Source organism: Cervus canadensis, chromosome 21, assembly GCF_019320065.1.
Source record: "Cervus canadensis isolate Bull #8, Minnesota chromosome 21, ASM1932006v1, whole genome shotgun sequence".
Lineage (NCBI taxonomy): Eukaryota > Metazoa > Chordata > Mammalia > Artiodactyla > Cervidae > Cervus > Cervus canadensis.
Window position 1 is genome coordinate 40,363,456 of NC_057406.1, and position 72,089 is coordinate 40,435,544.

At 40.0% G+C, this 72,089-nt stretch overlaps 1 protein-coding gene, 1 long non-coding RNA gene and 1 pseudogene across 6 annotated transcripts; 2 read left to right on the forward strand and 1 right to left on the reverse strand.

The window, feature by feature from the left end:
- Window positions 1–441: 441 nt before the first annotated feature.
- Window positions 442–3,207, reverse strand: LOC122423390. The gene is made up of 3 exons (XR_006264141.1): window positions 3,083–3,207; window positions 1,833–1,981; window positions 442–1,180 (listed from the first exon to the last, which is right to left on the reverse strand). It is a non-coding gene; the product is annotated as an uncharacterized LOC122423390 (long non-coding RNA).
- Window positions 3,208–3,314: 107 nt separating this feature from the next.
- On the forward strand, window positions 3,315–30,511 carry RESF1 (retroelement silencing factor 1). Of its 5 annotated transcripts, XM_043440387.1 has the most exons (9): window positions 3,315–3,446; window positions 4,713–4,804; window positions 12,336–12,473; window positions 15,370–15,437; window positions 15,744–15,805; window positions 21,315–26,346; window positions 27,511–27,594; window positions 28,200–28,268; window positions 29,776–30,511. In XM_043440387.1, exons 6-9 carry the CDS (start codon window positions 21,372–21,374, stop codon window positions 29,940–29,942), a joined length of 5,295 nt encoding a protein of 1,764 aa, XP_043296322.1. In that variant the 5' UTR covers window positions 3,315–3,446; window positions 4,713–4,804; window positions 12,336–12,473; window positions 15,370–15,437; window positions 15,744–15,805; window positions 21,315–21,371; the 3' UTR covers window positions 29,943–30,511. The 5 variants fall into 5 exon arrangements, with proteins under 5 accessions (XP_043296322.1, XP_043296319.1, XP_043296323.1 ...); XM_043440384.1 differs by lacking the exon at window positions 15,370–15,437; XM_043440385.1 differs by lacking the exon at window positions 15,370–15,437 and having other exon boundaries at window positions 3,325–3,442.
- An 11,040-nt stretch (window positions 30,512–41,551) lies between these two features.
- LOC122423914 lies at window positions 41,552–42,155 on the forward strand (annotated as a pseudogene).
- Window positions 42,156–72,089: the final 29,934 nt, after the last annotated feature.

Consider the following 72,089-nt stretch of genomic DNA (forward strand, 5'->3'; position numbering starts at 1 on the left):
TTAGGTTACTGCCATTTCTACATTCCAGCATAAACAAATTAGAGGAATTTCAAGGTAAGACATTCCTTTGCACAGAAGTTGCATACAACATTTTTTGCTCATATGTTATTGTGAGATCTGAAATATGGCAATATTTAGCTGCAAGGGAGGCTTGGGGAATGTATTCTCCTGGAAAATGACCTGGTACCTAAATACTACTAATGAGGAAGAACAGAATATTGGGGACAACCAGGGCTTCCCTGGTGGCAGTAAAGAATCTGCCTGCAATGCAGGAGATCTGGGTTTGATCCCTGGGTGGGAAGATCTCTTGGAGGAGGGCATGGCAACCCACTCCAGTATTCCTGCCTGGAGAATCCCCATGGACAGAGGAGCCTGGTGGGCTACAGTCTGTTTGGTCGCAAAGAGTCAGACACAACTCAGTGACTATGCACAAGAAAAGAAAATCAATGACCTCATTTATCTCTTAAATGAATAATAGGCATCTTTATTTTTTAGAAATTTCTTACTATAGACTTGCTAATGATGTCATGCACTTTTCCAAAACATGTTTTTTAAGTTAAGGCATTAACAAGCCTTGAGTCTAAGTATTATGCTCTTGAAAGACTGAGATAATATCTATAGCCAAAGTAATTTGACTCAAGAGACTTTCTTTCGACTATTGTAAAACACAGGGAGAGGATCTGTAATTTATGACAGGGGACACAGCATAGAACAATCTAATCTTTTGAGGGATCTTTCCCCAGCCTGACCAGTCAGATAACAAAGTTATTCATTTGGCATACTGAGTTATAAATGTCTTAAAGAGAAGGCAACTTATAGTCCTGATTAAACAACTTTCAGGTCCTGGAGATTGTGTCCTCCCCATGCAAGTCTTCTTGCTGGTGACCCTTTAGGGCTGCGGTATTGACAAACGTCAGTTGTACTTCTAGGAGTGGTGGAAAGACTACACTTTGGAAAATCAGACAGGCTTTCATTGTCTAAAGGAGACAGGAGAAAGTCAGCACAAACACAGGCAAGGATACACAGCACAGAGATCAGTAACTCCATCTCAAATAGAGTTGTAGCTTCTTGGGCATTACATCTTGCTGGACTAACATCTTCCTTAGGCTTCCTTCCTTAGGCTTCCTTCCTTAGGCACTATAGGGGGCTTCCCTTGTAGCTCAGTCAGTAGAGAATCTCCCTGCAATGCAGGAAACTTGGGTTCAATTCCTGGGTCAGGGAGATCCCCCGGAGAAGAAAATGGCAACCCACTCCAGTTTTCTTGCTTGGAGAATCCCAAGGACAGAGAAGGCTGGCAGGTTACAGTCTACGGGGTCGCAAGAGTTGGACACAACTCATCAGTAACAGAGAGATGGGCTCTATAGGAGTGGGATCTGTGTCAGACTTTCCTGAAACAAAACACCTTGTTTCTTGGGTTCATTTCTGTTTGCTGACTTGTGTGGCTTAGGTTCTAGAAAACCCCTTATGTGACCCAAGTATTCCACCCCATATTCCAGGAACTGCTTTTAGCCATATGTTAGTTGATGTAAGTATCCCAACAATCCTGAAGTAAATATTAATGTTATTCTCAATTACAGATGAGAAAACTGAGCAGAAACAGTTTAAGTAAGTTCCCCAAAGCTGTAGGTCTAGTGAGTGGTGGAGCCATGAGAGCAAAGGAATACCCTTTCTTATATATTGCAAAAACTAAGCACCTCTGCCCTTTCTCATTCTTATTCACTCAGGTTGGATTTCTTGTTTACCTCGTTGACTTTAAAAATGAAAGTTATTTTCCCAGCTAAAAATGGGTTTATTCTAGAATATCAGGAGACTTGTAACACAGAAGAACAAACCTGACTCCATACTGGATCTGTTCCTTTAGCTCTGACCTTTTGCTGGTGCTTAGTCATGCTGGTTCTGCAGCTTTGTCCAAAAGAATGTTGCCTGTAGCCTGAAATGTACATGATAGTCCATTCTCAAGGCTCTGCCTCCCAGGCTTGACCTTTAAATGTGTAACAGTTTTCATTTGTTGTTATTGTTGTTTGGTTACTAAGTGTTACCCTTTTATGACCCCATAGACTGTAGCCCACCAGGCTCTCTGTCCATGGGATTTCCCAGGCAAAAATACTGGAGTGGGTTACCATTTCCTTCTCCAGTGGATCTTCCTGACCCAGGGATCAAATCTGGTTTTCCTGCATTGGCTGGCAAGTCTTTACCACTAAGCCACCAGGGAAGCCCAGTTTTCTTTTATGCAGAGATAAAAAGTTGCATAACAGAGAATAACAATTGTCTTGTTTTATGTTTACAGGACCATCATAACCAGACCTATGTGGATAGCTACAGGAGCAGAGGGTTATCACATCACCTTGGGGGTATGACCTGCACCAAGAAGGTCACACCTTCATACCTGCAACAGCCAACCACATTCCCTCCCCCTTTAGTATAAAAGAAGCCTGAATTCTAATTCAGGTTTAAGATGTTTCTTTGGGACATTGGTCTGCCATCTTTTCTGTCTGCGGGCTTTCTGAATAAAGTCGCTATTCCTTGTTCCAACAACTGGCCCCTCGATTTATTGGCCAGTCATGCAGCAGGCAGTGTCAGTATGCATTTGGTAACTAAACTGCAATTTGGGTCAAGCAAACTATAGCAAAAGCCATAGTCCAACAAACAAAGCAAAGTTACTTTATGGAGAAAAAGGCGGAGTTTGGGAGCAGTTCTTTTGAAGGAAATTTCACTGGGGAAAAGTGAGGGTGACAGTTTCTCATTGGCTGAGTTGTGGGGTAGTCCATTTCTTTTACGAGCCGCAATGTATGGGTTGGTCAAAAAGTTTGTTGGACAGCTTACATCTTTTCCTGTTGGGCCCTGTAATTGACAATTCTTTCTGTAATTTACTGAGAGTGATACCGTGCTGCATGACAGCTCCCCCTTCTGGCCTCTCAACTCTATTTTGGTGAGGTTTCCCTTTACTGTATTAATTTTCACAACTTTGATCTATAGAAATCCTCAGGCAAAAAGAGTCTATTTCCTTTGAGAAAGTTTCTCTGTGTTAAAGGATGTTCCCCTTTGTTAGAAATATACATTTTCAGCCCGGAGTTAGACTTACTGAATGGGTAATTTTGTAGGCGGTGCTCTTCAGTCCCTTTTAAACAAATCCTTCAAAAGGTTCTGATGCAAGACAAAGAGCCACTGTTGGAGAAGTTTTCTTCAGATCCATGAGCTAGCTGTGCAAGCTTGGGAGATAACTGGAGGGGCGGGCTCCCCGGACTCTACCTCATCCGAGCGGCACTAGGACCCCGGTACCTGGTACCGGGTCTCGCTCCTTCCGTTGCGCCGGGGCGGGGTTGGCTTTCCGGGAGTGGGCCTCCACCTCGACCCGCCCCTGGGGGCGGACCCGAGTTGACTTAAACTCCGGGGCCGAGAGGAGCTGCGTTTTCCCGGCTCGCTCCGGTTGGGTCCAGCTGTGGTAGGTAAGTGGGGGGACTTGGTTCCCGCCGGCACTCGCACGTTTCGTCGGGTTCTCGGCTGGGCGGGGGTACCGGCAGCCCAAGTGCCCGCGGGCGGGGGCTGGGTGTGCGGCGGCGAGCGCTTTTGTTCTGTGGTGGGGACTGAGCGGCGGCTACGGGCGCTCCGGGGGCTCGGGGCTCGGGCCAGCCGTGAGGGCTGGCCCGCCGGGCTCGGCTCGATGCCCGCCCGCAGCGCGGGGTGGGCCGGGAACCGGGGCGGATGCCGACCCCGAATCGGAGGGCGGCGCCTCGCCGGGTGTTTTCTGTAGAACGCTTTTCCTCTCCATAGAGGTCGCGAGTGGCGACTGCGAGGACGCGTTTTGTTAGACTGCAAGGCGATTGGTTAGACTGATGGATGTGAAAGTGGCTTATGTTTTTAATGATTTCCTGTCGCTGGCTTGAAAAAAAAAAAATCTTTGTTTTGAATTTATTTTTCCAGTGTTCCTTTCCTCCCCACCCCCATTAGGCCGAACCTCCCAAAACAAAATTGCTCAGCTTGCTTGTGTCTCCAAGTGGCCCGCAAACACGTTTGTGCCAGAGTCGCTTTCCGTTCCTCAGCAGTAGTTAGTCCCTCGAGGCATTTTTAAATGTACAAATGCGTACGGATTTTAGATGTTCTCGAGGGATGCGAATTTCCTAAGCAGATGTCCTTTGGGAACAGCAAGTTTTCAGAGAATGGTTTCAGTGAAAACAATTTATTTGTAATATTTTAGTGCCTGCCTTCAAAATGAAAAGAAGAGTAGGTGAAGCGGATGAGCTGCGGTGCATTTAAATAGACGGGTCGCAGAGCTTGTTTGGGGATTTTTCTGATTAATGTGTTAACTGTAAATCAAACGAGTTCTATTCGGTGTTAACATGAAAGAGTTATGGTTTTATTTTTTCCTGTGCAGTTGGATTCTCATTTACTAATTCGATAAAGAATTGTTAAGTTGAAAGTGTTTAGAGTTACAGAAGGAGTGGATCAGGAGGCATGCACTTGGATTATCACTTAAGTGGTAATTTACGGCAGGCCCAGTTTCTATTTGTTACTTTGCCGCCTTAAGAATTCAGTAAGCTTAGTTTTCTTTTGATCCAGCCTTAACACGGTTTGAGCATCAATGTCATATCAAGTAAGCAAATTAGTATGTATCTTTATTATAAGCTAATGTGAATTTTATATAAATAAAAATACAATTACAAATTTTATATTGAATTTATTATCAATTATAAAGTGTTTATTGCTGTCCCTAGGACCAAAGAAGTAAACACTGTGTGGAGTGGTACTGACAAGTTTGGAGGAAAATGGTAACATATACAGTAATAAAGGAGCGATATATTTAAAGGTAAGTGTGTCAGCTTTAAGTAGTCCACTCCAATTTATCTGTTGTGGAACAGACTGATTAAGCGGAACCAGTGTTGGTTCAGTATTAAACTACAGTAGCTCAGACAGTAAAGAATCTACTTGCAATGCAGGGGACCTGGGTTTGATCCCTGGCTTGGAAAGATCCCCTGGAGAAGGGAATGGCTACCCACTCCAGTATTCTTGCCTGGAGAATTCCGTGCACAGAAGAACCTGGTGGGCTACAGTACCTGGGATCACAAATAGTTGGACACCACTGAGCGGCTAACACCACCGCCAGCTTACGATGGATTTGATGACAAAGTTTGAGGAGAAATAATACAGTTGACATAGCAAGCAATTCATTTGTTCATCTTTACTAGAAAAGGAATAGGAGATGATGGTCTAAATTACTGAGGAAGAGGTCTACTTAACATTATTCTCTACATGGTCTGTTTTCTTATTTTATTTTTCAAATTCATTACTTGTGGCACATGGGGTAAGGCAGCACAGAACAGAACTCTGAGAGTACCGATCCCTAAAATAGGGACCTATACAGCCAAAGTGGTCATTTCTGGGGCATCCATTCTGTAAACTCCAAGTAGTATTGGGAAACTTTCTGTAATGATTTGAGACCATGGTCCTTGCAGTCACACTGCTGAGCATCAGACCTTGGCTCTACCACTTAACATCTATGCAGCCTTGGGAGAATTATTAAACTTCTCTGTATCAATTTTCTCATCTTTTGTAAAATAGGGATAACAATAGTATCAACCTCATAGGATTGTTATGATAAGTTAATGAGTTTGGTAGATATAACACACTTGGAAGAGCTCCTGGTAAGTGGTAAGTGCTTAATAAATTTTAGCTGTTGTCATGTTAGAGGAAATGTATTTTATGGCCTGTCTTATAGGAGATGGTTCACTCATTTAAACTCTTAAGTCAGTTTATCAGCTTTGTGTTGATTAAACCCTTCCCTGTAGATCCTGTAGGTTCTATTTTTGTAAGGAAGTACCAGACACAACTCTAGTTTTTACCTACAGGCATGTTTGATGTCAGTAACGCTTCTACAGAATTTTCCAGCCAGGGCAGATTTGCCCAAAAGCCTTGTATAACCTGTCCTAAATAGACAGGACTCTTCTTCCCTGATAGCTCAGTTGGTAAAGAATCCGCTTACAATGCAGGAGATTGCGGTTAGATTCCTGGGTCGGGAAGATCCGCTGGAGAAGGGATAGGCTACCCACTCCCGTCTTCTTGGGCTTCCCTTGTGGCTCAGCTGGCAAAGAATCCGCCTGCAATGTGGGAGACCTGGGTTCGATCCCTGGGTTGGGAAGATCCCCTGGAGAAGGGAAAGGCTACCCACTGCAGTATTCTGGCCTGGAGAATTCCATGGACTATATATGGTCCATGGGGTTGCAAAGAGTTGGACAGGACTGAGCGACTTTCACTTTCATTTTTGGAGAAGGAAGTGGCAACCCACTCCAGTATTCTTGCCTGGAGAATTCCATGGTCAGAGGAGCCCAGCAGGCTATAGTCCATGGACTCAAATGAGTCCAACACAGCTTAGCAACCAAACCACCACCACTTCCCATTTAGATTAGCAATGTTTTAGACATGATAAAAGTGCAAATGTTTAGTGCAAGTGATCCTATCTAATGTTTAAAAAGGATTTAGAAAGGTGAATTTCAAGAATTGCTTTTAATTTAAATCAGTCGTGTCTGCACTGCCACTCCTAACCCCACAAAGGCATATTCTGTGTGAAATAGGCTCAGAAAACATTCAATTTGAGACTTTTATTTAGTTCCTCTGTTCTGTATGACTCTGACCCATGCTCTGCAGCATGCCAGTCTTTCTTTTCATTCATTCACTATCTCCTAGAGTTGGCTCAAATTCATGTCCACTGAGTCCAGTGATGCCATCCCAACTGTCGCATCCTTTCTCACACCCTTAACCAGACAGTTTACCAACCCAGTCTATTGAAATGCAAATTAAGATGTACTTTGTATTAAGCCTTGTAAAGAAGTATTTTATAGACCTTTGAAGAATTATAAGTGCTTTGTTGTTGAGAGACAGCTCTGTGGTATGTCCATCCTTGATATCATAAGAGCGCTTATAAACTGAAGGGCAATGATAGAGGCTAGCCTGTTGTAAATGTCTTAAGTGAAACATACAGTTATATGTAATGATTGCAGAGATTTTGTGACAATCACCAAGATTCTCTTGAGATGTATTAAATTGCAAGGCTTCACTTGTAAATGAAAACTCTGTCTAGTACTTTGTCCACCTGATGTGAAGAACTGACTCATTGGAAAAGACGCTGATGCTGGGAGAGATTGAAGGCTGGAGATGGTTGGATGGCATCACCAACTCGATGGACATGAATTTGAGCAAGCTCCGGGAATTGGTGATGGACAGGGAAGCCTGGTGTGCTGCTTTCCATGGGGTCTCAAAAAGTCAGACACAACTGAGCAACTGAACTGAAATCACTTGTAAATAAAATCTTGCCATTAAAATTGCAGAGTATTACAAGAAATTACGTTGTCCAGTTAGGTTTTAAGAAACAAAAAGTCATAAGCAAGTTTTTAGTTTTTAAACTCCCAAAGAGAATTTATTGGATCATATAACTTAAAGAGTTCCATGTGGCTTGACTTTCAGGTTTTAGTGGATCCAACATATGAATCTGAAAGTTTTAAAGACTTGAAACACTGTCTTTGAGCTCTGCTGTCTGCTTTGGCATTGACTTCATTCTCAGGCACACATCCCTTCATTGGATAGCCCTAATATCTCCAGGTATATGATCAGTCAGCTTCAACTTGCACAGATCATGCCTTTTGTCTCTGTGCTCTGCCAGAAGCCTATAGTTCATCGTGTCATGTGCCCATGTCTGTTAATTGGGAAAAAAAATTTTTTAAGCTACAGTTTAGAGATATAATTCATATGTCATATTCATACGATTCAGTTTATCCATTTACCATGTACAGTGGTTTTGCATATACTCAATACTATGTAACCAATACCATAGTCACTTTTGGAACATTTTCTTGACCCAAGAATTTCTGTATTCGTTAATGGTCACTCTCCATTCTGCCCATCTGCAGGCAACCATTTAATCTAATTTGTCTCTATAGATTTGTGTATTCTGAACATTTCTTAGAGATGAAGTCATAATATGTGGTCTCTTATGACCCTGAACACCTTGCATGATGTTTTCAAGATGCATTCATATTGAAGCATATGTGTCTTTCATTCCTTTCTATTGCAAAGTAGTAATTCCATTGTATGAATAGACCACATTTTGTTTTCCTTTCATCAGTTCACACACATTTGGATTGTTTATGCTTTTTGGATTCTCTGAATGATATTGCTGTGAGCATTCATGTACAAGTGTTTGTATGGACATATATTTTCAGTTCTCCTAGGTATATACCTGGGAGGGGAACTGAGCTGTCTTATCATTTGGTAACTATATTTGGCCTTTTGAAAAATTGCCAGATTTTTTTGGCCACACTTTGGCATGTAGGATCAGGGATCAAACCTGTGCCCCCTGCAGTAGAAACGCAAAGTCTTAAAGTCTTAATCACTGGACTGCCAGGGAAGTCCCTGCCATACTATTTTTGATGAACCATGTACATTCTCAACAGCAACATGTAGGAATTTTAGTTTGTCCACAAGTCCTTACCACACTTGTCTTTTTGGTTACAACTATTGTAGTGACCATTAAGTCGTATCCTGTGATTTTATTGCTTTCCCATGGTGGTTGGCAACCCACTCCAGTATTCTTGCCTGGGAGTTCCATGGAAAGAGGAGCTACAATCCACAGACTACAGTCCATGAGGGTCGCAAAGAGTTGGACATAACTGAACGACTAACACTTTCACCAGTTCTTTGTGTATTCTGGATTCTAGTTTCTTCCTAGTGATCAAGTATGTGAGGACTTGTTTTTGGTTTCTGTTCCACTGATTAGTGTCTATCCTAATTCAGTCCTACATGGCTTTATTTACTGTAGTTTTGTAGTTTGAAGTTTTAAAATTGGGAGGTGCGAGTCCTTCAAGACTATGCTCTTTTTCAAAATGAATTTTAGGCTCAGGTTCTCAATTTCTGCAAAGAAGACGTATGGAACTTTGGTCAGAGTTGTCCTGAATCAGTAGATCAATTTGAGTAGTATTACCTGTCACCTTGAGAGTGTCTGAATGTGGGATACTTTTCACTCATTCATTTAGGTCTTTAGTTTCTTTTGAAATTATACAGTTTCTGTATAATAATTTCTGTAAATTTTCCACATTTGTTAAATTTATTCCAGAATGTTTCATTCTTTTGCTGTTAACTGTAATGGAATTGTTTTCTAGATTGTTGTATAGAAATACATTTGATTTTTGAATATTGAGCTTGTACTAGGCAACCTAGGCAAAGTAGTTCTGTTAGTTTTCTTAGTGGATTCCTTATAATTTTTGATATACAAGATGATGCCATATGCAAGTAAAGGTAGTTTTACTTCTTAATTTCTAATCTGGATGTCTTTTATTTCAAATGCCATGGCCAGAACCTCTTCTACAATGTTAAATAGAAATGGCAAGAGCAGATTATCCTTGTCTTGTTCCTGATTTTGTAGAGGGAAAACATTCAGGCTTTAAAGCTGTGGCTTTTTTTTAGATGTCTTATTAAATTGAGGAAGTTCCCCTTTGTTCTAGTTGTAGTGTTTTTATCTGAAAGGATGTTGGATTTTAGGATGCATTTAATTTCAGTCATGCTACATGCTTTTTATAGCTCCACTTCAGATGGTTATGTGGTTTGTCGCCTTTATTGTATTGATGTGTTACAGGATGTTGGTTCTACATTAAAAAAAAGAAAAGTCAATCTTGTATTTCTGGGATAAGTCCCACTTCATTATGGCAAATAATTAATTTTATATGCTGTTTGTTTTGCTAGCATTTTGTTGAAGATTTTTCCATCTATATTCATAATAAATTGGTCTGCAGTTTTATTGTTTTGTTTTTTCCCCTTTTTCTGCTTTTGGTATCCTTAGTTTTCTTAGACATTAAGTCGCCATCCCTTGACCTTTTCTCATGACCCCCCACCATTTTACAGTGGACCAGATGTATGGGCTAAAGATTAATGATCACCAGTTGTTTTTCCCTCAGGCATATGGAACAGAAGTTAATTACTACCCTTTCCTGGATCTGAGAGCTGATAATTTATCAGACCAAGGACACATTCCTCTGAGAGCCAGGAATTAGAGACAAAGGATATAGTTTTAGGTTAATGGAGTGGGCTGTTTGTTGAAACAGGCTGAGGTCTCAGTGTTCCTATACTAACTCCCTAATGATTTCTACCTCAGTATTTTATAGGATGATGGAAATTGATCTCCAGTGGGTCACTGCTTCATTAGATCCCTAAAGAGTAACTGCCACACATTCTATCAGAGTTTACTTTTTCCTTCTATACAATCATGTTATTGGACAAAGTGTTGTGGCTCAGGTGCATGGGATTGTTCATTTTATACTTTCACATTCTTTCTCATCCAGCAGAATTTGAATGGCTCCCCTGTGCTTGGCTGGGGAAGGAAGACAGTAAGGATCACGGGGTTGGGGGTGCATAGAAGTCATTAGTTTACCCTAGACTATCACCATTCTCTTCAACATAGCTGTAGGCCAAATGAAAATCTTAATATCTTAATTATAAGGACACTTGGAAACTCAGCAGCTGCTGATTTGGAGAGTGGACGTCCTTGGAGCTGTGTCCTTGGGCAAAGGCCTGAAAACTTTATCCTATTAGTCATGATTTCTCATGGTTTTCTGATTAAGGGGAAGCAGAACTATCTTGTATACATTTTCTAGACTGTAGTTATGGCTCTGAATTTAACTGTTTGCTGGATCTGTCATCCTTTACTTGACCCTGCTGAAGATAAGGTGGATTATGTCCTGTATGTCTCTTCTGATACTTGGGGTCTCTGCGTCATTAACGTCAACCTCTGGTTTTATAAAATCTGGATCTTAACCCCATGACAACAAAATGCCTCTGTTGCAGTTCTTAGAATCCTGTCAACAACCTGAGATTACCAAAGCAATCACTATAATATGCCTGTAATGACAGGAATAACTAACAGAGTAAAAGAGTATATCAGTTGTCCCTTTAGAGGCATTTCATCCTAACTTTATGGGAGCTAAATGGTGAACCGTAATGGCCTCTGGGACATACTGGGAGCCTGGTTATGGCCTGATCATCGTCTTGCTGGGAGTTACTGTCTAGTCACCCATACCCAGTGTTAACTAAGTGGAAATATACTTAAATAGGAGGTTGAGTGCCAAAGGATTGATGCTTTTGAACTGTAGTGTTGGAGAATCTTCTTGAGATTCCCTTGGACTGCAAGGAGATCAAACCAGTCAATCCTAAAGGAAATAACCCTGAATATTCATTGGAAGGACTGATGCCAAAGCTGAATGAAGCTCCAGTACTTTGGCCAACTGATGCAAGGAGCTGACTCATTAGAAGAGACCCTGATGCTGGGAAAGATTGAAAGCAGGAGGACAAGGGGACGACAGAGGATGAAATGGTTGGATGGCATCACCAACTCAGTGGACATGAGTTTGTGCAAACTCTAGGAGATGGTGAAGGACAGGGAAGCCTGGCGTGCTGCAGTCCATGGGGTCGCAAAGAGTCAAGACACCACTGAGTGACTGAATAGGGTACCTAATTGAGTTACCTGTGCTTCTGAATCACGTTTGGAGCTGGATACCTGAATGACTGGAGAGCAGAGCTGGAGGTGAACAGCTTCACCATGGTGCTCTGGTGACCTTACTTTTGTAGGGCCTCATAGGAAAGGTTTGTTTAATCTCAGGTGACTAATACTTGGACAGGACACCCCACAGGTCCTCCTGGTACAAAGGTTGATAAACAGCTTCCTGAAAAGTGGCACAAGGTGATTCTCTCTGCCTCTCTAGATTCAGTTGCACCAAAGACTTGACAGTCTCCTTCCCTTTGGGATATAGCTGCTGGCTATGAAATGACTGCAATTTAGAATTCTCAGTAGTCTGTTTTCTCATCCACCTCTATATTGCCTTATGGGACTAAGGACACTGATGTTGGTTTTGCTATTTGCATTAGAGAAAAAACTTCATAAGAATCCATTCGGTCTTAATCTGCTTTCTTTCTGCAGCAATGTAGAGAGCCAGCCTAAAGGCTGGGACAGTGGGGCTTCCAGCCCTGCCAGCCCCAGCCCTCCTGCTTAGGACTGCTTGGCTTCATGCATTTGTTGTAACCATTAAATGTGACAGTGCATTCAAAGCATTCTGTACAGTTCTTGACATAAATTTTCAAAGGTTAGCTCTTCCTATTTATAGAGTTGTATTATAAATGTAAAATTTAGGATAGTTTATTCTTGAAAGCCTAATTCAAGGGCAGGGACACAAAAAGCCAGACCTGGAATAGCTTGAGTAAATCTTGATGCTTTGGAATTCCTCAGAAGTGGGTTTTATATTTGCTAGTATTTGTGGTTTCGTTGAGTTTTTTAAAAGTATCTGTACCTTTTTCCATTGCAGATCAGTTTTTCAATGAAAAATACTAGTTTTCCTCGATTTAACCACATCAGGGGACTCTCCAAAGAAACAGAAGCAGAATGAAAGCCATAAGGAAAAGTTTCAATTTAAAATACCAGAACAGATACAAGTGTTTTTGAGGTAAGAGAAGAGTATCATATTTTTTAAGAAATCCTATATTTTTCAGGTACTGGAATACTGACAGATGAAATCATGCGATGTTTACGGTTGACACAGATGTGAAGGAAGGGGTGGAGACTTTTTCCCATCTACAACATTAAATACGGACTTCTCTAACTTGGTCTGCAGCAGTTATAGATAATGTTTATTCATTTTACAAACAGTTATCAAAGCTTGCTAGACAACTACTATAGATATGCATCCTTTTTAAAAAATTTCTTGGCTATACAGCACTGCATGTGGGATGCTAGTTCCCTGACCAAGGATTCAACCTGTGACTTCTGCCGTGGAAGCATGGAGTCTTAACAAGTGAACACCAGGGAAGTCCTTATATATGCATCTTTTAGGTTACCCTGAAACAGCCTTTTTAAAAACCCATCTCTCTTGATTTTAATAGCTTTATCTTTCACTATAATAATGTTCCAGTTTCTTTGATAAAGTAATGGTTACTCTTGCATAATAATTATTTATGTGGCCTGATTTGTCCTTTCATGTTCTGTTTCTTACTCTTTTGTCTGACCTAAAGTAGGCCTAGCCTTGGGAAACCATAAGAGGTCCATTTCAGTAGAGTTCTTTCTGTTGGCGGTTGTATGTGCTTGTGCATTTGTGGTTAAGATAGGTGTTAATATGATTATTTAAAGGTATGATTTTTAGGGTATTTTTTGGTTTGTAATTTTCTGTGATAAGACTGATTTTAAAATAAAGGAGGCTTTCCAGTTAAACCATATTCTTTGCATTGTATGGATATAGCATATTTTTTAAAAATTCACAAGTCTTGATGTTAGTGAGGTCTTCATGAAAATTTTATGTGAAAATCCACAGGCATTGTTACGTTTAGTCTACTGCAGCCATTGGCTTCTCTTTTTTTTCCTGCTTCACAAATTGATCTTAATTTTGCAGTTTACAGCTTGCTATTCACTACTTCCTTGGCCATGGATTTTAGTGACTTGCTTTTTTCCCACTTTTTCTCACAGCAAGTAATATTAATAATATGTAAGATTTAAATGTAGGGATCGTCAAACCTCTAAAGATAAATTTTTGTCTATTTTCAGGATAAAAGTTTTTTTATTTTTAATTAACACTTTTGATTGTTTTTGTGATGACACACAGGAAGTTTCCATGGATTCTCTTTGAAATGGGAGTATATGAAATATGACTGAACCCCTCCCCCACCCCCCTAGTGTAGACCTTAGCACTTTATCAGTATCAACACACCCGGGCTGCTTGCCTCCCCTCCTGGTGAGGGCCACCTCGCCTTATCAGCATCAACAGATTAATATTGCCTCTTCTCCAAACTATAAAACCGACATTCAGATGGGTGGGTTAGTAGAGCCAAACTTTGTGCCAGCTATATCAAGAACCATTATTTAGGGCTTGCTAATTTACCTATAGCTATTCATAGCTAGGAGCATTCCCCACAACAGAATATAAAAATCTAGAGCTTGATGGCTTGCTGGCGTGTGCACCCGTCACTAGACTGCTTGGTGACCCTTTTACCACTTGACAAAAGTACATGAACTGTTGGATCCAATGTACAGTAACTGCCAGAAGCAGACAACCTTAAAACTCTACAAGGCATCCAATGGAAAGTTGTGTACTAACCTACAACCTGAGGTACTATAGGTTTTTAATTTTTTTTAAATCTCCACTGTCAACTAGAAAGGTGGGTATGTATAGTATGTTCGAAACTCCTATTTCCTTGTGTTTGTTTTTTTTTTTCTGCCAATTCTGTTCATTATCAAAAGTGGGGAGTTGAAGTCTTTGACTTTTGATGAGTTGCCTGTTTTTGACTTGTCTGTGTTTTATTTACATTTTAATGCTCTCAAGTGCATATATATATAGTTGTTATATATTGGTGAATTGACCCTTCTATGGTTATAAAATGTCCCTCTTTATGTAGAGAAAAATTTTTTGTTTTAGTCTTACTTTTTTTCTGATAATGTATATAGTTATTCTGCCTTTCTTGTTTCTGTTGGTATCTTTTTATCCTTTTGTTTTCAATGGTTTTTATCTTTGAATCAAAGGTATGCCTATTTAAGTACATAGTTGGCTAGCCCTTTTAAAAAAGTAACCTGACATTCTGTCATTTGAATTGTTTGATCCACTCACTTTTAGTGTAATTGTTAATATAGTTGGATTTATATCTGCTGTTTATACTTTTTATTTTCTGTCTCATGTCTTTTTGTCTCTCACTATTTTCTTTTGCATTAAGTGAATATTTTCTAATGTATCATTTTAGCTGCTTTAATAATTTTTTCAATGTATATTTTAGAAGTTATTTTATAAAAGCACAAATTGCTTCTGAAAGTCATTTGGGGGCTTCCCTGGTGACTCAGTGATAAAGAATCCACCTGCCAATGCAGGAGATGTGGATTCAGTCCCTGGCCTGGGAAGAACCCACATGCTACAGAGCAACACATGAGGAAGTTTCCATATGGGCCATGGTAAACATCTTCCACAAATTCTAGAAGTCCTGAGACTAGCCTCTGTGCATCACAGCTTTTGAGCCTGTGCTCTGAAGCCCAGGAGCAGCAACTGCTTAGCCCGTGTGCTGCAGCGGCTGAAGCTTGCATGCCCTGGAGCCCATGCTGCAGAAGAGAAGCCACCACAATGAGAAACCCAGGCACTGCAACTAGAGTAGCCCCCTCTCACCACAAAGAGAGAAAAGCCCTTGCAGCAACAAAGATGTAGCACAGCCAAAAACAATAAATAAAATTATCTTGAAAAATCATTTTTGTTTCTATCTTTAGGGGGGTTAAGTAAGCATCCTAAAATCTGATTTGTTGTATTCGTGGTTTTATATTATTTTAATGCCATAGCTCAAGGCAAGCATGTGGAATCTTATTTCCCTGACCAGGTATCACACCCAGGCCCAAAACAGTGAAAGTGCTGTCCTAAAATCTGGACCACAGGGAATTCCCAGAGGTAGGATTTTAAATAAAGAGATTTGATACTGTAAATACAGATTACATGTACAAGGCTGTGATTTATAGATTTGGTGATAGTAGGGTGGCAGATAGTGCTATTTTTTTTCCCTCTGAAATACAAGCCCCTGAGTAGGGGGAGCATGTTTATGGGTTGATGTCTCTGGGGACCAGGGAGGAGAGCAGAGTGGGAAAATAAAAATACTTTAAAGTTTCAGCAAAATAAAGTAGAATTGTTGTATACCTGTTGATGTTTGTGTAAACTCAATCTGTTGGCTTATGTGATTTTTTTTTTTTTCTCCCCCAGATAACTTTGGCTACTCCTGTGCAGAGAAGTTCTTAAGTTCAGCCTTCGTTGGAATTTGTTAGGTAAGTGCCATGGCTGTCACAAGTTGGGGGTGACCAGAGGGTATGGAGATTTGGGGGTAAAAGTTTTTTCCCAAGAAAAAGTTAAATGATACACCATGGAAATCCTGACTCTGGTAATCTCCATTAAAATATAGTTTTGAAATATCTAAGAATATATTATATCCAGAAGTAGAAACTGTAATCAGGAAAAAGATCAGAAAACTTTTAACTCCCTCCTTTTTGTCGGGGGTGGGTGGCACACCAAGCAGTGTGTGGAATCTTGGTTCCCAGAAGAGGGATGGAGCTTGCACCCCTGCAGTGGAAGTGCAGAGTCTTAACCTTTGGACCCCCAGGAAAGTCCCTTAACTCCTTCTAATTTAGTTAGTTCACTGTTGAGTTTTTCTGTGCCAGCTCAAGAGGTGGAGGGAGTTGGGGGAAATCCAACAACCCCAACCCCAAATTACTTGTAAAGAGCATCTTTCTTCCTACTGATAGGCTCTTTTGGAGAAGGGAATGGCAATCCACTCCAGTATTCTTGCCTGGAGAATCCCATGAACAGAGGAGCCTAGTGGATCATAGTCCATGGGGTTGCAAAGAGTCGGACACGACTGAGCGACTAACAGTACACTACTATAGGCTCTTTTATTAGTCTGCCAGGACTGCTCTGACAAAATGAGCACAGCTTGGGTAGCTTAAACAATAAATTTCTTACAGTTCTAGAGTCTAGAAGTCTAAGATCAAAGTTTCTGGTTTCTTCTGAGGTCTCTCTTCTCGGTTTGCAGACAGCTATCTGTTTATGTCTCCTTACATGGTCTTTTCCTGTGTGTGCCATATACCTGGTGTCTTTCTTGTAAGGTCACTAATCCTGTTGGATTAAGGTCCTAACCCTTTTGACCTCATTTAACCTTAATTGCCTTCCTGAAAGCCCTATCTCCAGATAGAATCACACTGGAGGATAAGACTTCAATATGTGAATTTTGGGGGGGACAAAATTTAGTCTATAACAGTGTCCCACCCCACCAAGCTCACATAAGAAATAGGGAATTATTGGGAATTCACCATCAACATTTTCAGTACTGCTGTTTGTTTATGGCTGCACTGGGTCTTCTGGCTGTGCATGGGATTTCTCTAGTTGTGGTGTGTGGCCTTCTCATCATGGTGGATTCTCTTATTGCAGACCATGGACTCTGGGTATGCACGGGCTCAGAAGTTACAGCGAATGGGCTTAGTTCCCCTGTGGCATGTGGAATTTTCCTACACCAGGGATCAAACTGCTTTCCCTGCATTGGCAAGTGGATTTTTAACCACTGGACCACCAGGGAAGTCTTATAGTTAAAGCTTTTTACTTTGTATTATACTTCTCCCTGGTCACTTGTCTTATTCAAGGAGCTTTCCTGAGAGAAGGCCTATGAGGAAAATACAGCTGTTTCTTCTTGGCACCTGTTTTTAAACCACAAAATATATGCTTTCATGATGGGTACGGATGATCTGGTTCCCTGACAAATTAAAATCTCAAAGAGAGGAGGTTTCTTTAGTACCTTGATCAAATGACAGGTCAGGACAGACAGATTTCACAAGGCCTTGAAAGGCTCCTTCAATTATTACATTATGTGTGTGAGTGAGTCAGTCGTGTCCGACTCTTTGTGACCCAATGAACTGTAGCCCACCAGTCTGCTCTGTCCATGAAGTTCTCCAGGCAAGAATACTGGAATGGGTTGCCATTCCCTTCTCCAGGGTATCTTCCCAACCCAGGGATTGAACCTGGGTCTCCTGCATTTCATGCAGATTCTTTACCCTCTGAACCATCAGGAAAGACTGTTAGATTAGTTACGGGCAAATACAAGAGTAAACATGTATATTCCCAAGAATCATACACATAAAACCAAAACTCGTGCCTTCTTCAACCTAGTTTGAGTGCACTATGATCCATAATGTAATAGATCTAAAAGATATACAGATTGTTTTAGATATTCTGCATAACTGATACAAATAGTTGTATATTTTCCTTCTCAATTCTTAACACATTTTACGATCTTCAGTGCAACAATGAACAGAAGTGGGTGATAGTGACGCCTTTATTTAAATTGTTTTATTACTAATAATATTACTGTTTGCTAGTCTAAATTTGTTTAAAGTTACCATTTATCAAAATTAAGAAAACTTCTGTTCTTTGTTTCATACAATTGTCCTTTTAATGAATTTTATCAACTGTTCTTAGTCAGTTCAGTTGCCCAGTTGTTTCCAACTGTTTGCAACCCCATAGACTGGACGCCAGGCTTCCCTGTCCATCACTAATTCCCGAAGCTTGCTCAAACTCATGTCCGTCAAGTTGGTGATGCCAGCCAGCCATCTCATCCTCTGTCGCCCCCTTCTCCTTCTGCCTTCAATCTTTCCCAGCATGAGGGTCTTTTCCAATGAGTCAGTTCTTCGTATCAGGTGTCTAGGTTGGTCGTAGCTTTTTTTTTTCCCCAAGGAGCAAGTGTCTTTTAGTTTCGTGGCTGCAGTCACCATCTGCAGTGATGTTGGAGCCCATGGAAATACAGTCTGTCACTGTGTCCTGAGCTCACATTTTGCTTAGGACTGTTGTGTTTGTTTCTGAGTGATTGACATCTTAATTATCTTTCTTTTCAGCTTTGGTATCAGAGGCTCAGTAAATAAGTTATGAAGTGTCCTTTCTTTTATCCTTTGAAGAGGTTTTCTTGGATTATCTCTTCCATAAATGGTAGAAAACTCCAGAAAAGCTACACAGGTGTTTTCTTTGTGAAAAGATATTTAATTATAGGTGTAATTTCTTTAAAGAGATAGGATTTTTATTATGTCAACTCTGGTTAGGGTATGTATTTTCCAAGGAATTTCTCTATTCCATGTAAATTTTAAATGTTTTGAAAATAGTTAATAACTGCACTATCATTTTAATGTCTATAGGGTCTAGTGATACTCTCATTTCCCAATATAGGGTTTTTTTTTTTTTTAATGACCAGTGTTGACAGAGGCTTATTAGTTTTTATTCTTCGCCAACTTGTGACTTGTTTAATCTATGTTCTTGTTTAATGAAATCTTGTTTTCGTTATTTATTTCACTCTGGCTTTTCCTTGGATTAATTTGTCATTCTTAAATTTGTATGATAAATGCAGAGATTATCTCCCAGTCTTTTTTTTTAAACATACATCAGCCCATTTTATTTCTCCTTTTTTGACTTCTCTCTTTGACTCACATGTCCTAGTGGATCTGTCAGCAAATTCTGTGATTTCCTCCTTGACAGCATATACAGATTCTAATCATTCCTCACTACCTCCTCCACAGTCTCCCAATCTTCTATTAAATAAGTCAAGTCTTATGTTAATATGAGGATGGGACCTGTTATGGACTGAACTGTGTCTTGTCCTCTATTCCTACCCTCCCACCAAATGTATATATTGAAGCTCTAACCTTAGTGAAACTATTTAGAGATGGGGCCTTTAAGGGAGATAATTAAGGTTTAATGAGGTCATAAGGTGTTGCGATCTTTTACAGACCAGGATCCAGGGACTGGAGTTGACGAAAAGAAAGAGAGAGCAATATCCCTTGGGTTACGGGGAAAACCAATAAAGCCCATACACAGGACTTGTACCGCTCACGAAGGTACAGGGCGTCCTCTCAAGGAGGTCTTATCCCGGGCAAGAAAGTGAGCTCGGTAGGCTTCCACGCTCCGAAGAACTAGCCAGAGACAGAAAGACGGACACGGGGGACCCAAGTCTCTAGTGGAACAAGGGTATTTTATTAGCAGAAATGCATGCTTATATATATATCTTCAGTAAAATGATTACTCAGCTGTTAAAAAGAATGAAATTGCACCAGTTGCAACAAAATGGAGAGTCTGTTAAGTACAAGGTCGCTGAAGGTAGTCACTGAAGGGAATCCAAGCAGGTGCTCTTTCCCATTATCTCAGTCCTGAGAACTGCGTGCAGCTCTACTCGTTCCTATATTCCAGGAACTGTTAAGAAACAGAGTTTTCTTGAGGAATGGCACACAAAGAAAGAAAATGCAACACATTGGATCCCTTATAAGTTGACCGTCCCCTGACAATTAGGGTGGAATCTTCTTCAGTAGGACTGATACCCTATTGGATATTTAGAGGAAGAGACACCAGAGCCCACTGCATTCTTTATTTCTGAATTATTGGCAGTTTCCCAGTTCCTTCTACAATTTCTAGATTAAGTCCACTGTGAATTAATCTGAATTATTTATCCTTCAAAAATGAGATCTGTTTATGGCCTAGCAATATGGTCAATGCTGGTAAAAATTCCCTGTGCTCTTGGAAAGAATGTGTATTCTGCAGTTGTTTGGCATTATGTTTATATGTTTCAGTCAAATTTGTTTACCCTATCATTTAATATGGTTGTGTGTGTGTGTACACACATGCACTCATTCATGTCTGACTTTGTGACCTCATGGACTGTAGCTCACCAGGCTCCTCTGTCGATGGAATTTTCCAAGCAAGAACACTGGAGCAGGTTGCCATTTCCTTCTGCAGGGGATCTTCCCGACCTAAGGATTTCATGTCTCTTACGTCTCCTATATTGGCAGGCTGTTTTTTTTTTTTTTTCCACCAGCTGAGCCATCAGGGAAGCCCATTTATGGTTACAGATTTGTGCATTTTTTAGATATGTCCATGTAAGTGTTGGTGACAGTATATTTATTTCAATCTGTTTGAAAGGCAATTTGTCACTGATTATGAAAACAATTTTAATGTCTTTTGACATATGAATTTCACTTGTAGAAATTTCCAGGAACATTTAGCACAAATAAAAAAGCATAAATACATGCTTTAGTATAGGATCATTTATAAGTGCAAAAACCTAAGAAAACCAAATATTCATCAATAGAGAAATGGTTAAATATTGATATAAAGTGGAGTGTTTATGCAGTGAGATAGGTATATGTGTAGTGGAATGATAAGATGTCGTAGTTAAAGGAATGAAAATCAGGCAAACTGTAGGCAGCATGTTTGGTAGAATTCTGTTTTAAAAGAATCAGATTTTATGTGTTGGTGATTTTTGTGTATAGAAATTTTTTGAAAGAAAAGTTAACAGTAGTAGGGAGTTAGACACTGGGAGTTAGACACTAGGGAGTTAGACACTGGAGATGAACAGTAGTAGTAAAGGCTTTTTAGTATATGCTTGATTATTTTTTAAAATTTTTTACAGTGAGTATGGGTATCTTAGAATAAAGAGCTGGTTAAAATAAATAAATACAGGAAGTAGTTGTCTCTTAAGTGTAGCCAAAAAAAAAAAATTGCTAATTATATTGAGTAGAATGAGTTTCTGTTAAACACCACTGAAAATTTTATTGAGATTTTCCATATTTATTGTTACATCTTCCTTTGCTCTTTCTCTTACCTGAGTTGAAGATGAGGTTTTGCCTAGTGTGAGGTTTCAGGAATTTTGGTTGACATGGTCAGAATTAGTAATAAAGGTAAGCTGAGAAAATTATCTTAAAAATTCTGACCAGTCCGAACAGCTTTTTGATAAAAGATGTTTATTTCCTACAGATTCCTGGCATTCAAAACAGTTGGCTTTTAACACACTGATACTGCATCAACTTGACAATGAATTGGAATGCAAAACCAGAGAGTGTCACCTTACCACCACAGTATCCTAAAAAACAGGCATCTTTTTTGGAGCAAGGTTTAGTAAATACACTTACCACAACATCTCAAAGTTCTTTCCATCCTGGAAGTAACCAAGAACCATGCCTGTTTCTCAGTAATACACATCCAGTTTCACAGCCGCTGCTCAACATCAGGAATCATAAGACTCCTCCGCAAATCCCTATTTCTGATTTCCATAGTGGGACCATTGTGACCTCACAAACTTCAGTAGAAAGAATAACATATGCAAATGTTAAAGGACCCAAACAATTAAGTCACGATTTGCAGATTTCTTCAGGAGTTACACAAGATGTATGGTTGAACTCACCAGTGGGGAATTCTACGCTTTCTCATACAGGGGGAACTGTATCTCATCAAACTGGTTTTGGAACGAATATACCCAATGTGCATGCACTACAGAATCAGTTTCTAACATCAGATAGCTATTCTATGCAACTACATGTGATCCCTTCTAATTCTGGAAGAGTTCCTATAACTTATCAAGGAAACCCCAGACTTAACCTACCTTTGTCAGAGCAACAGGTTGATTGGCCACCTCAGCGTGCATCCAGTGGACTGACTTACCAAGATTACAGACCACTTCCAAAGCAATACAATTACTCATCACGAAGCTTTTTGCAGGACACTACTGTTCAGAAACAAAACCCTATGTCATCTGTATCATTCCAAGTTAAAAATAATCAATCTCCAAATCCTGCACTGACATTTAAGTCAAAGCAGATTGCAGCTGTACCATCATATCAATATGCAGTTACTCAAACTGACAAAAGACCTCCTCCTCCTCATGACTGTAGATATGCAAGCCAGTCTTTGCAAAGTACTCCACGTGTTGTTAAACAATCCTCTATGGAAGTTCCTCAGAGTCAAGAAATGCACTTACCTGAAATGAGGAAAGACTTTTGCAGAGACTTTCAACAGCAGTGGCAAAACCTTAATGGAAATTTCAGTGTGATGGGAAGTTCCTGTAACTTGAAAGTAAATACCAGTGTCACTCATCCTTTTAATGAACCTGTTAGATCATCTGTGACTGGTGCTCAGGCTCTTGCTCAAAATAATCAGGAGAGAAGAGTGGATTCTCAAAATCTAACTTCAAGTCAAGTACTGGACACAAGTGCCACAAAAGAAAAGTTAGTGAGGGATATTAAAACATTAGTAGAAATAAAAAAGAAGTTTTCAGACCTTGCAAGGAAAATTAAAATTAATAAAAATCTCTTGATGGCAGCAGGTTGTATTAAAACACCTAATACCTCTTATAGTGAATCAGCTCAAAATTCTGGATTGTCTCTGAAACAAACTGCCAAAATCCAGTCTGGACCACAGCTAACCCTAGTCACACCAGAGACTGTGGAGGATAAACCACCAACAGTAATGGAATCTGCAGAAGAAACTAATAGAAAACATAGCGTGTTGAGTTCCAGCCTTCAGGACAGAAATTTTAACCAAGTCAGTTCTGTTTTACTAAATTCTGCCTGTTCAGAAAAGTTGCCAATACCAGAACAAGTCCATGATTTGGAAGTTGTAAATCCTTTAAAAACATCAACTGTTGAGGTAACTCAGGCACCATTAAATGACACCCAGTTTTCATCAGGAAATTTTGCCAGCATTGCACAAAATGTGCCAACAAATTCTGAAATAAATTTTCTTCCTCATTCTACATCATCTGAGGAATATATTTCAAAATACCCAAATAAAAATAGGCTAATTCTCAGTTTACTTACTTCTGGAGATAAAACTCAGAAGAAATTATTAAAAGATACTAGTGAACGTATTCATGATTCTAAACAGCATAATTTTGAAATGAATCCAAATACTGAAAACACTGGTAACCAACTGAAAACCATGGAAATTGTAAATCCTCCAGGGACTTGTAATACAAATGCCAAAATTGCAGACACTTCTTGCTTTGAGTGTAAATCCTTTAATGGGGTGTCTTCTAACAGTGACTCTAACTTTTCCATGGAGTTGCTAGCAACATGTCTGTCTTTGTGGAAAAAGCAACCTTCAGAACCTAACAAAGAAAAACAGGGTAATGAGTCAAAAACAAACACAACAGCCATTGCAGTTTCAAAGCCCGCGCCCATATGTGAGAGTAGTCCATTTTCACCTGTGGGAAATTCTCAGAATAAGATAATAAACAGCTCACAAGAAACTGTTTCATCAGTAGTAGCACAAAATTATGAGTCTTCAGGAACAACTACTACAAAAGGGATTGCTGTAGTATCACCCTTAATTCTTTCAGATGTCAATACACTGTCTGTCAAAGATACAGCATCTGAAGCTTTACCTGAAACAGCATATCCAGTTATTAAAGAAGGCAGTGTTTGTAGCTTACAAAATAAATTGACGGAAAATACTGCTGCTTTGAAGATTAATGTTAATGAACCAGTAACAAGTACTACAGGCATCACGATTTTCCCACTAATTGAGGACAAGCAAAGTGAGTCAACTAATACTAGTTCAGAAGGCATACCTAATACCAATCAAGGAAAGCACAATGAATCAGAACCAGATATCCAGTGTTCTGTGAGTGATCAGCAAGCCTCATATATATCAAAGGACAGTAGTAGTGTGGGCAGTGATGTATTACAGATTGGCAGTATTTGTTCTCTTGTTGAAGGTGATACCTCTTATGATTCCCAAATAGCAGAAATATTCAACTTGCTCCCTTTGCAAAAAGTTGAGCCACAGAAACCTCTACCCAATCACCAAATGATGAATAGTGGACAACAAAATGAACGTTTAGACAGCATCACTGAAAATAAAGACTTTGACTTTAAAAAAGATGAATTTGTGCAGTGCACAGATGTTTCAAATAAAATAACAGATCAGTCGGAATCACTGCAACCTCCAGCACTGTCACGTTTGAAGTGTGTTGAAGTAAAGAGTGGAATTCTAGAGGAGAGCAGTTTAGAGCATATCACTGAAAATGAAAGCATGGCAAATGATACGTGTTCATCAGCTGCTATTCAGCAGGATAGTTACCCTCAGGAAGCTGATTTGTCCTGCAGTTACACTGAACAGGATCCTACAACAGAAGAAAGTCTCCGTGATAAGACATCTATCTTATACCTACATGATCAGCTGTCAGAACTTTTAAAAGAGTTTCCCTATGGTATCGAACCTGTGAACATGCATGAAAGTTCTGTGGTACAGCAGATGGCAGACCAAATCTCAGAAGCTCAAACTTGTGGTAAAACTGGTTGTAACTTCAGAGGTTCAACAGACCAGATACAGATTACAATATTAAACACAGATCAGATGAAAGAATTGTTTCCTGAACAGGACGATCAACCCAATGAGGTAGACAAATTGACAGAACCTCAGAAAGAAAAGCCTGTAACAAAGGAAGAGAACCAGTGTGACCCACAGGCACGCAGAATTGAAGAACATTGTGATTCTGTACCATTGGATTCGGAAAAAGATGATGTCCGTTGCTGTGCGTTGGGGTGGCTGTCTATGGTCTATGAAGGAGTACCTCAATGCCAGTGTAATTCCATTAAGAAGTCAACTTCAAAAGAAAAAAAACAGACAAATCCATGTTCTCCTTCAGAGGCCAAGAGTTATAAACAAGGAGAGAGAACCTCTGACAGAGATGTTCCTGTTGCATTTAACAGTCCTCCAAATAATCCTCCAAAGATTCCTCTGACTTGTCCAGTTGAGAAAAAACATTTTCCTGAAACAGAGCAAAGCAGCAATATAAAAGATAAATCCAAAACAGAATGTAACAGTTCACTAAGGACAGAGCAAGAATTATCCGGTCAACCTTTATCTAAAGGTGATAAAAAAATGGATTCTTTGCAGAGTCACAAAAGAAAGAGAAAGCTGCAATTTCATGAGGTAGCTTTTCATTCTGCTAATAAAATTGCAAAATTTTCTCAGGAGAGCCTGCAGAGGAAGTTTATGGCACAAAACGTACGGCCACTAAAACCAAAGATGAGTGTTTTGACAAGCAAAACTAAAGATTTGAATATGAAGAATGGTTCTTTGGTACAATCAGTATCACCAGAAAAGAGAAAATTGAAATCAGGTGGCTCTAAACAAAAGTCTTTGGAAGAAAGGAAGTTAGATGAACGGATCGTACTTGATTCAGAGATAAAGAGTAAGAAACATGATAAACAAGAGCAGAATAAAAATGTGGCAGGTGGTGCATTTAAATTCTGTAGTTTTTCAACTCCAAGTGAAAGAGCTTGGATTAAAGAAAAGACAGTATCAAATGTTAAATCCTCGGGCTCTAAGGATAGCTCATCTAAAATTAACAGAGTTCTATCACCAAAGGAGTATTTATCAAGGCAGAAGCATAAGGAAGCATTAAAGAAAAACTATCTGAAAAGCAGTGATTCTCAGCATATGAGGCCCAGTAAACTTTCTGTGCAGGTGGAAAGTTGTGGGAAATCAAGTGACAGACCCCATGGCAGTGTACAGACCTGTAAGGAATCATTAAATATTGGTTCAGGCCATGGTAAAAGCATCAAAACCCATCATTCCAAAGAGTCTAAAACATATATTTCAAGGAATATTAAAGGAACAGTTGGTGGAAAGCAGTCTGATAAAATGTGGATTGATAGAACCAAGCTAGACAAAAATTTAAATAATATAAATAATGAAGGTGAATTAAGCCAAATGTCTTCCCAAACAAAGGATCAAAGGAAGCTGTATCTGAACAGAGTTGCATTTAAATGCACTGAACGTGAGCGCATTTGTCTCACAAAATTAGACAATTCACCCAGGAAGCTTAAAGAAAAGAGACCAGAAAGTAAATCTAAGAACCTATTACCTGTGAAAGATACCACAGAAAAACTAAGCATGCTGGAGTTTAAATTATGTCCAGATGGAGTGTTTAAGAATACAAACACTGTTGAAGACCAGAAGGATCTGCAACACATATCCAGGAAGGAGCAAGCCCCTCTGCAAGGTCTAGTATGATTGTTTTTTGCTGGTGTCTGCAACAGTGTAATGCATTGTAGGTCAACAAGTGGCAGAGCACCTCTCTTGACCTCTGCGTTTACTGAGGTTTTCTCAGTATGTTGATAGTTCATTGGTCAATATTTGTTTTAAAAGTTTTTGCCCCACTTGTTGTAAATTATATTACATTCACATTAATGACAAGGTTTATAAAATTTGCAAGGTTTTCCAAATACAAAAGATCTCCCTTTTCACTAAGGAGTGGAGAACATTCCTTGAGCAGTTATAAAAGTATCAGGTATACATTATCTTAAGTCTTGCTTTTTGTTTAGTTGTTTGGGCTTAAAATTTCAGACCCCCAGTGATTTTGAAGTTTTGGTCTAAATATTAATAGATGTAATTGTTAATGAAATATTTTTGTATATACAGAAGTAGTTCAACTTCTTGCCATCTTTGAGTCAGTTGATGACTATTATATCACTAAAGTTAAAGTGGTACCTTCTCATATACCCCAGAATGGCAATCATGACTGTTCGTTAGCTGAAGGATAGAATTCTCAACATAGTGCTAGATGGAAGGAGAAAATAGGGGACTCAATATTTGTGGTAGAAAGGAAATATATAAGGGTTGTGGTTACTATGTGCAAAACATTGTGTTGAGAAAACCCAGATTGGAAAACTAAAGGATTTGAATGGAAATCTTAGTTTCTCTTGCACTGTTCAGACAGTATCTGTTGGGGTGTATAATGTTACAATGAATTAGTTACTTTTTCTTGGAAGGTGTATGGATATGTGAGTATAAATTTGTATTGATTACACTTGGTTCTTAAAAACTAGATTATTAGAATCTGAGGACCTGATTGTAACAGAAACGTTGGATATGGGTGCAGCAGTATGAGGTATGTTCTGTGTCATGCCTTTAAGTACATTGACATGTGTTGGTGTTCAGTCCAGGTGAGAGAAACATAATTACATTATGAAGATAAACTTTTTAATTGTGAGATTCAGTCACCTCATATGGAGAAAGCATTTTTTCAGGCCCTTTTTAGAGTTAATGTGTGAGTATAGCTAATGCCTTCTAAAATCTGTTTTAGGCTTACGTGGTTTTCCTTCATTATAGTACTAAAAGAGATGAGTAGCACAGTCTAGAGATCTGAAAATGAATATTTAAATAGTTTCAGGAATAAAAAGTACAAAAGAAGACTGGTTAAAACGTGTGACTGAGGAGAAAAGGATGCCGGAAGCCAACCAAGAAATAGGTAAAGCTGTCTATATTTTAAGTTTTTATTTTACTTACCTGACACTCATAGGTAAGCTGGATTATAGTTCTGAAACTATTGGGATGCTTGGTTTCTATCCATATTCTTTTAAAAAATGATTCAGTGTTTGAATGAGTAGTAGGAAGACATTCTCCTATGTTTTCTGTCATGCTTTGGACAGAAAAGTAATGATCTGTTTCCTTTTAAGAAGAAATTTCTCCCCTTGAGTTAGACAAGGGGGTGGCATACTTTTCCTGTGTAGACATGCCCAATAAATATTAGGTTTTGCAAATCATGTCTCCTAAATACAAGACTTTAATGTTACAATAACATGAAGAAATGGCTGTAAAATAACAAGTGAGTATGGGCTATGTTCCAATTGAAGTTTACTAAAACTTGTAGAGGCTGGGCTTGGCCCACAGGCCTGTTAGCCTACCCTTAGTTAGATTATTTGCAAGTTAATTTAATTTTCAAAACCAAGTAGACAAAGATGTTCGTATTTATCAGTGAGAAGTTAGATTATTTGATTAAAGTTACATAGCAGCAATAAAGAGAAGCGAGAGAGGAAGTGTGACAAAGGTTTATTATGTCTTCTGCACTGGCAGGTGGATTCTTTACTGCCAAGCCATCAGGGATACCCACAGAAGAGTTAAAAAATATGTATAAACAGGCAGGTATGTATCTTCTACATTGAAGATATATACAGGAAAAAAATTCAGCTGAATTGAATCAAAATAAAAAGGAATGAAGTCTTAATTAGAATAGGAAGACAATGGAAAGTGCAAAAAATGAATTGGTGAGAAAGTAGAAAACACACTCCTAAAGTTGGAACACAGAAAGTAAGACATGAGAAAGATGTAAATGGGTGTGGCCACTGGGGCAAGAAAGGTCTTTGGAAGTGGGAGGGGACATAACTTGCCTCAGAGATGAGAGGCATAACTGGAACCTGAGTCCAAAAATACTCAGAAGACGGACACATTCGCAGAGTGACCAGAGAGGCTCAGGAAACATCATGAGCTAAACGACAGACATGAAGACAACTGCAGACAGGATGAGCAATAAACAGTGAAGGTGGGACATGAGTGCTCAGGTTCGTGATGAAAAAGACACAAACCAGGGCCCAGATGAGAGCTGCAGCAGGGTGAGAGGAAAGCCAAGAAACAAGTTTGGAGCTCTGTCAAAAGTCTAATGAGACTCGAGGAAATCATGAAAAAGCATACCAAGATGAAGAGACTAGGGAACTAGAGCAAGCTTAAAATGAGAAAACCTTAAAAATGACCTTAAAAACAAAGGTCGTCAACTCTTAGATGGCTATAAAAAATACATTTTAGATAAGTGACAGTAAATTTGGTGGCAGAGGTTGGAATGTAAATGGAGCAAGTGGTGAAACTGTCAGGCTGAGGTAGATGAGGAGGTGACAATCCAGTGGAAAAATGCTCAGAGCCCACCTCAGGGATCAGCATACAGGATAGAAAGCTGATGTGGTCAGAGAAGAACTTGAAACATTAAGAATTTAACAGTAACCATACTCCGTTACCAAAAAATGAATAATAATTAAGATGACAGAGTACTTGACCCATCAAGGCTGAAAGAAGTAAAACAGGACTTTTAATCCAGAAAGGAATAGCTAGAGCAGAAATGCTGAGTATAGGAACTCGGAATAGCTTCTCAGATAAAAAGGTACATTTAAAAATGCACAGAAAGAGGAATAGCTGGCTGGGCCCATCAAAAAAAGGATAGTGAGACTAACCATAGCACTATGGTTGAAAAACAGAAATACAGATATTTCTTAGAATACCTCATGCATAGTAAGGCCAGAATATGCAAACTGTACTTCCATGTGCTCTTTGGAACTGGCTTGCCTTGGTGCATGTTATATTGCTAGTTTAGATGGTTGTTACGAAAGTCACATTCTTAGTAGTATGCAAATGATAAGAGATTTTACTGGGTAGGAGTATAGGTAAAGGAGAATAGCCCTGGTCAGTGAAGATGGGGATGGGGTAGTAAATGGCCCCAAAGGAGAGGCTAGATGTCCTGTTTATATTCTGTAGGTAAAGAGCCATTGTTTGTTACACTTAACTCTTTATTGCAAATAAGAATGCATGTTTTTCCTCTCAATTTATATTGATTATACTGATCACTAACATTAAGAGTAACAAAGTAAAATTTTTGTTTCCTTAGATGATAATATTTTGGCTAATTCAAGGCTCTCCAAGAGAAACTGCAGTGCAGATGGATTTGAGATACTACAAAACCCAGTAAAAGATTCAAAAGCAATGTTTCAAACCTACAAAAAGCTGTACATGGAGAAGCGAAGCAGAAGTCTGGGTAGCAGTCCTGTAGAATAATTTTGAGACTTTAATTCTTCTGGTGGTTCTGTCTAATTACCACCAGAAAGTTTCTGTTAAATATTTTTCTGGAGAGGCTCAAGATTGCCATGATAAAATTTCTGAGTCTGGTTACCCCTAAGGTTATACATATCATTGAAATTAATTAAATTGGCTTGAGAACCTTATTTTGTGGGTAGCAGACATAAGAAATAGGGTATTTGTCAAGGAAACCATAAGCTGTTGAATTCTGACATTATTGAACCAACTGTACCATTATTTTAAAAGAAATTTTTATACAGATCTTGTTTTGAAATGCTAACTATCCATCATAAGGGAGATTTGTTCCATATTTAAGGACTAGTTTATTTCCTCTGGGACTGTATTTTTGTTTCTAAAACTTTTTAGCAAAACTTATTTTTTCAGAAATGCTCACTGTGAATGTCGAAGTATATTCTTTAGTGTTTTATACTGAATTGTTAACTTTTTGTCAGAAGTCTTGTTTTATACATGTTAAACGGAGTACAGTTTTTGGAATAATGTTTAAACATTACTTTTCATACTTGAAATAAACATTTATTTTTTAAAAACTAGGTTGGAAATGGTTTGATTTTAATTTTGTTGCCTATCCCCACAGCAGCACATTTTAGAAAGGTGTTTTTAAAAGAAACATGTTTTCAGGTTTATTCAGAAAAGGGGCAAAATTTTTTCTAGGTTCAGGAAATTTCACAGAAGGCAAAATAAAATTCTTCAAATGTTTCTGGGCTTTACTCTGTGACAACTAGAAGTACAAATTTGTTGTTTTCATAAAACCTTAATGTTACAAGGTTTTAAAAATACATTTTAAAATTTTTTCTGGGAGTAGGGAGAAATGGAATATTCATTGGAAGTAATGATGGGGCTGCAGAGTCAAAAACGACTGAGCAACTGGAAAACAAGGGAAAAATGGGGAGTGAGTTAATGGATGTATAGTTTCAGTTTTGCTAGTGTCAGTATTCTTAGCACTACAGAAATATGCACTTTAATAAACATCTTTGAGGTGGTAACTCATTTTTCACGTTTTAAAACTACTTTCTGAAGAGTAAAGATGGGGCTTATCAAAATATTAAGCAGCATGCTTCCATAGGAAAAGTCACGGTGCTCATCCTGAGTATTTGATGGTTTAAATGTCAATAGAAGTTTCAGTTAGAAAAGCAAAAGTTGTAAAATGGCATCAGTTGAGGCAATGCAATAGTTCCAGACTAATAGTGGTCATTGGTCGTTGTGCTCTTTACTGCTGGGATCTCAAAAAAAAAAAGTCTCCCTTAAGAATGTCTGATAAAGTCGTGCAAGTTGTTAAGTCTCAACCCCTGAATATACATCCTAGGTGATGAAATAGCAAGCACATACAATGAACTATATGCATTCCAGAATGATGTAAAGCAAGAGAAGTAGAAAATCAATGGTAATGTTATGGTCATTGAGAAGTAGTCCCATGGAACATCATTTTTACTTGAAGTCATTTGACATGTTTGTCTCAAACTACATCATCCTGATAATTCAAGGTGAATAAAAGTATTTGTTGCCAGTGATAAAATTTAAGCTTTCAAAGAAAAATTGGGATTTTGGGGAATTTTTAATCCAAGACCATGCAATTGATAGCATCCCACTACCTGGACCCATAATCAACTCAATGAGAATATTAATGAACATAATTATTTTTGATATTGTACACCAAAGTGCCAGTATTTGGAACATCTATATAGCTTAGTGGACCAATATTTCTGATGACCAATGCAAAGAGATAAGAGATCCAGTCATAATGCCAGGTAGACCAATGGGTTTTAATAAAACAATGTGAAAATTTCTTTGTGGTATCAGCTTCTTGCCAGCTAGAAGTAAAGCTAAATTCATTGCCACTAAGTCTTTATGGAACAGTTGCTTGTCAACTTGATACAGTATCAGGAATGATGCATGATTATCTGAAAAGGCTGTGAACACAGTATATAAAAAACTGTATTTGAGATTGGATTTTGTTGACATCAAGACAGTATATCTCAGCAACAGAAGGTGCAAGTAAGAGAATTCAGTTGTCTGCTATAAAGTTAGATTTGCAAAAATGTAAAACAATGCTTTTCTCAAATTTGTTTAGATAATTATCATAACTTTTTTTCTTTTGGCTGTGCCACTCAGCATATGGATCTTAGTACCCCAACCGAGGGAGCATGGAGTCCTAATCTCTGGACTTCCAGGGAAGTTCCAAAATTTATTTATTTAACCATGTAATGGGGTTACTTTTAAATGAAAAATGCTTTAAAAATGTGTTTCAATTTCTCAGGTTAAATTTTGAAAAAAGTCTATTGAGTTTCCTAAGTTTTTAAGATTGTAAAAAAAAAAAAAAACTCTGGTTAAACTAGTGATTCTGGAACAAGCACAATTAGATGGATAAGTTTGGTCTCGCCTCTATCAAATAACTTGCAAATACTTTTCTCAAAATCAGGTAAGATATTTAGAGTTGCACATGTGTACTTAACAGTGTTGAGGGACTTCCCTGGTGGTTCAGTGGCTAAGGCTCCTTGCTCCCAAAATAGGGGTTCTGGGTTCAATCTCTGGTCAGGGAACTAGATCCCACACACTGCAACTAATTTCACATGCCTCAGCTAAAAATCCTGCAAGCTTCAACTAAGGCCTGGCAAATAAGTAAATATTGTTTTTTAATGTTCAATTGGCTCCTGTCACTATTTTGTTTAGAATTGACTGGCTTGATCTTGCTGTCCAAGGGACTGTCAGGAGTTTTCTCCAGTACCACATTGACAAGTACCAATGAATAATGACATTGAATTTCAGCAGAGAATGAAAGAAGACTGCACTGACTTAGTAAAAAGAAATTGAATCTTTTAAGTGTTGTGAGGTTCAGGGCGATTGTGTATAGAATATTACTTTATGCATAATACAAAGAAAAGCCCCCAGGGAAAGAAAGGATGAAGAAGAGGTCCTTCAGGAAGAAGGGAATTAAAAAAATAGTAGAAAGTAGGATGCAAAAGTGAAAGATAAATCAATAAGTACCCACCTAAAGAATTGAGTGGAGAAAGTAAACTGTAATAAAGACTAATTTTAGAGGAGAAATACAGAGTAAAAATATCTATCTGAATGGTGACGTTCTGGAGGGAGACCCAATAAGACTTGATAGGAGGTAGACAGGGTAAGGGAGAAAAGGGAGGAATCTTGTTTCTGGGTTGTGCCAGAGTGGGTGCTACTGAGTGAGTGGAGACATCGCCTTGCCTGTGTGGGACCAGATATCTTGGGACTGGGGATTGATTGTCTTGAGCAAGTGGCCAGCTTTAATGGAGGTTTTGCAGTGACCAACTCCTTTTCCTGGAGGACAAGCTGTAAGGCCACAGTCTTAAACAAGAAAACCCACACTTCTTAGTGGTTGAGTCAGGGATTGATTGTCTTAAGCAAGTGGCCAGCTTTAATGGAGGCTGCACTCAATACACCAGCAAATTTGGAAAACTCGGCAGTGGCCACAGGACTGGAAAAGATCAGTGTTAATTCCAATCCCAAAGAAAGGCAATGCCAAAGAATGCTCAAACTACTGCAGAATTGCACTCATCTCACAGGCTAGTAAAGTAATGTTCAAAATTCTCCAAGCCAGGCTTCAACAGTACATGAACTGTGAACTTCTGGATGTTCAAGCTGGATTTAGAAAAGGCAGAGGAACCAGAGATCAAATTGCCAACATCTGTTAGACATCGAAAAAGCAAGAGAGTTCCGGAAAAACATCTGCTTTATTGACTATGCCAAAGTCTTTGTGTGGATCACAACAAACTGAAAAATTCAATTAGGAATACCACACCACCTGACCTGCCTCTTGAGAAATCTATGCAGGTCAGGAAACAACTGTTAGAACTAGACATGGAGCAACACCAAGGCTGTATATTGTCACCCTGCTTATTTAACTTATATGCAGAGTACATCATGAGAAATGCTGGGCTGGAGGAAGCACAAGCTGGAATCAAGATTGCCGGGAAAAATACCAATAACCTCAGATATGCAGATGACACTACCCTTATGGCAGAAAGTGAAGAACTAAAGAGCCTCTTGATCAAAGTGAAGAGGAGAGTGAAAAAGTTGGCTTAAAACAGAACATTCAGAAAACTAAGATCATGGCATCTGGTCCCATCACTTCATGGCAAATAGATGGGGAAAGAGTGGAAACAGTGACAGACTTTATTTTGGGGGGCTCCAAAATCACTGCAGATGGTGATTGTAGCCATGAAGTAAAGACACGCTCCTTGAAAAGAAAGTTATGACCAACCAACCTAGATAGCATATTAAAAATCAGAGACATTACTTTGCCAACAAAGATCCATCTAGTCAAAGCTATGGTTTTTCCAGTACTCGTGTATGGATGTGAGAGTTGGACTATAAAGAAAGCCTAGCGCCAAAGAATTGATGCCTTTGAGCTGTGGTGTTGAAGAAGACTCTTTAACATACCTTGGACTGTGAGGAGATCAAACCAGTCAATCCTAAAGGAAACCAGACCTGAATATTCATTGGAAGGACTGATGCTGAAGCTGAAACTCCAATAGTTTGGCCACCTGATGCAAAGAACTGACTCATTAGAAAAGACCCTCATTCTGGGAAAGATTGAAGGCCGGTGGAGAAGGGGATGACAGAGGATGATATGGTTGGATGGCATCACGGACACAATGGACAGGAGTTGGTGATGGACAGGGAGGCCTGGCGTGCTACATTCCATGGGGTTGCAAAGAGTCGGACACAACTGAGCGACTGAACTGAACTTGCAGTGGCCAACTCCTTTCCTGGAGGACAGGCTGTAAGGCAACAGTCTTAAACAAGTAAACCCACACTTCTTAGTGTTGAGTCAACCCAGTATAGATTTTAGAGAGGAATGGAGCTATGAACTTGGACCCAGGGCACCATATTCCCAGATAGCATTATTTTCTTGGATGGTATTTTAGGATAAATTTTAATAGAATGTCTGAGGTTTAATATAGGACCTTTATAATTTGTCCTACCATTTGCTTTGTCTAATTAGGATAGATTTATCTATGAGATAAATGGATTTTTTTTTTTAAAGGTAGCCAGAAACCTAAACTCTTAACCTGAATTTAAAGAGAAGGGCAGGAAAGGAAATTTAGCCTTTCCTGTTTTAAGTTCTTTAGTTGCTTCCTTCCAATCTTTTATTCTCTTCTCCCTCTGTAACTCCAAGTTGGTGATTTGCTTGAGATTCCAGGCAATTGTGGAAATCCAGTGATCAGGGAACTGCTGTATTTTAGTTATGTTGCATTTCATTGGTCACTGGTATGGCATGCTCTGATTGCTATGATTATACAGTGGAAGTGAGAAATAGATTTAAGGGACTAGAACTGATAGACAGAGTGCCTGATGAACTATGGACGGAGGTTCATGACATTTTACAGGAGACAGGGATCAAGATCATCCCCAAGAAAAAGAAATGCAAAAAAGCAATATGGCTGTCTGAGGAGACTGTACAAATAGCTGTGAAGGGAAGAGAAGCGAAAAGCAAAGGAGGAAAGGAAAGATATTCCCATTTGAATGCAGAGTTCCAAAGAATAGCAAGGAGAGAGAAGAAAGCCTTCCTCAGTGATCAGTGCAAGGAAATAGAGGAAAACAAGAGAATGTGAAAGACTAGAGATCTCTTCAAGAAAATTGGATATACCAAGGGAACATTTCATGCAAAGATGGACTCAATAAAGGACAGAAATGGTATGGACCTAACAGAAGCAGAAGAAATTAAGAAGAGGTGGCAAGAATACACAGAAGAATTGTACAAAAAAGATCTTCATGACCCAGATAATCACGATGGTGTGATCACTCACCTAGAGCCAGACATCCTGGAATGTGAAGTCAAGTGGGCCTTAGGCAGTATCATTATGAACAAAGCTAGTGGAGATGATGGAATTCCAGTTGAGCTATTTCAAATCCTGAAAGATGATGCTGTGAATGTGCTGCACTCAATATGCCAGCAAATTTGGAAAACTCAGCAGTGGCCACAGGACTGGGAAAGGTCCATTTTCATTCCAATCCCAAAGAAAGGCAATGCCAAAGAATGCTCAAACTACCACACAATTGCATTCATCTCACATACTAGTAAAGTAATGTTCAAAATTTTCCAAGCCAGGCTTCAACAATATGTGAACCGTGAACTTCCAGATGTTCAAGTTGGTTTTAGAAAAGGCAGAGGAACCAGAGATCACATTGCCAACATCTGCTGGATCATTGAAAAAGCAAGAGAGTTCCAGAAAAACATCTATTTCTGCTTTATTGACTGCCAAGGCCTTGACTGTGTGGGTCACAATAAACTGGAAAATTCTGAAAGAGATGGGAATACCAGACCATCTGACCTGCCTCTTAAGAAACCTATATTCAGGTCATGAAGCAACAGTTAGAACTGGACATGGAACAACAGGCTAGTTCCAAATTGGGAAAGGATCATGTCAAGGCTGTTTATTGCCACCCTGCTTATTTAATTTATACACAGAGTACATCATGAGAAACGCTGGGCTGGAGGAAACACAAGCTGGAATCAAGATTGCCAGGAGAAATATCAATAACCTCAGATATGCAGATGACATCACCCTTAAGGCAGAAAGTAAAGAACTAAAGAGCCTCTTGATGAAAGTGAAAGAGGAGAGTGAAAAAGTTGGCTTAAAACTCAACATTCAGAAAACTAAGATCATGGCATCCGGTCCTGTCACTTCATGGCAAATAGATGGGGAAACAGTGTAAACACTGGCTGACTTTATTTTTTTGGACTCCAAAATCACTGCAGATGGTGATTGCAGCCATGAAATAAAAAGACGCTTACTCCTTGGAAGGAAAGTTATGACCAACCTTGACAGCATATTAAAAAGAAGAGACATTACTTTGTCAACAAAGGTCCATTTAGTCAGGGCTATGGTTTTTCCAGTAGTCATGTACAGATGTGAGAGTTGGACCATAAAGAGGGTTGAGCGCTGAAGAATTGATGCTTTTAAACTGTGGTGTTGGAGAAGACTGGTTAGAGTCCCTTGGACTGCGAAGAGATCAAACCAGTCAATCCTAAAGGAAATCAGGCCTGAATATTAATTGGAAGGACTGATGTTGAAGCTGAAACTCCAATACTTTGGCCACCTGATGCAAAGAGCTGACTCATTGGAAAAGACCCTGATGCTGGGAAAGATTGAGGGCAGGAGGAGAAGGGGACGACAGAGGATGAGATGGTTGGATGGCATCACTGACTCAATGGACATGAGTTTGTGTAGACTCCTGGAGTTGGTGATGGACACGGAGGCCTGGCGTGCTGTGGTTCATGGGGTTACAAAGAGTCGGACACAACTGAGCGACTGAACTGAACATATCCAAAATGTGGTTCCTACCTTGTGATACTGTTGGGTTAGGAAAAGATAATTCCAATATTGGGCCATGAATTTTAAATAATTATAAGTAGGCTCAAGCTCTTTATTAGTCAAAATAGAAACCATTACATTCAACACATTTTTGGCAATGAGAATTAACTTTATTTATTCCTGTAGTGTAAAAATCTGTGCTTGGGATTCAACAAACTCTTGGAAAGCATCCTGCTGGTTGTAGAAGTGTTTTCCCTGCAAAAAAAGTTGTCAAGATGATTAAGAAGTGGTAGTTGTGTGAGGTCAGGTGAATATGGCAGATGAAGCAAAACTTTGTAGACCGATTCACTCAACTTTTGAAGCATTGGTTGTGTGACATGTGGTTGGGCTTTGTCCTGTATAAGAATTGGGCCCTTTCTGTTGGCCAAAGCTGGCTGCAGGCATTGCAGTTTCCAGTGCTTCTCATCAATTTGCTGGGCATAATTCTCAAATATAATGATTTCACTGGGATTCAGAAAGCTGTAATGGATCAGATGGGCAGCAGACCACCAAACAATGACCACTGCCTTTTTTTAGGGCAAATTTGACTTTGGGAAGTGCTTTGGAGCTGCTTCTCTGTCCAATCATTGAGCTGGTCATTGCTGGTTCATATATAAAGTTCACTTTTCATCACACATCACAATCCGAAATCATTTGTTGTTGCATAGAATAAGAGAAGATGATACTTCAAAACAACAATATTTTGGGTTTGTGGTCAACTCATAAGGCAGCAACATATCAAGCTTTTTCACCTTTCCAATTTACTTCAAATTGTTGACTGTAGAATAGTCAACATTCAGTTCTTAGGCAACTTCTCATGTAGTTGTAAGAGAATCAACTTCATTGATTTTTCTCAGTTGATTGTTGTCAGCTTCTGATGGCCGGCCACTACCCTGCTCATCCTCAAGGCTCTCGTCTCCTTTGCAAAACTTATAGAACCACCACTGGACTGTATGTTCTTTAGCAGTTTCTGGGCCAGTTGTGTTGATGTTGCAAGTTGTCTTCAATGCTTTACAATCCATTTTGACCTCGAATAAAAAAAATCACTCTAATTTGCTTTTTGTTGAACATCATCTCCATAGTCTAAAATAAATATAAAATAAGCAGCAAGTAATAAGTCATTAAAAATATAAAGCAGGAAATGCATATTAAAGTGATATACAACATAGCCACATTATTTAAGAGTGTATTCCAATATCAAATGGCAATTTTAACAATACAAAACCACAGTTACTGCACCAACCTAATATATTTTCCAAACTCTATTTTTAAGATATCAAATCACTTACTTACTCATGACTGTATGGCCTGAGTAAAATATCAAGTTGTTTGGCTTGGGGAGAGTTACCACAACTCAGTTCTTTTTATTTTTTAAAATTGATCTATAAATTCAAAGTCCTCCCAATCATAATCAAAACAAGTTATTTGTGAATATCAACAAACTAATTCTAAAAAAGACAGACAAAAGACCCAGAATACTCAATGCAATACTGAAGGAGAATGGAGTTGAAAAACTGACATTCCCTGACTTGAAGATTTACTATAAAGTCACTATAATCAAAATAGTGTGATATTAAAGAATAAATAGTAGATCAGTGAAGCAGAGTAGAGAGACCAGTTGTTTCTCAGTCGCTCAGTCATGTCCGAATCTTCACAACCCCATGGACTGCAAAACACCAGGCTTCCCTGTCCTACAGTGTCTCCCAGAGTTTGCTCAAACTCATGTCCATTGAGTTATGCCATCCAATGAGTTCATATCTCCTCCTGCCCTCAATCTTTCCCAGCATCAGGGTCTTTCCCAATGAGTTAGCTCTTCATATGAGGTGGCCAGAGCATTGGAGCTTCAGCTTCAGCATCAGTCCTTCCAATGAATATTCAATATTGATTTCCTTTAAGATTGACTGGTTTGATCTCCTTGCAGTCCAAGGGACTCTCAAAAGTCTTCTCTAACACCACAGTTTGAAAACATCAATTCTTAAGCGTCAGTGTTCTTTATGGTCCATCTTTCACATCCACGCATGACTACTGGAAAAACCATAGGTTTGATTATATGGACCTTTGTTGGCAAAGTGATGTCTCTGCTTTTTAATATGCTGTCTAGGTTTGTCATAGCTTTCCTTCTAAGGAGCAACCGTCTTTTAATTTCATGGCTGTAGTCATCATCAACAGTGATTTTGGAGCTCAAGAAAATTAAATTTGTCAACTGACAGAGGATGAGATGGTTGGATGGCATCACCGATTCAATGGACGTGAGTGAGCAAACTCTGGGAGATAGTGAAGGACAGGGAAGCCTGGAATGCTGCTGTCCATGGGGTCACAATAGTCTGACATGACTGAGCGACTGAATAACAGCAATACATCTATTAAAGGGGACAAAATTCAAAATACAAAACCAAATGCTAGAGAGGCTTTGGAGCAACAGGCGGTCTCATACATTGCTGGTCAGAATGCAACGCATTTCACCCACTTTGGAAAAGAGTTTGTGGTTTCTTACAGAAATAAACTCTTTTACCATATAACCCAGCAATCATGTTCCTTGGTATTTAGCCAAAGGAGTTGAAAACTTGCACACAGATGTTTATAACAGACTCTTTGCAACCCCATGGATTGTACCCCACCAGGCTTCTCTGTCCATGGAATTCTCCAGGCAAGAATACTGGTGTGGGTTGCCATTCCCTTCTCCAGGGGATCTTCCCGACCCAGGTATTGAACCTGGGTCTCCCGCATTGCAGGCAGATTCTTTACCATCTGATCCACCAGGGAAGCCTTATAACAGCTTTATTCATGTGAAAACTTACAAGCAAAAACATTGTCTTCAGTAGGTGAATAGATAAAGAATGGTACATCTAGACAATGGGATATTATTCAATGCAAAAAAGAACAAATAACGAGCTACCAAGCCATGAAAAGCCATGGGGGAATCTTAAAAGCATATTACTTAGTGCATAAGAAGCCAACCTGAAAAACCTACCTCCATACTGTACAATTCCAATTAAGATATTCTGGAAAAGACAATGAAAATTCTATATATGATACTATAATAATAGGTACATGTCATTATTTGTTTGTCCAAATCCATAGAATATACAACACTAAGAGTGAACTCTAAGGTAAAATGTGGATTTTGGATCACTACAGATTCATCAGTTGTAACAAATGTACCACTCTGGTGGGGATATTGGTAATGGGAGAACCTATGCATGTGTGGGGTAGGGGTTACATGGGGTTCCTTCCTCAATTTTGTTGTGATCTTAAGTCTTCTAAAAAATAAAGTCTTGGAGTGACATCAGCATTATAGTGGCATGATACCCTCCTTTTGTCTCTCCCCTTCAATTTACAATCAGTAAAACATCTATAACTCAACCAAGGTTCCTCTGACCAACACACCAAGACACCAGAGCTCTACACATCGGTACCTCAAGAGGGTGTACACTGGAACACATGGTAGAGGCAGAAGTAGGGGAAAAGTGGAGGCCGTGCTTGCAATCCTAGCCACCAACCACCTGAAAGCAAAAGTACACAAAACTTTGAATAAGGTGATAAATATAATTTCAGAATCCGAAAATTACAAGTCTATATCAGTATAGGTTGTTAAACAATTATAACATAAAGGTTAAGAGTCGGGGTGGGGGAGCAGTAAAAATAACTATTTTGCTGTTGTTTGGTCGCTAAGTCACATCTGACTCTTTTCCGATCCCATGGACTGTAACCCAACCTGCTCCTCTGTCCATGGAATTCTCCAGGCAAGAATACTGGAGTGGGTAGCCATTTCCTTCTCCAGGGGATCTTCCAGACCCAGGACTATAGCTACTTCAATTTGGTGACAAACTTATAACATAAAATGAGACAACTTGCTACAACAAAAACATAAAAAGGTAAGAGGAAAAGGACAGAACTCACATAGCCAAGTAAAGAGAACATGTTATTGATAGAAAAAGGACTATTTGAGACCTTTTATAGAAACCTCATGTTAACTACAAGTCTAGAGCAGAGACACAAAGCCTACTAAAAGAGGAAACTGAGTAGAACAGGAGTTGCAACAGCTGCTCAGGCTGCCCAGGCGGTGGGTCTATGACCCTGAGTGCAGGCAGTGGTAAGGTACCTTGTTTTTCTGATGAGTAATGACCATGCTGGAATGAAAGGAAACTGTGCAGACCACTGTCTGTGAAATCTTTGAAGATGATAAAATAATGTTGGATTCTGCAGCGAGAGCCTCTGGATCAGCTATGTTGTAAGATGTTTCAGAAAGACAAGAAGCAACACAATAGTAGCAATTCCCAGAGCAGAAAAATCAGTACTAAGGGCAAGTCTGTAGATTCCAGCCTTGGGGGGCTTTCATGGTCCAGCAAGGTGGCAAACCTTGACACTAATTCCACCAAGACCTCAGGACAAAGCAACAATAATTCAGATACCTGTGCAGGATTTATGAAAAAAATACATTGATGCAATTGAGAAACTGAAACACTCTGAAGGGAAAAGTCTTGAAGAGCCACTAGAACTGATAAATTATACAGATGTCACTCAGAAAGATAAAAAATTGCCTTTCATCCCTTTGAAGGAAGAATTTACTATGTAGGTTACCTAGTTTGGTATAGACGTATCCACATCAGATCAGTATGGTGTTTTACATGGGTATGATCTGTATTTAACCATCCAAATGGTACGTTATGATGATGATCTTGGTGCAGGAAAAAGCTTATTGGCTTTGAAGACTACAGATGCGAACAATGAAGAATACAGCCTGCGGGTTTACTAGTGCAATAGCCTGGAACAAGCACAACCAATCTGTAAAGTTTTATCCACTACTTTGAACACTGTATTGACATCTGAGAAACCTTGAATTTTGCAGTCAACTGGAAGTTGACTTCAAGTGCAAGTTCAGCTGTTTTCTCACTAGTTCTGTTTTCAATCTGTGGTGTTGAACTATTATGGAAATATAAGCAATCCTTTGCTCTAGATTTTCTGAAGAAAATGCAATGTACAAAATATCAATCATTTGTTTTTCTATTGTGTCTTATTTAGCAGTGAAAAAGAAGAGGAAACTGAGAAAAACAAAATAGAAAGCCATGGAACTAAAATGGCAGACAGAAATACAAACAAACAGAGAAACAATGGAGATATAGAGCAACTAGAAAATAAAAGATAAATGGCAGTACTAAGTTCTCATTTATCAAAAATCTTCCTGGAAATTGAATCCATGAATTAAAAGACAGAAATGGCTGATGAATTAAAAAATAAGACCCAACTAAATGCAGCCTCCAGAAGACTTAGTTCTAAAGACAAATGTAACCTCAAAAGTGATGAAAGAGGATACTCCAAGTAAATGAGAGCCCAATAAAGCAAATGTAGCCATACTTATTATATCCAACAAAAATAAACTTCAAGCCAAAAAACATAACAAGAGACAAAGATGGACAATATATGATAAAGGGGACAACTCATCAAGAAAACATAATGATTATTCACATATATGCATCTAATATTGGAGCACCAAAATATATAAGCTAATTATTAACAGATTTAAAGGGAGAAATTGATAGCAACACAATATAGTGGAATATTTTAATACCCTACTTATATCAATGAATAGATTATTCAGGCAGAAAGTCAACAAGGAAACAGTGGCTTTAAAAATAAAAAATTTATATCAGATGGGCTTAATAGAATCACAGAGAACATGCCAACCAAAAGCAACAGATTACACATTCTTCTCAAGTGCATATAGAAAATTCTCCTGGATAGACCATAATTCGGAAAACAAAGCAAGTCTCAATACATTTAAGAAAATCAAAACCATATCAGGCATTTTTTTTTTTTTTGCCACAATGATTATAATCTAGAAGAAAGCTGGAAAAATCACAAATATGTGGAAACTAAACAGCACATTATTTAACAGCTATTGAATTTAACATAGAACTCAAAAGAGAAATAAAAACATATCTGAAGACTTCAGATATGCAATGAAATGAAAACATGATATATCAAAATCTAAGGAATGCAGCAAAAGTGGTACTAAAAGGGGAGTTTATAGCAATGCAGGTCTACCTCAAGAAACAAGTAATAATTCAAATAAGCACTCTACTCTTACACCTAATGGAACTAGATAATGAAGAGCAAACAAGGCCCAAAGTCAACAGAGAGAAGGAAATAATAAAGATGTGAGCAGAAGTAAATAAAATAGAGACTAAAAAAACAACAAAACAGATCAATGAAACAAAGAGCTGGTACTCTGAAAAGAGAAATAAAATGAACAAAGTTTTAGCTAGACTCACTAAAAAAAGAAAGAATAAAGTCAGGAAAAAAGTGGGGAAATTACAATTGATACCACAGAAAGAAAAAGAAGTAGAATACCATGAACACCCATATGACAACGAATTAACAACCTAGAAAAATGGACAAATTCTTAGAAGCACACAATCTTCCAAGTCTGAATCACGAAGAAATAGAAAATCTGAACAAGCCAATCACTAGCAAAGAGATTGAAACAGTAATCAAAAACTTCCCCAAAAACAAAGTCCAGGACCAGACAGCTTCACTGGTGAGTTATCTCCCCAATTCAGAAAGGATATAAGACCTATATTCTTCTCAAACTTTTCCAAAAATTGAAGAGGAGGGAACAATTCCAAAATTTTACAAGACCAACATTACCAAAAGTAAGTGAGGACAATAAGAAAAGAAATTTACAGGCCAATATCCCTGATGTACATAGATGCAAAAATCCTGAACAAATTATTAGAAAACTGAGTATTAACAATACATCAGAAGGATTATATACTACGGTTAAGTGGTATTTATTCCAGTGGTGTAAGAATTGGTTCAATAGTCACAAATTATTGTAATACCCCACATTAACAAAATGAAGTATAAAAATTATGTTATATCAATAGGTGCAGAAAAGGCATTTGACAAATTAAACCTGTTTTTCAAAGATTTCAATCTCATCCATGCACTGTAAAGCTACTAGCCCTCACAGTGACCTGTGAGCCCAACTTTAGCAGGAGCTAAAGTATCTAGGATTTAGAGTCAGAGAGTAGTGATTTCATCCTGACTTTCCAATGAGCTGATAGTGAGGCTGTGACTGGTAAGCACTGAGATACAGAATTCAAAGATGTAGTATCTGCCTTTATTCCTGGCAGAACAAGAATTTAATGTTTTTGCCTCATTGTGAAAGAATTCAGAGATGAAGCAGGGAGTTTAAAAAGTAAAGTTAATTTATTTAAGAAAGAATACTCAGAGGGAGAGCAGGTAGACAGGTAAGTAGCTGCTGTCCTGTGTTTCTTTGGCCAGCTGGTTATGAGCACCATGCAAATGAAGGGGCAAAATATTCATTGGGGAAGGAGGAGTTTGGGGGTCATATTCCTGATTTTCATCCCCACTTTATCTTCCTGAGGGGAGAAGGGATTTTTTTCTTACTGAGCTTAGATCGGAAGTGTCACAGCATAGGTGCATGATGGGGGCTTCTTATCTGCAAAGCTAGTTTTATTGCATTGAGAGCATATTAAGCAACAATTTACATTCACATGCAGGAGATTCCTGCCTTCATCTTTCTTGATCTGCTTCCAGGACACTTACTGCCCAAAAGGTGTGGTTTCCTGTCAGTCTGCATGTTCCTGATTTCCTCTGTCTCCTTGAACCCCCGCTGTTTACAAGATGCATGATTTCCTGCCACCTGGCCCCTGCCCCCATTTCTCTGCTCTTATCTAACTACCTACCTGCTGTAACACCTTAAAATTAAACACTAGCTGGCAACCCGGGCACAGAAAGATTACAGAAAAACACTTTTTTATCAAGTAGCATTCACTGAGCACCTACCATGTGCCAGACACTATTCTTCACAGCACGGATGGTCGAAAGTACAGACTCTGGAATCAGCCTCCCTGAGTTCAAATCCTAGCTCTGCCATTTACTAGCTGTGCTACCTTGGACAGCATATTCAATACTTTACTGCAGGGAGCCGGCCTGAACGTACAGGCACCTTACGGCCCTAAGAGAGAACAAAGGGTCTCTCTTTGTCCTGCCACCCCTTCTTGTTAAAGTATAGACTGGCATTTGTCTCCTTCAGGGAAAAAACACCCCGGTGACCTTTCGCCTATTTTCCTGGTGCTGATAAACTCGTCATGCTTGAAGCCTGTTTTCTATCTAGTTAATGTTCTATTGATCTTAATCATGTTGGGCGCTAGGGTAATGCTTTACTGATCTTAAGTGTAGGAATTTAAAACATCTGTGCCTGTAGCTCTGCACGTATGCAAACCTTTGATATATTTTTAGTAACTCCTGTTAGCATATATATAGGTGTGGTATTCTTCAATAAAGTTGTCGGAATCAGATGCAAGCTGACTCCGTCCCTCTCAACCCCATCTTTCTGAGTCTTATTTCCTAGGTACTCTGGTAATTGCGTTCTCGACCAGTTGGTTTGCCGGCAGGCTCCGGCACTTTACCTCTCTCTGCTTTACTTTCCTCATCTATAAAAGGGCAATAATAGGAATTCCCTGTCAGTCCAGCGGTGAGGACTCTGTGCTTTCACTGTCAAGGGCGAATGTTCCATCCCTGGGTCGGGGAACTAAGATCCTCCAAGCTGGGTGGAGGATTTATTTTAAAAATTAAATAAAGGGGCAATAATAGCAATACATACCTCAGAGCATTATGATAAAATGAATTCCTAACTGTAAAGGCCCCATCCCTGATGGCTCAGATGGTAAAGAATATGCCTGCAATGCATGAGACCTGGGTTTGATCCCTGTATTGGGAAGATCCCCTGGAGAAGGGAATAGCTACCCACTCCAGTATTCTGGCCTGGAATATTCCATGGACAGTATGGTCCTTGGGGTTGAAAAGAGTCAGACATGACTGTGACTTTTACTTTCACTAAGACAATGCCTAGCACATCAGAAATTATATATAAAGTTTTGTTATATAATTAGTCTTAAAATCTGTCTATCAGGACCTTGGTGTCATGGTCCAGGCATGGGTTGGAAAAGAATTTCCAGATATGAGAGAGAATGAGAGGTAAATAAAGTTTATTAGAGTGGGAGATGCTGTTAGAACAGTGGGCCAGTTCAAGGGAGAACTGACTTTGAACGGGGTCCTTAGTCCACGTTTATACCCAGAGTACAAGGAGTAGGATAGGGGTCTTGCAGATCATTTGCTAATTGAATGAAGCACATGTACTGGGTGGGGGAAGAGTAAGGCAAATACCTTTTCCCTGTGTGGGGTAGGAAGGCAGACAGGTTATACTGCTCAGGAGGACCTGAAATCCATTAATAGTTACAGCATGGGGGAGGGAAGGATGATAAGGGTCTGATTTTTCCATTTCTGAATTCCAAGACCTTCCTTCTTTTTATCTGTTCTTTAGTCTTTGGGTCACCACACTTGGCATGGAAAAGGAACAGTTTATTTTATTTAACACATTTTTCCTATTTTGAGAGGAAGATTATGAAATAAAGCACTAATTTAAATGTCAGTTTTAGAAATTCTTTCATCTGCTCCACAAATATCTATAGAATCCTCCTCTGAGACAGGCACTGTCCTGTCCAGTAAACAAAGTGTCAAAGAATTTAGAGCCCAGTGGGAAAGATAGCATGGAATAAGCATGCAAATAACCATAAACTTAACAACTGAGGTTTGTGCCAGGAGGGAGAAGGCAGAGTGCAAAGAAAACTATAGAAAGAAGACAACCTAAACTGGGAAGCCTGGGGAAAAGTCCTAGGAAGTGATATTTAAGGTGAAATCTAAAGGATAAGGCTTAGAGGAGCAAAAAGGAGTGTAGAAGGGAAGTGGGGAAACATTCCAGGAAAGGGCACTGCAAATGTGAAGGCCTTGAATGTCAGAGGAATTTGGGGGTGCTTGAAGAAATGCCACAGGAATTTGGGGCATTGGGAAACAGTGAGAGAAGAGCAAACTGAGACATGAAAACTGACACTTAGGCAGGAGTCACAGAATGCAGGGCCTTTTACCCATACTAAGGATGATGACAGATTACCTTTGGAGCAATAGGAAGGCGTTAGAAACCATGCACAGAAGTGCTGACAAGATCATACTTGTACTCTAAAACATCCCTCTGAATAAATGAAGAAGCAAAGTGTAGCAGACCTACCTACCATATTCTATTTTCTATAAATTCTCGCATTAAGTTAAAGTAACTAGGGATATTGTAGATGTAAAACAGTTAAAATTAATTGTTCAGCTTTTCCCTTTAAAGATGCAAGTCCTAATCTTGACTAAATATGTTTACTTGTTATATTGAGAAAGTGAAAGCAAAAGTCACCTAGTCATCTCCAACTCTTTGCGACCCCATGGACTACACAGTCCATGGAATTCTCCAGGCTAGAATACTGGAGTGGGTAGACTTTCCCTTCTCCAGGGGATCTTCCCAACACAGGGATTGAACCCAAGTCTCCCACATTGCAGGCAGATTCTTTACCAGCTGAGAGCATACTAGTAATTATATGGCAAAAAAAAACCCCAAGAAAACAAAACCTGACCTTGAGAATGTTAACAAATTTGTACTATTTGGCCTGAAAAGGCCAAGTGTTGTCATTTTATTTATCTGTGAAATTTTTTTCTGGCTGAACCATTTGTGAAATGTTACTTCCCCAACCAAGGAATGAACCCTGACCCTTAGCAGTGAAAGTGTGGAATTCTAACCACTGGACCACCAGAGAATTCCCAAAGTATTGTTATTTTAATTTGATTTTGATAAGTGATAGGAAAAAATTAGAGTAGGGTATAAAAGAATAGATTGTACAAAACTACAATGAGGTATCATTTTATACTGGTCAGAATGGCCATCATCAAAAAATCTACTACCAATAAATGCTGGAGAGGGTGTGGAAAAAAGGGAACCCTTCAATACTGTTGGGGGGAATGTAAATTGATACAGCCACTATTATGCAGGTTTGTTATAAAAACAGAAATAATATATGACCCAGCAGTTCCACTCCTGGGCATATACTCAGAGAAAACCATAATTCAAAAAGATACATGCACCCCGATGTTCACTGCAGCCCTGTTTACCATATCCAGGACATGGAAGCAACCTAAATGTCCATCAGTGGAGGGATGGATGAAGAAGATGTGGTACATGTATACAGTGGAATACTACCCAGCCATAAAAAAGAACAAAACAATGCTGTTTGCGGCAACATGGATGGACTGAAAGACTGTCATATTAAGTGAAGTAAGTCAGACACAAGACAAATGTCATATGATATCACTTATATGTGGAATCTTAGAAAAAGGATACAAATGAACTTATTCACAACACAGAAGTAGAGTCACAGATATAGGGGAAATAACTTATGGTTACCAGGGGATAGGAGGGAGGAGGGATAAATAGGGAATTGGGATTGACATACACACACTATAGTAAGAATATGGAAAAAGAATTTTAAAAAATGGGTGACTGTATGAATATGTATAACTGATTCACTTTGCTGTACACCTGAATCTAACATAATATTGTAAATCATGTACTCCAATAAAATTTTTGGAAAAAAAGATTATATTATTATTTTATATTATTACATTATTATTAATTATTCTCTATTTGACAGAGAATTTTATTTACCTAAAAATTGTGAAAAAAAAAAAACCCATTTTATTGTCAAAATGTTTTCAGCTTCCCATAAGACCACCAAAGAAATCTATTCAATCAAGCTGAGTTCACTGATGTTACTGCAGCATAGAAGAGACCACCTTGATTCACCTGTGATCCATGAGTGAGGCTGCTGATTAGGGTAGGATTGAGGATTAAGAGTTTGAAGGCCTAGATTTGTGGTTTAAAGATGGCCCTTCAAGGCAGGGACTTGTTTGGAGCTAGGCAAAGTTTATGACTGCAAAGTGAAGATTTTAAAATAATTTTTGATAAGCAAACTGGTATCAGAGAAGCAAGCTCTTTGTCCAGGTGACCAAGCTGTTATTTAAATAAGAGAACTATTCCTGTGGGTGATCTGTGCAAACACACTGCTTGGCAGACATATCCTGAGGTAAGCAGTAAAGTTATTCATTCCTCTCAGTCCTATCTCCCTGGGTAAAAGTTTCCTGGAACAAGAATTAAGACATGTAGTCTCTATTTTCACTTTCCTTTCAAAATCCACTAATAGGGATTAGTGGCAATCCAGTGTTAAGACACCGTGATTCCAATGCATGGGGGCATGGGTTCGATCTCTGGTAGGGGAACTAAGATCCCACATGCTATGTGGTGTGGCCAAAAGTTAAATAAATAAAATCCACTAATACAAGAGATTGATGAGACGTAGTTCAGGAAAGTAGTTGCAACAAGGATAGTAAAGGATTAATATCTTAATGTATAAGAAATGATATTAATATTAAATATATATATGCTGCTATATATTGTTCATACAATCTTTAAATATGAAGACTCAAATAGGTTAAAATTAAAAGCATGAAAAAAGTTATACCATGCAAACTCTAGTCTTAAGAAAACTGGAGTTGCTGTGTGTGTCAGACAGGCGGATTTCGGGACAAGGAATGTTAGCAGAGATAGAGATACATTTCACGATGATAAAAGGATCATCAAGACAACATAACAATGCAAAATGTGCAAAATATATATGCACTTAATAACAGAGTTTCAAAACAGACTGTTATGTGGGAATGAAAGTGACAAAACTGAGAATTTGATTTTCTCAGTTATTGTTAGCAATGGTTTTCAATTGTTTTTTCACCCCTCTCCCAATAACAAATAGAAAAATAGAAAGCAAAAAACAGAAAGAAATAAAGAAAACTTAAAGAAGGAATGACAAAGTCAAGAGTCCTTCCTTGTCCTCGATCCGTACACCTCATCAGTCACAAAGTCTTGGAAATATAGTCTCCTCTACATTTCTTAAATCTGTTCTGTCATCCCCATTTCCATGAATTGCAAACATGAACTGATCTCCTTCCCTCATTAGCTAGCAGCAATCTAATTTTCCCTTGGTAATCAGGATCAATTTTCCAGCCATTTGAGTGACACCCTTTCCTCTGCTTGTTATTTAAGTAACCTGAGTAACTTAAAATGGTAGGAAGAAATATCAGCTTTCAAACAAACAGAACTAGGTCAGTGCTCATATTCTTCTTCTCACTGGATGCTGGGACCTCTAAGCCCTCTGAGTCCAATGATTATAAAATGGAAAGAAAACTTTCCTTAAGCAGATCATTATGTTTAAAAGTAAAAGGACATACGAAGGAATGAAGTATTGGTACATGCTATAATATGGATGAACTTTGAAAACATGATGCTAAATGAAAGGAACAAAGCTAGTGGAGGTAATGAAATTTCCAGTTGAGCTATTTCAAACTTAAAAGACGCTGTGAAAGTGCCACACTCAATATGCCAGCAAATTTAGAAAATGCAGCAGTGGCCACAGGACTGGAAAAGGTCAGTTTTTATTCCAATCCCAAAGAAAGGCAATGCCAAAGAATGTTCAAACTACTGCACAATTGCACTCATCTCATATGCTAGCAAAGTAATGCTGAAAATTTTCCAAGTTAGGCTTCAACAGTACATGAACTAAGAACTTCCAGATGTTCAAACTGGATTTAAAAAAGGCAGAGGAACCAAAGATCAAATTGCCAACATCTGCTGGATCATCGAAAAAGCAAGAGAGTTCCAGAAAAACATCTATTTCTGCTTCTTTGACTACTCTTCCAAGCCAGGCTTCAGCAATACGTGAACCGAGAACTTCCAGATGTTCAATCTGGTTTTAGAAAAGGCAGAAGAACCAGAGATCAAATTGCCAATATCCGCTGGATTATCAAAAAAGCAAGAGAGTTCCAGAAGAACATTTATTTCTGCTTTATTGACTACGCCAAAGCCTTCGACTGTGTGGATCACAATAAACTGTGGAAAATTCTGAAAGAGATGGGAATACCAGACCACCTGACCTGCCTCTTGAGAAACCTGTATACAGGTCAGGAAGCAACAGTTAGAACTGGACATGGAACAACAGACTGGTTCCAAATAGGAAAAGGAGTACATCAAGGCTGTATATTGTCACCCTACTTATTTAACTTATATGCAGAGTACATCATGAGAAACGCTGGGCTGGAATCAAGATTGCCGGGAGAAATATCAATAACCTCAGATATGCAGATGACACCACCCTTATGGCAGAGAGTGAAGAGGAACTAAAAAGCCTCTTGATGAAAGTGAAAGAGGAGAGTGAAAAAGTTGGCTTAAAGCTCAACATTCAGAAAACTAAGATCATGGCATCTGGTCCCATCACCTCATGGGAAATAGATGGGGAGACAGTGGAAACAGTGTCAGACTTCATTTTTTTGGGCTCCAAAATCACTGCAGATGGTGATTGCAGCCATGAAATTAAAAGGCGCTTACTCCTTGGAAGGTAAGTTATGACCAACCTAGATAGCATATTAAAAAGCAGAGACATTGCTTTGCCAACAAATGTCCATCTGGTCAAGGCTATGGTTTTTCCAGTTGTCATGTATGAATGTGAGAGTTGGACTGTGAAGAAAGCTGAGCACCAAAGAATTGATGCTTTTGAACTGTGGTGTTAGAGAAGACTCTTGAGAGTCCCTTGGATTGCAAGGAGATCCAACCAGTCCATCCTGAAGGAGATCAGTCCTGGGTGTTCATTGGAAGGACTGATGCTGAAGCTGAAACTCCAATACTTAGGCCACCTCATGAGAAGTGTTGACTTATTGGAAAAGACCCTGATGCTGGGAGGGATTAGGGGCAGGAGCAGAAGGGGACGACAGAGGATGAGATGGCTGGATGGCATCACTGACTCGGTGGGCATGAGTTTGAGTAAACTCCAGGAGTTGGTGATGGACAGGGAGGCCTGGTGTGCTGTGATTCATGGGGTTGCAAAGAGTCGGACACGACTGAGCGACTGAACTGAAAGCCTTTAACTGTGTGGATCACAACAGACTATGGAAAACTCTTGAAGAGATGGGAATAGCAGACCACGTTACCTGTCTCCCAAGAAAACTGTATTCAGGTCAAGAAGCAACAGTTAGAGCTGGACATGGAACAGACTGGTTCAAAATTGGGAAAGGAGTACATCAAGGCTGTATATTATGACACTACTTATTTCACTTATATACAGAGTACATCATGAGAAATGCTGGGCTGGATGAAGCACAGGCTGGAATCAAGATTGCTGGGAAAAATATCAACAACCTCAGATACACAGATGACACCACACTTATTAGAGAAAGCAAAGAGGAACTGAAGAGCCCCTTGATGAAGGTGAAAGAGGAGAGTGAAAAACTGGTTTAAAAGTCAACATTCAAAAAACGATGGTCATGGCATCCAGTCTCATCACTTCATGGCAGATAGGATGAGGAAACAATGGAAACAGTGATAGACTTTATTTTCTTGTGCTCCGAAATCACTGCAGATAGTGACTGCAGCCATAAAATTCAAAGATGTTTGCTCCTTAGAAGAAAAGCCATGACCAACCTAGACAGCATATTAAAAAGCAGAGACATTACTTTGCCAAAAAAGGAACAGATAGTCAAAGCTGTGCTTTTCTAGTGATCATGTATGGATGTGAGAGTTGGACCATAAAGAAGGCTGAGCACAGAAGAATTGATGCTTTTGCACTGTGGTTTTGGAGAAGACTCTTGAGAGTCCCTTGGACTGCAAGGAGATCAAACCAGTTAACTCTAAAGGAAATCAGTCCTGAATATTCATTGGAAGGACTGATGCTGAAGCTGAAGCTCCAGTACTTTGGCCACCTGATGTGAAGAACTGACTCATTGGAAAAGACCCTGATGCTGGGAAAGATTGAAGGCAGGAGGAGAAGGGGATGACAGAGGATGAGATAATTGGATGGCATCACCGGATGGCATCATGTCCAACATGAGTTTGAGCAAGCTTTGGGAGTTGTGATGGACAGGGAAGCCTGGTATGCTGCAGTCCATGGGGTTGCAAAGATTTGGAAATGACTGAGTGACTGAACTGAAATGAAAGGAACCAGTTGCAAAAGGTCAGCTATTACGTGATTTCATTCATATGAAATATCCATAATAGGCAAATAAATCCACAGAGAGAAAGTAGATTAGTTGTTACCTAGGACTGGGGGAGGAGGAATGGAGGTCACTGCTGAGGGTACAGGATTTATTTTGGAGATGATGACAGTATTCTGGAATTAGATAGTGGTTATGGTCACAAACTTTGTGAAAATACTGAATCACTGAATTTTACACTTTATATGTATTGTGAATTATATCTCAATTTTTAAAAAGCAAGGGGTAAAATCACTTCATGGCAAATAGATGGGGAAACAGTGGAAACAGTGGCTGACTTTATTTTTCTGGGCTCCAAAATCACTGCAGATAGTGATTGCAGCCATGAAATTAAAAGATGCTTACTCCTAGGAAGGAAAGTTATGACCAACCTAGACAGCATATTAAAAAGCAGAGACATTGCTTTGTCAACAAAGGTCTGTCTAGTCAAGGCTATGGTTTTTCCAGTGGTCATGTATGGATGTGAGAGTTGGGCTATAAAGAAAACTGAGTGCCGAAGAATTGATGCTTTGGAACTGTGGTGTTGGAGAAGACTCTTGAGAGTCCCTTGGACTGCAAGGAGATCCAACCAGTCCATCCTAAAGGAGATCAGTCCTGGGTGTTCATTGGTAGGACTGATGTTGAAGCTGAAACTCTAATACTTTGGCCACCTGATGCGAAGAGCTGACTCCTTTGAAAAGACCCTGATGCTGGGAAAGATGGAGGGCAGGAGAAGAAGGGGATGACAGAGGATGAGATGTTTGGATGATATCACTGACTCAATAGACATGGGTTTGGGTGAACTCTGGGAGTTGGTGATGGACAGGGAGGCCTGGCGTGCTGCAGTTCATGGTGTTGCAAACAGTCAGATATGACTAAATGACTGAACTGAACTGAAGGGGAAAAATGAATAGAAACTTTGTGAACCTCCATTCCTTGGCTCCTCGGCTCATGTATTTAGCTGTGAGGGAGAGGTTGCCATGTAATTCCACTGGTTTAAGTCACACATTCATCTTGTATAACAATCCTGTGAGGTAATTTTCTTTTAGCTGATGTGGTCACTGAGCCATTCTACCATGTTGTCAAGCCAGAAGCTTCTGGGTTGCTGGGGCTTGTGATAATGCTAATGAATTCTGTAAGTATAATTTCAATCTATTATGTCCTTCTCTGCAAACAGATTCCTTGGTCTGAGGTGGTTTGAATGGAATATGAATGGCAATGAATGAGGCCTTCTGTTTAGTGCCAGTAGAAGCATTTTACACAGAAAAGGCAAATTCGTATCTGGAAAATGTTTCTATTCCCAAGAAGACAATATCTGCTCCTTGTATGATGGAAAGTGTCCAACACATCAGTTTGCCTCCAAACGGCTCACTGGTTCCTGGGAGAGTGGTGTGTTCAATCAGGGGCTCAGCATGGCCTTGGCTTTTATCACATGGGGACTTAGAATAGGCAGAAGCCAGATCAACCTCAGTGAAGAAAAGCTCAAGCACAGCCTCCTTTCCTGTTGCCGCGTCACTTCATAAATGCGCCTGTGAAGTAAGTACTAGGCAGCTGGAGAAAGAGGTTGACTGACATCCATAGGACAGAATGTACTGTCTATCTGATTATTGAGAGCTTTTCTGCCATAAATGTCCTCTGATGAGCATTAATATGGGTGATGGATTTGTCACACATGCCCATTCTGAGAGGTCCTCCACATAACTTTCCCCCTAGACTTCACCAATCTTCCAATTTTGTTTTTCCTAAGGTTCCATCCTGTAGGTCAACCCATTAGTCACTGTCCATGAACTAACATTTTCAAAATAGGGTAAATAGCCATCCATTTCCAAAGTTAATAACCAAATACACTGGCTCTTCAGGCACTCTGGTACTTGCTTAATAGGTTTATCAAACCATATACTCTGGCATTTTGTACGGATTTCTGATAGTTATTGTTAGTTTTGATCTGTCTGGACTAGTCTGTAGATGCTACGCAGGTAAGTGAAGCAGTACTTTCTGTCTCTGCTCCACATTTAATCCCAACCAAGAATTTGCTCTTGTAGAGGTTGTGGGGTATGGCAGTATAAGTAACTAGAAATGATTTAGAGTATTGATTCTTCTCTGTTCTTGGTGGCAGGCTATGATGACTTTGGCTTCATTACTGTCTTTTAGTATCATCTCTGAGAAGAGCTATAAAATACTTCTCTTGGAGTCAGCATACTGTACAAACCATATTTGGGTGTACCCAAATACTGTAGGGTACACCAGGACGCTACTTTCTTTCCTCACTCCTCATGAGGCCGTACATGCGGTCTGAGGGAAAGCTAGTACAGAAGAAGCGGTTATGACAGAATTCTGGGCTTCACATTTATGTTTTAATTATACCTTTAAGACCTGTCTGAGCTGGTAATGTACATACTATTTTCATTTAACAGTGAAATGCTGCTGCACTGGTTCAATTATAGAGCTTTGTGAATCAGATAACACTGCATTCCTGGGCAGTTGAGTCTGCATAGTCAATTCGTGTCCTAAGAACAGGGCACAGTAGCAACCTAGGAGAGTCTTCTCAAATGGAGAAAACATGCTAACAAAAGAGGACATGGTGCTAAGGATTTTGCTAGGATTCTCCTAAAAGATGCTTGTGAGAGGTTTCAGACAGCACTGAAACTCCTTGTACCAATGGGCTTGTGGGGCCACTAGACCTGAGGAGCAGGGCAGGTTGCATCACAGCCTGGGCCTGCTGGGGAACTTTCTCTTATCTGAGGCCCCACAGAGATCTGGAGTCCTGCGAGTTACTTGATAAACTGCTTAGGGAAACACATCCAGAGGCCCATCAAATACTATGCCTCTTTGTGGTAGTGTTACTGAGTCCAAGCTCAGATTGAGAGACAAGGTATTGGGGCAAGGAATAGCAATGGAGAAGATAGCAGGCGAGTATCCCAACCATCTTACATGAGTTAGAATTCAGACTTCTTTTACATTAATAAGAGAGGTTAGTTGTTGCAGACTTCTTGGTGTAGGTTATACCCCAAAGAAGATGTGATAATCCTTTATTCTTGCAGCTATCCACATAGGTCTTGTATATTATTCCTGTAAGCCTCTGACAAGACAACTGTTATTCTGTTCTGCAACATTTTATCTCTATTTGAATGGAAAATGTTATACCTTTAAAGGTCAAGCCTGGGAGGCAGAGTCTTGAGAATGGGCTATCATGCACATTTCATGCTGTAGGCAACATTCTTTTAGACCAAGGTGCAGAGCCAGCATGACTAAGCACCAGCAACAGAATACAAAGGTTACAGCTAAAGAAACAGATCCAATATGGAGTCAGTTTTGTTTTTCTCTGGAAGTGGTACAATTTGCACCAGACTACTTCCAGACACCCAAAACATAATTAATGTACCCAGCCCTTGAATTTTTTACAAGGTTTATTTCATATCCTCTGGCATATGTGTGCTTTTTTAAGTCCTTGGAGTGGGTAGCCATTCCCTTCTCCAGTGGATCTTCCCAACCCAGAGGCTGAAATTGGGTCTCCTGCATTGCAGGCAGATTCTTTACCATCTGAGCTACCAGAGGAACACTTATTAAGTCTTATAGAATGGTCATTAGTTTCTGCTTGTCAGGTCCAATTAGCATATCATCAAAGAAATGGACCAATGTTCTGTAGGATGTCAATATGACAAATTTCACTCTATAACAGAAAGCAAAGTGCTTGAAGGCAGATGTGTAAGTTACAACCAGGTGCATGTGCTGTTATGGGTCCACATCCTAGTGCTGCTGAAGCCAGTCTGTTGAGAAACAAAGTACTGCTCCTGGAGAGTTTGAGAACTCAGGTTTATTACTCCAGCAGGCCCTGAGAAGCTAACACTTCCAGCTCTGTGCCCTGAACAAAGGAGTTACAGACTTTTTATAGACAGTACATAACACCAGACTTTAGTGGGCAGTGCTGACTGTTAATCAGTTCAGTTCAGTTCAGTCCCTCAGTCGTGTCCGAATAGACCAGTTCAAACTAGGAGTTCCGCTCAGGAGGGAACAGCAGTTAGGACACAGCAGAGGGGATGCCTGACCTTTACAGAAACAAACATGGCTAAGCAGGATTACAGGGGCTGGGTAATTGACAAGGGTGGGTGAGGCAAGTTTCTGTCTTCCCAAAACTATGTAACCTACATGACTTTGCAAGGAGCTAGCCGAGTTGCAGAAGCAGAATATGAGATTATTTCTAGCTGGGTACAAGTTTTTAAATTTTCCACTTCAATCGCCCCTCTTGATGACCCCTAAAGCTTATAAGGCATCAACCTCTTGATCTTCTTGGCTCAACGGCTGATAAATTTTCAGTGCTAGGAAGAGTGTGGTGGCCCTCCTGTTTGCAACGGAAATTGTCCTCACGAATAATGGCAAGAGACAAGGAAAGAGGAGGTTTGTTTTGAATCCTCCTAGATAAGAAAACCATCCCCCAGATAACTCTCTAAGATTCCATCCCTTCCAGTCTGGACTGGAACATGAGCTATGATAGTCATCTTTCTGGTTATTTCTTCTATGACCTTACCCTTATCATTTATCTGTAGGCCACAGTTACTAAGATTGAACTTTCCACACACACCCCCTTCTGCAGTCAATAAGTAATCTAGGGCCAGGCAATTTTGATAAATAGCATCCTGGTTTGTTGCCACATCCTGGTTTGTTGTTCTGCCAGTAAATTAAGAGCTTTGGCCATTTCATTAGTAATAATTTCAGTTACCACCTGGAGCCAGATAATTCTGTTAAGCATGTAAATTGGGGTTCAGTAGTCCCAGAACCCATCTTCTGCCCATGTGGCTGGCCTGTAGTATTGGATTATGCATTCAGGAGGTCATACGTCATCTTTCCAGTCTCCGATCAGTAGAGACCTGTGCTTTTTGGTGGGGCCTCTCTCTATAAACTGGGACTCCCAATGATTCACCTTGGGCTAGGGGGAATAGGAAAAAGGAGAGATGGATAGTCCCCAGTACACATGACCCTGACCAGCTGGCTGGCAAAACTGAATATGCGTTAGTTCCACAAATCCAATATAATCTTTCCGGAGCAGGCCAATGGCCTTCAGTGGATAAGTCATCCCATTGAGTCTTTAAATTGGGGAAGCTTTCTAGAGGTTGAAGATTAGGCTCTGTATAACTTGGGCTTCCCCACCAACTAGAAGTATGAGTAGTTGTATTTGGCCAAGACAAATGAGGTTTTCTACCAGATCATTGAATGATGGGCCCCACCGTGTCAGACAGTTTTGGGTTTGGTTTTTTTTTTTTTTTTTTGCCAATTATGGAAGTCTTTAAATGCCAAATTCTGACCCTGGTCTTCTTGAATTTTTCTGAATTGTTGAAGGGTCTTTGTGGATCTAATTCTTTAGTTCCCAGGGCCATTGGTCTCCCATATTAGTTCCTCCACACATAAAAAGAAGTAACCATCAAAGTCTGGGCTATGGTCTCTGCTAGGGCTAGAAACAGATTTTTAGTCTTGGCTGAAATAGGAGGGGGGCCACTTTCCATCTCTTCATAAAAGGAATGGAAGAGCCTATGTGTGGAAATCTGGAGTGGAACAGAAACGCTCTGAATATCAATACAGTTCTTGAGTCACTACCTCTCCCATTAATACAGATGTTGATTTGATGACCCTTTTTCCATTTTGGGTCTCTGAGGTTGAAAATAGTGAAATTGACTGGATTACATGTCCCCAACTTACATTTGGGATCAACATTTCTTTTGGAGGAGGGCTACTTTGTCCTTATTCTCCCAAGTTGCTTCTATATTTTTCAAGTTTGTCCATCTGACACAGGCCCAGGTCCAACAGAAATACCAGGTATCTTCATAACACCCGGTGTTATGACATGCCAGGTTACACATATATTTGTCATTGAATGCATATTCTTGTTCCCATGAGAAACCCCTGCAATTTAGAATTAGAGTTTTTGTCAGTAGCAGTGCATACATCAAAGTACACCAATGCCAGGTGTTCTAAATTTGTAATTTATGTTCAGTTAATCAGGAACCTTCCTTCTAGGTGGCGAACTTCTAACCAATTTTCATTGAGGGGGAAACCAGGGGTCAAAACAAATATATTGGTCTTCTTGTTGACAAATAGAACAGGTTGTTTTGTTATGTACATAAGTTTCCTTTACCTCTCCTTGGCAATAGAAGTGAGTATGGTAAAGCAAGGTCCAAGTGACCCCCTGACCTGATCTATTCATGTGAATGCATAAAAGACATGTGGGGCCTGTTTTACTCTCTAATACACTACAGCTCAGCTAATACACTGCAGCTCAGCAGGATATAGGCTTCCCTGGTGACTCAGACTGTAAAGAGTCTGCCTGCAGTGCAGCACGGGAGACCTGGGTTCAATCCCTGGGTTGGGAAGATCCCCTGGAGAAGGAAATGGCAACCCACTCCAGTATCCTTGCCTGGAAAATTCCCTGGACAGAGGAGCCTGGCAGGCTACAGTTCATGAGGTCGCAAAGAGTTGGATATGACTGACAGACTTCACTTTCACTTTCAGCAGAATATAAACCGCTATTATACAAAACATTTGATTCCACTTAACAATCCCACTACCTTTAGGTAGACTGTAGTCAAGGCAAACTTTTGTATCTGACTCACAGAAAGCATCAAGGCCAATGGAATAACCAGCCCCATTTCAGCAGGGTGTCATCGTAACCCTGACTCTCTGATGTCCCTAGTCAAAGAAGGGAAGGTGGGGAGTGGGGTAGAGGGATGGGATATCTGACCAGGGAGTGATTACAACAGGCCCCTAATAGGGACGATACTCCCAACTACGACGAGATAGCAGACAGCTAATAGCAGCTTCTGACCCAAATTCCAGTCCTGGGGTGTGGCTGAAACTAGTTCTATAGCAAAGAGAACAGCAGTAATGCCGATCAGGGAAGGGGCCAGGGTGACAATGGAAGCCCATTCATATCCTGATAACTGGATTCTCAAGCTTCCACCATACATCAACCAGCCAGTTGGCAGAATGTGGCTGGAGCAGGGCTGAAGAATCCTCAAGCTTCTGCCATGGTTGACTAGTCAGCTCCCGGAGTGACTACAGCAGGGCTGTTGATTTTGGATCCAGACCTTGAGTGGGTTCTTGGAGTCTCGAACAGCTTCCAGATGTCCTTATCGTGGGGAGCTGCTGCTGTCTTGACTCTGGTGTGGTGGATCCAAGGGGTGACACCTGTAACTTTAACAGCAGTAGGGGTTGCCAGGACGACCATATGGGGGCCTGTCCAAACTGGTTGAAGTGGTTCCTTTTTCCAGTCTTTAACCCATACCTCATCTCCTGACTGATAGGGATGAACGCAATTGCAAAAAGGAATGGGAGTCCTTTCTAAGGTTTCTCGGGTGGTATGGCGTAATACTTCTCCCAGGGTCAGGAGATGTCAGGACATCTCCAGGTCATCTAGTTGCTGGTGGTCTCTCTTGAGCTTTCCTATCACTGGGGGTGGTCTCCCATATAAGATCTCAAAGGGAGAATATCCTGAGGACCTCGGGGTGCATCAGGCTCAGAGTAAGGCTAGAGGTAGCATGTTGATCCAAGGTAACTGGATCTCCTAACAGAGTGTAGCTAATGTAGTCTTGAGGGTCCAATTCATGCACTCAACTTGCCCAAAGCTTTGTGGCTCTTAAGCAGTATGGAGCTTCCATTTGACTCCTAGTATCTTGAACAAGGTCTGCATTATCTCAGACACAAAGGTTGGACCATTGTCAGACCCTATGAAGAGAGGTAGCCCATATCTCTGGATTATGTCTCTTAGTAGGGCCTTGGCCACCTGTCATGCTCATTCAGTGCACATGGGGTAGGCCTCAGCCCATCCCAAATAGGAGCAGACTACCACAAGTAAATACTTATAGCCCCTGTAGGGCTTGACTTCAGTAAAGTCCACTTCTAAATCTTTAAAAGGCAGTGTTCCAACTATCTGCACCCCTAGGCTGGGACTTGGTCTTTGAGTGGCATTGTTTTGCACACAAGTCACACATCTAGCACTGATCTGGGCACACAGGGATGGGAACTTAGGAACAAAATAGTAATGACTCAGTAAACTTTTCAGCACAGTTTTCCCTAAGTAAGTTGTCTCATGGTGCTGTTTCACCAGTTGGACTGTATATTGCTGGGGACAAAGAGTCTTCAGTCTGGAAGCTTCTACCAGCCCTCTTTTCCTTTTGTTCCTCCCTCATCTAAAGCCCTTTGATCTTCTTCCTTGGTATATCTCAGGGACAGAGGCAACTCTGGTGCCAAGAGGACCTTAGAGATTGGTTTAGGGCCCACTGTGGGACTCGGTTGGGTTGCCGCCTCCTTGGTTGCCTGGTTGGCCAACTGATTCCCTTTGCTGACTAGATTGGTTCCTCTTTGATGGCCTTTGCAATGGATGACTGCCCCTTGGGAAGGCTTCCAGACTGCCTCTAACAGCTGAAGGATTTCTTCTTTGTTTTTGATCTCCTTTCCCCTGCTGTTAATAGTCCCTTTTCTTCATAAATGGCTCCATGAACATGTAACGCAGCAAAGGTGTACCTTGAGACAGTGTAGATGTTACCTTGCTTTCCTTCAGGGTGCCTTAGTGCCTGGTTGAGTGCCCACAGCTCAGCCCCTTGTGCCAACCATCCTTGTGGCAAGGCCTCAGCCTTTACTATCTCATCTGTTGTCATTATTGCATAGCCTGCCTTGCATTGTCCATCCTGGACGAAACTTCTTCTGTCAGTAAATAGTTCCAGTACCAGGTTCTGGAGGGGAGTGTCCATCAGGTCTGGCCTGCTTGAAAAAATTTCATCTATGACCTCCTCGCAGTTATGATCGAGGGTTCCCACCTCTGTAGGTAAGTAGGTGGTGGGATTCAGCATCCGCATAATCTCGAGGTGGACCTGTGGGTTTTCACAAAGCAGTCCCTGATAGTGAGTCATCTTGGTGTTGGGTCAGTTACTTGTGCCCTTGGCTGTTCGTCAGCACAGTAACAGAATGGGGAAATTTTATATTTATATTTTGTCCCACCATAAGCTTATCTGCTTCTCTGACCAGGACCACAGTGGCAGCCAATGCCCAGAGCCATGGCAGCCATCCCATGGCCACACAGTCCAGTTGTTTGGACAGGCACATGACCAGGTGTTGCCATGGTCCAACTGTTTGGGTGAGGACCCCTAGTGCCATGTGATTTTTCTCATGCATGAAGAGGTTAAAGTCCTGTGTCACATCTGGCAGCCCTAATGCTGGAGCACTGGTCAAGAGTCTCTTTATCTCCCTGAAGGTTTTTTCTTGTTCAGGCCCCCACTCTAGGGGGTCCTTACCAGATCCTGCTGTGGCTCATACAATGGTTAAGCAACTTCAGGAAAGCCTGGTATCTGATTCAGCAGAATTCAGCAGCCCTGAGGAACTCACAGACTTCTTTCTTGGTACTTGGCCCCGGATATTGAACAGATGGTTTGTTTCCTCTCATGTCCCAGCATCCAATGCCCTCTCTCAATGACAGATCCAAGGTACTTGACCTCCTGTTTGCAGATCTGAGCCTTTTTCCATGACACCTTGTACCCCATGGTGGAGAGGAGAGCCAATAGAGCATACAATCTTAAACCATTGGCTTAGAGGAAAGCACCCCCCACCCCCATCATGTTGACAAATATAATCTACCTTTCTGACCAGGAAGGAGAGCAGTGTGAATGGTAAGGGCCTTGTCTTAGGGCCTTATATCCTAGGCAGCACTAAAGTCGCCACTCCTGGAAGGCCTAGTATTCCCAGACAGCAAGGTTACATGCCTCCTTGAAGACAGCCTTGATTGCTAAATGCCTCAGGGGGTTGGAACTGAAAGGAGGTGATCCCTTGTAATGGGATTCATGGAGGAATAACTTCAGGTAGGGCTCTGGAGAGGGTCTGGGGTGACTGACCATCTCAAGGGCACTGAGCAGGTGGAGAGAGCAGTATATGTACTCCTTGCTTAGGTGAAGGGCCTGAAATCCTTGGGGAGTCAGGGGATTATAAGGAAAAGGTGACAAAGGAAGGTAGCTTCATAATGAGAATTCAAAAGTGTGCAGGAGCACGTCAGAGTGTGCCACTCCACACAGGCTGGCTAAGGGGATCAAGAGAGAGGGATACAAATCAGTCTGGCAAAAGGGGCAAGTTTTTCAAGGGAAACATAATTTTTCAATACATTAGCTCAAAGAGTCAGCTGACAGGAGGGAGAGTGAGCCTTAAAATTTTAGGAAAATAATTTTGGTGGAGGGCCCTAGGGCAAAGGGCAGTTTGGACATAATACAATTTTAAATAAAACCAGTAACCAGTTGTTCCCCCTTCTCGTGTATCCCGCCCTGTGTTGGTGGTGTGAAGACAAACAAGGGTGGGTGCCCCCTCAAAAGATGAGATCATTCAAGTGCCCATCTGGCCACATCCTCATGGGGAACTTAGGGATCTCTTAGCTTTGACGGGTCTGTATAAACCCCTGACCCAGATCTGACTCGCAGGGAGGGACTGGGTCCCCCAGAAACAGACACTGTGTTGAGCCATATGAGGTCATCATGAAACCACAGGTTAGGGCCCACTTGGACTCCATAGCCACAAAGGCTGTGAAGCCGCACAATCGCGCTGGAACAAAGACGATCCAGGGCACTCACTCACACACACATTCAGGCCAGAGCTTATCACAGTACCTCCTCTCCTTGGGAAGGTCCCTAACTGGTGGTCTTCTTACTGAAGACCATAGGAGGTGGTCAAGCTCCTCTTACATCCGGATACAGGACCTGACTGGGTTCTCTGCCCCGGGGTCTTACCTTATATGGCTATGTTCCTGGTCAGTTGGTCCATCCCTCCAGTAAGTCCAGTTGGGGCTCGGCCATCTGGAGAGTTGGAATCCTGGTCAAAAAGAGAACCCGGAAAATCGTCAGGTGGTGTGCCTCCTTATTGGAGTTCCTCCCTCTGGCCTGGTCAAGCCACTGGTCTGGCAGTTCAAGGGGCCAGCATGGTTGGAATCTCGCTGGTGCCTCCAGAAATGTTGCAGAAGTCGGTCTGTGGAGAAACCAAGTACTGCACTCAGAGAATTGGAGAACTCAGGTTTATCATGCTGGGGGGCCCAGAGGAGTTAACACTTCTAGCTCTGAGCCCCGAACAAAGAAGTTAAAGGGTTTTTATAGACAGTGCATAACACCAGACTTTAGTAGGCAGTGCTGACTGTTGATAGGTCAGTTCAAACTAGGGGTTCTGCTCACTCTGGAACAACGGTTAGAACACAGCGGGGGTAGGGGGGTGGGGGAGTGGGGATGCCTGACCTATATAAAAACATGGTTAAACAGGATTACAGGGGCTGAGTAATTGACAAGGGTGAGTGAGTTAAGTTTCAGCTCCTAGCACTGTTGCAAGCTTCTGTCTTCCCAAAACTATGTAACCTACATGACTTTGCAAGGAGCTAGCTAAGTTGCAGAAGCAGAACAAGCATGAGGTTATTTCTAGCTGGGTGCAAGTTTTCAAATTTTCCTCTTCACTAAAAGTTGAAAAAATTAAGATCAGGAAGCAGGAGGGCTGCCTGGTCCTAGATAGGACCCACAAGGGACCTGGGACCCATAAGGGACCTAGATAAGTCATCTGACAGGCTTTGCCAGGTCTTAATCCTATCTGGCAAAAACCTATGGGAATCCTAGTGACTGAGAGATCCACTTGTGGGAATTTCCCACCCATCTTATTAATTTGATACCATCTAGTAAGAAACATATAGCCAAATAGCCACATGAAGTATTTAGGTTTAAATTAACTAAAATTAAATAAAATTAAATTTAATTAAAATTAAAGTTAAAAATTCTGTTCTTCAATAGATACATGTGCCTAGCAGCTACACTGTTAGCCAGATATAGAACTACTGGGCAGTGCTACTATGAAGTCAGGGTGGAAGTAGCCAATGATATCCCCCTACCTAACCAACAAACAAGATTCCCAAAGGCCTATCAAACCAACCCATACACTTATGGTCACTCAATCTATGACAAAGGAAGCAAGAATATACAATAGAGAAAAGACAATGTCTTCAGTAAGTGGTGCTGGGAAAACAGGACAGCTACTTGTAAAGGAATGAAATTAGAACATCCTCTAGCACCATACACAAAAATAAACTCAAAAATGAATCAGAGACTTAAATATAAGGCAAGAAACTATAAAACTCTTAGAGGAAAACAGGCAGAAAACTCCTTGACATAAATCTCAGCATTGTCCTCTTTGATCCACTTCCTGGAGTAATGAAAATAAAAACAAAAATAAACAAATGGGACCTAATTAAACTTAAAAGCTTCTGCACAGTAAGGAAGCCATAAACAAAATGAAAAGACAACCTATAGAATGGGAGAAAATATTTGCAAATGAAGTGACCAACAAGGGATTAACCTCTAAAATATACAAACAGCTCATGCAGCTCTTTGTTAAAAACAAAAAAACAAACAAAAAAACCCCAAAGCAAAAGAACAACTCAATCAAAAAATGGGCAGAAGATCTAAACAGATACTTCTCCAAAGAGGAAATACAGGTGGCCAAAAAGCACATGAAAAGATGCTCAATATCACTGGTTATCAAATAAATGCAAATTATAGCTAAAATGAGCTAAATCACCTCACACTGGTCAGAAGGGCCCTCATCAAAAAGTCTATAAACAATAAATGCTAGTGACAGTGTGGAAAAAAGGGAACCCCCCTTACACTACTGGTGGGAATGTAAATTGTTACAGTCACTATGGAGAATAGATTGTAGGGTCCTTGAAAAAGTAAAGATAAAATTACCATATGATCTTGCAATTCCACTCCTGGGAATATACCTGAAGAAAATTCAAAAAGATCCATGGACCCCAATGTTCATTGCAGCACTATTTACAATAGACAAGACATGGAAGCAACTTAAATGTCCATTGACAAAGTAATAGATAAAGAAGATGTGGCACCTATGTAAATGGACTATTACTCAGCTATAAAAAAAGAACGAAATAATGGCATTTGCAGCAACATAGATGGACGTAGAGATTTTTTTTTCTTTCTTTTTTTTTTTGAGATTTTCATACTGAAAGAAGTAAGTCAGATAGAGAAAGACAAATGATATCACTCATATGTGGAATATAATTTTAAAAAGCAATAAAGGAATTTATTTACAAAGCAGAAACAGACTCAAAAGACTTTGAAAACAAACTAATGATTACCCAAGGGGAAACTTGGTGGGGAGGGATAAATTAGGAACTTGGGCCTAACATACACACACTCCTATATATAAAATAAATAGTCAACAAGGACTACTGTATAGCACAGGAAACTCTACTCAATATTCTATAATAACTTGTATAGGAAAGAGTATGAAAAAGAATGGATATATGGATATATATAACTGAATCATTTTGTACATCTGAAACTAACACAACATTGTAAATCAACTATACTCAACACAATTATTTTTTTCTAAATGTTGAAAAAGCAGACATCCCTGGTGGTCAAGTGGTTAAGAATCCACCTGCCAATGCAGGGGACATGGGTTCAGTCCCTGGTCTGGGAACTAGTATCCCTCATGCTGGGAAACTAAGCCTGTGCAACACAACTACTGAGCCCACACATTCTAGAGCCAATTCTTCACAAGAAGAGAAGCCACCACAATGAGAAACCCATCCACTGCAACTAGAGAGTAGACTTCCCTCACTGCAACTGGAAAAAAGCCCACGTGCAGCAACAAGGAGCCTGTGCATGGCAAGGAAGACCCAACCCAGCTTCGTTGTTGTTCAACCTCTAAGTCATGTCCAACTTTCTGCAACCTCATGGACTCTAGCATGCCAGGCTCCTCTGTCCTCCACTGTCTCCCAGAAATTGCTCAAATTCATGTCCATTGAGTCAGTGATGCTGTCTAGTCATCTCATCTTCTGCCACCCCATTTTCCTCTTGTCTTCCATCTTTCCCAGCATCAGGATCTTTTCCAATGAGTTGACTCTTTGCATCAGGTGGCCAAGTATTGGAGTTTCAGCTTCAGCATCAGTACTTCCAATGAATATTCAGTGTTGATTCCCTTATAGGATTTACTGGTTTGATCGCCTTGCTATCCAAGGGATTCTCAAGAGTCTTCTCCAGCACCGCAATTTGAAAGCAACAGTTCTTCAGTGCTCAACCTTCTTCATGGTCCAACTCTCACATCTGTACATGACTACTGGAAAAACCATAGCTTTGATGATAGGGACCTTTGTCAGCAAAATGATGTCTCTGCTTTTTCATATGCTGCCTAGGATTGTCATAGCTTTCCTTCCAAGGAGGAAGGGTTTTTCAATTTCCTGGTTGCAGTCACTGTCCACAGTGATTTTGGAGAACAATAAAATAAATAAAATCTCTCACTGCTTCCACTTTTCCCACTTCTATTTGCCATGAAATGATGGGACTGGATGCCATGATCTTAGTTTTTTTAATGTTGAGGTTCAAGTCAGCTTTTCACTCTCCTTTCATCCTCATCAGGAAGAGTCTTGGGAATAAACACCAGGACTAAACAGAGTAACGATATACAGTCTTGATGTACTCCTTTCCCAGTTTTGAATCAGTCGTTGTTCCATGTCCAGTTCTAACTGTTGCTCCTTGACCTACCTACAGGTTTCTCAGGAGGCAGATAAGGTGGTTTGGTATTCCCATCTCTGCAAGAGTTTTCCACAGTTTGTTGTGATCCACATAGTCCAGAGCTTTTGTGTAGTCAATATGTAGATGTTTTTCTAGAACTCCTTTGCTTTCTCCATGATCTAATGAATGTTGGCAATTTGGTCTCTGATTCCTTTGCCTCTTTGAAAGCCAGCTTGTGCATCTGAAAGTTCTCAGTTCATGTACTACTGAAGCCTGGCATGAAGGATTTTGAGCACAACCTTGCTGGCATGTGAAATGAGCACAATTGTATGGTAGTTTGAACTTTCTTTGACTTGCCCTTTTTTGGGATTGTAATGAAAACTGACTTTTCCAGTTCTGTGGCCACTGCTAAGTTTTCCAAACTTGCTGACATGCTGAGTGTAGTACTTTTACAACATCATCTTTTAGGATTTGAAATAGCTCAGTTGGAATTACATCACCTCCACTAGCTTTGTCCATAGTAATGCGTCCTAAAGCCCATTTGACTTCATACCCCAGGATGTCTGGCTCTAAATGAATGACCACATCATCATAATTATCCAGGTCATTAAGACCTTTTTTGTACAGTACTTCTGTGTATTCTTGCCACTTCTTAATCTTTTCTGCTTCTGTTAGGTCCTTACCATTTCTGCCTTTCATCATGCCCATCCTTGCATGAAATGTTCCCTTGATATCTCCAATTTTCTCAAAGAGATCTCTAGTCTTTCCCATTCTATTGTTCTCCTTGATTTCTTTGCACTGTTCACTTAAGGAGGACTTATTATCTCTCCTTGCTATTCACTGGAACTCTTCATTCAGTTGGGTATATCTTTCCCTTTCTCTCTTGCCTTTTGCTTTTCTTCTTTCCTCAGCTATTTTAAAGCCTCCTCTGACAACCACTTTGCCTTCTTGCATTTCTTTTTCTTTTGATCACTGCCTCCTGTACAATGTTACAATTAGACCTGATCCTTTGAATCTACTTGTTACCTCTACTATATAATCATAAAGGATTTGATTCAGGTCATACATGAATGGCCTAATGGTTTTCCCTACTTTCTTCAACTTAGGACTGAATTTTGCAATAAGCAGCTCATGACCTGAGCCATGCTTAGCTCCAGATTTTGTTTTACTGACTGTATAGAGCTTCTCCATCTTTGGGCAAAGAACATAGACAATCTGATTTCAATATTGACCATCTAGTGATGTCCATGTGTAGAGTCATCTCTTGTGTTATTGCAAAAGGGTGTTTGTTATGACCAGCATGTTTTCTTGGCAATATTCTGTTAGACTTTGCCCTGCTTCATTTTGTACCCCAAGGCCAAACTTGCCTGTTACTCCAGGTATCTCTTGACTTCCTACTTTTGCATTCCAATGTCATGTGAGGAAAAGGACATCTTTTTTCTGTGTTAGTTCTAGATGGTCTTGTAAAATCTCTCAACTTCAGCTTCTTCAGCAACTGCTCCTCCCATGCCCCCAAAAAGTTTAAAGTAAAAGTCTGTCAAACCACATAGGAAATCTTTATACAGATTCTGCTGGTCCACTGTTTATAATAGCCAGGACATGGAAGCAACCTAGATGCCCATCAGCAGATGAATGGATAAGGAAGCTGTGGTACATATACACCATGGAATATTACTCAGCCGTTAAAAAGAATTCATTTGAATCAGTTCTAATGAGATGGATGAAACTGGAGCCCATTATACAGAGTGAAGTAAGCCAGAAAGATAAAGAACATTACAGCATACTAACACATATATATGGAATTTAGAAAGATGGTAATGATAACCCTATATGCAAAACAGAAAAAGAGACACAGAAGTACAGAACAGACTTTTGAACTCTGTGGGAGAAGGTGAGGGTGGGATGTTTTGAAAGAACAGCATGTATATTATCTAGGGTGAAACAGATCACCAGCCCAGGTGGGATGCATGAGACAAGTGCTCGGGCCTGGTGCACTGGGAAGACCCAGAGGAATCAGGTGGAGAGGGAGGTGGGAGGGGGGATCGGGATGGGGAATACGTGTAAATCTATGGCTGATTCATATCAATGTATGACAAAACCCACTGAAATGTTGTGAAGTAATTAGCCTCCAACTAATAAAAAAATAAAATAAAATAAATAAAATGAAAAGTAAAAAAAAAAAAAAAAAGATTCTGCTGGTCACTTAGTCTTGGTTTTGGCTATCAAGATCATGCCTGCTTGTAGTTGCTACACAGGTAAATGAACCAGTCCTCTCTCTCTCTGCTTCAAATTTAATTACATCCAAGAATTTATTTTGCTCAAGGCTGTGGGATGTTGCAATCTAAGAAGCTCCAGGGCTGTTTAAAAGAGTTATTTTCTTTCTAGTGATAGATATAATGATGTTGGTTGCAATTAGGATTCACTTTTTATTGGTCACCTGACACCCACATGTCATGGTATGTATCTTAATATTTATTTTTTAATAATCCCACTTTAAAAATTTTTCTGATCCACTAGTGCTTCACATAAGTGATACATGATGGATTCTTATATTTTTGGTTAGGTTTCATGTTCTTATCAATGCGATAGTTATTAATTAACATATCAGTTCTTTCATCTATAGAGGAGGCATCAAGAAGAGTGAGGAGCTCTGGAGTCAAGTTAGAGAACTGGATTTGAAACTTGGCCTCTATTATTCACTTAACACAAGTTATCTAACCTTTTTAAGCCCAAATATTCACTCTTTAATAGTCATTCACTTATTCATAAAATAAATAGCTTTAAAAAATAAACTAGGAATTGGGTAAATACTGGTGAGGAAAACAAGTGCTTTTTCTCTTTCACACTGGGGATAAAGATCCCTGCATCTCAAGGTGGTGTGTGCATTAAACGAGATAATATGTGTGTGTCAAGTGTTGAATGATAAATTGGCATAGCACTTGACAAATCCTCTAAAAATGAGGACATTTCATGCACTTACAGATACTTGAGCACCTTTTATGTGCTAGCCTGTGCTGTCTACTTCAGTGGCCACAAGTCACATATGGCTATTAAGGATTTGAATTTCATACAATTTAGGATGAGCTGTACAGGGAAGATATATGCACTAGAATTCAAAAGAAAAGAAAAAGATAAAAAATATAATAATTTTTATATTAATTACATGTTGATAATACATTTTAAATATATTGAGTTAGATGAAATATATTGTTAATTTCACCACTTTCTTTTTACTTTTTTTTAACACAACAACTAGAAAACTTAACATTGTATATGTAGTGCACATTTCATTTCTTTTTTTGTTTGTTTTTTTTTTTTTTTCATTTGTTTTTATTAGTTGGAGGCTAATTACTTCACAACATTGCAGTGGGTTTTGTCATACATTGACATGAATCAGCCATGGAGTTACATGTATTCCCCATCCCGATCTCCCCTCCCACCTCCCTCTCCACCTGATTTGCACATTTCATTTCTATTTGACAGCACTGTGCTAGACAATAGGCACTGTGAATACAAATATAACTAACTCAGGGTTCCTGCACTCAAGGAGCAGCTAGAAATTGAGAGTAATTGTAATATAATGCAGTAAGCACTCCTATGGTATTTCCAGTGGTCATGTATGGATGTGAGAGTTGGACTGTGAATAAAGCTGAGCCCTGAAGAATTGATGCTTTTAAACTGTGTTGTTGGAGAAGACTCTTGAGAGTCCCTTGGACTGCAAGGAGATCCAACCAGTCCATCCTAAAGGAGATCAGTCCTGGGTGTTCATTGGAAGGACTGATGCTGAAGCTGAAACTCCAATACTTTGGCCATCTCATGGGAAGAGTTGATTCACTGGAAAAGACCCTGATGCTGGGAGGGATTAGGGGCAGGAGGAGAAGGGGACGACAGAGGATGAGATGGCTGGATGGCATCACTGACTCCATGGACATGAGCTTGGGTAAACTCCGGGAGTTGGTGATGAACAGGGAGTCCTGCCATGCTGTGATTCATGGGGTCGCAAAGAGTCAGACACGACTGAGCAACTGAACTGACTGACTGACAGCAGTAGAAAACTCAGAAGGGTAATCTACAATGAGAGAAGCAGAGAAAATGTCGTGAAGCGCAGTGCAGAAAGAAGTCTAACTCTCAAGAGAAAAATTGATTCTAGGGAAAGGCATTTCATGAGGTTCTTTGCAGATGATTTGAGTGATGCTAACAGTTTCCAAAGCCCCTTGAATACCAGTGGAATTTAGACATAGTAGTGATATCTCAAGTGCACACAGTTCTGCCCA

Bases quoted from the DNA above. Each gene is read 5' to 3' on its own strand.
- RESF1 (XM_043440387.1), top strand. From the start codon at position 21,372: ATGAATTGGAATGCAAAACCAGAGAGTGTCACCTTACCACCACAGTAT. The intron at 26,347-27,510 runs GTCTAGTATGAT...ATATTTAAATAG, and splicing joins GGAGCAAGCCCCTCTGCAAG to TTTCAGGAATAAAAAGTACA. The intron at 27,595-28,199 runs GTAAAGCTGTCT...CTGCACTGGCAG, and splicing joins GGAAGCCAACCAAGAAATAG to GTGGATTCTTTACTGCCAAG.